We start from the raw sequence: 72,089 nt of genomic DNA, 5'->3' as shown, positions 1-72,089 counted from the left end.
TATAAATACCTCACCCATTCAGCACTGAAAGCACAGAACACACTCGAAATCTTGTTGTCTTTCTGTGGTTCTTAGAGCTCAAAACTGCTAGTTCTCCTCTTTCTGTTCTTCAAAGTTTGAGTTGCAAAGAGAGGAGAGAAAACTTCTGTAAGGGTTGTCTCCTAAGCCCGTCAAAAGGAGTGAATCTATAAGAGGGTGGTTGGCCTTCGCCTATTGAAGGAAGGCCTCTAGTTGACGTCGGTGGAGGAAGCTAAAAGTGGAGTAGGTCAAGATTGACCGAACCACTCTAAATCTCGGTTTGCATTTCCTTTGAGCATTTTACCTTCACTGCAAACTTCTCAATAGCTTACTGCCCTCTGCGATTTTACGAACGAGTTTCAAGGTTCAGACGTAAATCTACGTTTAGACGTAAATCTGCGTTTAGACGTAAATCTGCTTTTTCGTATGATAATCATATTGCAGATTGCATTTACGTTTTGAGCTTTACCATAACTACACACTGCCTTTATACTCCTGCTTAAACTGCGTCTTATCTAATCAAGTGATTTACGAATCAGCATTTAAACGTAAATCAGTTTCTTCGTACGAACGTCGGATTTCAGTTTGTGCCGATATTCTGGTTTTCATCATAGCTGCAAACTGCCTGCATAGATTGACTTTAACCTTGCTTAGTATCAACTTTCATATAGAAGTTGTTTTTATCGTTTGAATGCAACTTTCGATTTTAATCGCAGAAAGTTTTCCGCTGCACTAATTCACCCCCCCCCTCTTAGTGCTCTCGATCCTAACACATGTGATATCACCCTAGTTTTCCCAATAGTTATATCAATTGGTCCGAATAAATCCATATGGATTAATTGTAGTGGTCTAGAGGTGCTTATTTGATTTTTAGTTTAAAGCTACTTTTTATTTGTTTACCTAGTTGGCATGCATCACAAACTTTGTCTTTGACATATTTGTTGCTAGGAATTCCTCTTATTAGTTCTCTAGTTCAAATTTGTGAGATTAGTTTCATGGTAGCATGACCTAGTCTCTTTTGCCAAAGTTATTCATCATCATTTAAAGCCAAAAAACATGTTTCATCATAAAAATCATTAATATCAATAGCATACATAATATTATTTTTTAAGGTAATCATAGATAAATTTTTGAGTGGTATTTCTATTCTGCAAGCATTAGATTCAAATTTGATAATATATATTTTATCACACAATTGACTAATGCTTAGTAGATTATGTTTTAAACTATCTACTAATAACACATCTTCAATCAAGAGGTTTGACTTGTTACCTATGGTTCCTTTTCCAATAATTTTTCCTTTCTTGTTGTCTCCGAATATGACATATCCTTCACCTTGGCTAGTGAATTTAGAGAAGTATGTTGGATCTCTAGTCATGTGCCTTGAGCATCTACTATCAAGGTACCATCTTTTACTCCTAGCTTTTAATTATAAATATTTCTACAAGGAAGAGGATTTTCTTTTAGGTGCCCATTTAACTTTGGGTCCCTCAATAATGGATTTACCTATTTTAACTATTGGAGTTGAGTTATTTAAGGTTCCTTTAGGAATCCAAACTAATTTGTGTGGACTATACATTTTAAAAGAACATTTATAGGCATAATGCCCATATTTTCCACAAAAATTGTATTTATCTCTAGGTGAGACATGAAATATAGATCCTTTAACGAAAATAGTTGGCTTTTGTTGAGTGTTACTCACAAAACCAATTCCTTCCCTTCTATGAACATGACTCTTATTAGTAAGGATCATGTTTAGAGGTTTATTACATATTTTAAAATTTTCTAATATTTCTTATAGTAAAATATTTTCTTACTTAAGTGAATCTATCTCTTCACACTTAATACTAAGAGCTAACATACTATCATAATGCTCAGTTTTTAATTTATCAAATTCACTAAAAGGAGAAGCATGCTCTTTTTTTAACTATTTATACTTTTTACTAACTAATTTTAAATTATTAAACAAATCATTAAAGGCATTGAATAATTTATCATAAGATAAAGAAGATTCGTTTGAGTTGCATACGTCATTGCCAAATGCCATTAATATATAATTTGCAACTTCTTCTTTGTTGGTAGGCTCCTTCAGATGCACTTAAGTCGTCCCAAGTAGCTTTGAGCGCTTTTTTTTTTCTTTAATAGCTTCTTCTTCACTTGGGGTCATTCATTTTTGAAGTGCCCCGGCTTCTTACATTCATAGGAAATCATTTGGTCCTTTTTTAGTTTACTTTTGTTCTTAGTATCTTATTTTATTTCGTTCCTTTTTAAGAATTTTTTAAACTTTATTGTAAGAAGAGTCAAGTCATCATCAATATCATCGTCGCTTGAGTTTTCTCCCAAGTGGTCTTCTTTAGTTCTAAGTATCAAGTCCTTCATATTATTTGGAAGGTATATAATACATGTCATTTCATAGGTCATCAAAGATCTAATAAGTTCTTTGACTGGAAAATTGTTCAAGTCAATTTCGGTCATTCAATGGTTTTGTAAAAACCCTATGGAAAATATCTTATTGACATGCTCCTCATTCAATGGTTTTGTAAAAATATCTACTAATTAATGCTTTGTATCAATAAATTCGAAAGATATGTCATGATTATTAATATGATCTCTAATAAAATGATATCTAATACCAGTATTGAATGTGATTCTTTGTTAAACATATAGCACTAGTATTATCGTATTTTATAGGGATGTTTTTTAAAAAAAATTCATAATCTTCTAAAATAATTTTCATCTAAATAAATTGTGGACAACATGCACCTACTACTATATATTCAGCCTCGGCTGCAAATAATACAACCGAATTTTGTTTATTCGAAGACCAAGATGCTAGTCATAGGGGCCCTACAATCCAATCACATGAATGATGACACATTTGACTTGACACGCAGTCTTTTTGCTTATTATATTTTGATATTTATCACTTTATATTGCTTATTGCATATATATATATATATGTAAATATACATGTATATATACATGTATATATACATATATACATATATATATATATATGTATATATACATGTATATTTACATGTATATATACATGTATATTTACATATATATATATATATATACATATATATATACATATGTATATATACATACATATATATATGTATATATATATATATGTATATTGTGATATATATATTGTGATGTCCTTGGATCTATGCAATGGGAATCGGATCATGATGAGATCACGATAATGAGACCGATTCGTTTTTAAACACAAATCCTAAATAATCCCGATCATAGGTTACTCGAGAGGGACATCGAGATAACTAGACAGACTAGTGTGTTGTATACCCATTCATATGATGGATGCAACTAGTCTCATATCTGCTCGTGTGGGGATACTAGGGATACAATACAGGTGCTTATTGGGGAATGAGTTTACTGATTGATTCACTTACGGAATGCTGAATGGTTGATAATGCCTTATTGTCAAACAATGATTTTGTAGTCCCAATGGTGTATCTGGTCCTTAGACTTGAGACACTATAGATGACCTATATAAGTGCTCCACTCTTTGATACCGGACTTATAGGTTTGGATGTCCCAGATCTAACACAATCGATCATCGGGAGTGGTAGTCAATCTTACGAAAACTATTGAGTATCAATAGAGGATCATCCACTCTTGGTGTCATAAGAGGAATATCCCATGTGTTCTTGCTCAGACAAATCCCTAGCCAGGGTCATTCAGATTGAGAGAGAAAGAGTTCTCCGAGAGAATCCGATTAGAGCGAGAGTTGAGTATAAACCATATGTGTCTGACACAACCATGCTTGGTACATAGTCTTTGGAATATTAGATGGATGAGGGACTAAAGGTACATGGTAATTGAGGACAGATAGGTCCAATGGATTGGATTCCCCTGTATCATCTGGGGACTACGGCATAGTGGCCTAGTACGTCCGTAGTTGATGAGTCAAGTGAATTATTATAGAGATAATAATTCACTAAGCTAGAAGGAGTTCTGACAGGTATGACTCACGGCTAGCTTAATATTAGGCCTAGAGAGTCACACATATATGGTAGGCATTGCAATGAGTAGAGGTTCGAATATAAGATAAACCCTTATCTTATTTGATATCCAATAAGCCCTTGAATTATTGGACCCTATGGATGAGATCCAATAAGAGCCTATGAGAGATTATTGAATAAAGATGTACTAATCTAAGAGGCTTGGGTAGTTGGATGGAGATCCAATACCCAATAGGAGAGGATCCATTAGGGTTAAGATGATAGGGGACCTCTAGCAAAAATCGAGAGATTTGAGGAGGGAATTTGACAGCAAAATCTCGGTTTATATAACAGTAAAGATGACCAATTTAATCAAGAAAATTTTGATAGTATAACAGCAAGGAAATTGGTGCAAGTTACGATAGCAGAATTCTCATCGAAAAATTTCAACGGTTTGCGACGAAAATTTGTAGCAACACAATAACGTTTTTAGAGATGAATTCCTCAGTAGATAAATCTTAGATAGAAGCTACGATGATCTATGAAGTGTATAAGAAATTTCGTTCAAAAAGGGTTGCAAATAGATCAATTAAGGAAACAATATAGGTTGAAATTTTCTGCAGCAATCCTTCGTTCGTAAAGATGATAACTTTTGCGACGAAAGGAATTCGCAGGAATATAAGAATAATTTTTTTGGATTTTCGAATAAGGATAACTAAATTACAACAGTAGTAAGGTAGGAAACCATAACCTATTGTAATTCATAGGGATATCAAAGGATGATCCGCGGTGGTGGAGATGACAACAGAATTCGGTGATGATCTTTGAAGCAATTGTGGGAATTGCTTTGGGTGGCTGTGAAGGGCTGATGGATGGTTGTGGAAGGGCAGTGAGATACCAAGAATGCTACTCTGATACTAGATGATAGAACCCTTGCAGATTCTAAGCTTGGGGTTGATCTCTTTAGGGGATCAACCTCCTTGGAACTCTATAGGGGTTCTTTCCTCCAAATTGCTACTCAAAGGTTGTAGAAAAGATTCATCTATTGCTTATTAAAAGAGGATGAATATATAATTATTTATAGGGCTTCTAAACCCTAACTCCTAATAGGACTCATACTCAAGACTCCTATTCCTTTATAACTCCTAATGATTCTCTAAGAACAACTCCTAATAAGACTCCTACTCAAGACTCCTATTCCTTTATAACTCATAATGCTTCTCTAAGAACAACTCCTAATAGGACTCCTACTCAAGACTCCTATTCCTTAACAACTCCTAATACTTCTCTAAGAAATAACCTCCTAACCCTAGCCGGTCTCTTCACCTCTTTAATAGGGGTCGGCTAGGTAGGTTAACATGAATGCCCCTCTCAATTAGGACTCTCCTAACTAGAGTCCTAATAGATTTCAATCTAATTCTAAGTTATCTTATCTTAAAGCAGTTAAAAGAATTCTTAGATATCTTAAAGGAATCACTAATATAGGATTATGGTATCTAAAATCCAAAAATTTTGAATTAATTGCTTATGCTAATGCGGATTTTGCTGAATGTAGAATAGATAAAAAAAACACACTTAGAACATGTCAATTCTTAGGTCATGCACTTGTAACATTTGAATACCATGCAGATTTTGCTCTTAAGTCATGCACTTTCATGTTTGCCCCGTCGGGCGGGTGCCCCTACGGGCCCTAGCGCCCTTGCGGGCAGTTTTACCTGTGGGTGTAGCGCCAGCAAGCACCGCCCCTTGCGAGGGCAATGACAGCAAGTGTCGCACCTTGCGGGGGTAGTGCCCGCTGGCGCCACCCCTTGCAGTGCAGTGCTCACCCCTGCGGGCACCACTACTGGTGACCTACTACAAGTAGGCTATCGGTTGCTGGTAGTAGCCTGACGGCCACCAGCCCCTTGCACATAGATGGCAACTATGGCTACCATCTACAAGGGCAGCAACAGTTGCTATCCTTTCTCGCTTTTGCGTCAACGATTTTGACGTCAAAAGCTTCTCCAAAACATAACACAAGTAGTTCAAAACCAATCCTTCACATGAACAACCTAGCTCTGATACCATTGTAGAAAATTTGGGGGCGATATCACATGCACAGTGGAAGAACATAAAAATAAAATCCTTAAGTTTCCCATCGATGTGTTTGTTATCGTGCGAAGATTGGTGCGCAAAATCCACAATACTTAAAACCACGCGTGAGATAGTTGTGTTACCTAGGGAGATCGTATATCCCTGAACCCCTACAGATCTATAGGAGAGGATAAAGTAAGTCAAGTGCCCTCCTCTCTAGCGTTGATCCACACAACAAGGTAGCGACGATGCTCCTCAAATCTCCAGGCCTATTGTCTGAGGAGGAGAAGTGGAGAGGAGAATAAGAGATGACAACCCAAAAAGGTTCTAGCCTATGAACCATTGGTTCCCTCCTATTTATAGAGGTCCCCTGTCAACATAACACTAATGGATCCTGCCCTATTGGGCACTGGATCTCAATCTAACTCCCCAAGCCTCTTAGATTAGTAGATCTCTATCCAATAATCTCTTATTAGCTCTTATTTGATCTCATCCATAGGATATAATAATTCAGGGGCTTTTTGGATATCCAATAAGATATTGGCTCCGATGGATATCTCATATTCGAACCTCTACTTATCGCAATGCCTACCATATGTGTGTGACCCTCTAGCCCCAATATCGAGTTGCCCATGAGTCATACCTGTCAGAACTCCTTCTGGTTCAGTAAATTAATCTCCTTAATAATTTACTCGACTAATCGATTGTAGACGTACTAGGCTACTACGCCGTAGTCCCTAGATGGTGTAGAGGAATCCAATCCATTGGACCTATCTATCCTCAGTTATCGTATATCTATAGTCCCTCATCCATTTAATATCTCAGAGACAGTACACCGGGTATGGTGCTATCAGATCCATATGGTTTCTGTTCGAGTCTCACTCTAATCGGATTCTCCTAGAGAACTCTTTCTCTCTCAATCCGAATGACCTTGGCTAGGATTTGTATGAGCAAGAACACATGGTATATTCCTATCATGATATCGAGAGTGGATGATCCCCTATCGACACTCAATAGTCCTCGAAAACTTGGCTACCACTCCCGATGACTGGTTGTGCTAGATCTGGAACCTTCAGACCTATAAGTTTGGTATCAAAGAGTGAAGTACTCATACAAGACATCTTTGGTATCTTAAGTTTAAGGACCAGATACACCACCAGGACTACAGAATTGCATTGAACATCTTGCATTCTGTAAGTGGATCAATTAGTGAACTCATTCTCCAAAGAGTACCTTGTTGAATCTCATATTTTGATGATGACATCAATTGGTGAATTAATGATCCAATCCATATGTTGAGATAAGTGATGCATGTTGAATCTCGGATTTTGATGATGAAATCAATTCGTAAATTGTTAGACCTAATCAATATGTTGAGATAAGTGTGCATGATTAAAGATGTAAAGTTGATAATGTGTTGGAATCAAAGATTCAGACGATGTACCAAGAGCTCGTCAAGAGCTCATCTAAAGATCGCCAAGAGTACATCGGAAGATCACCATGAGTTCATCGTCAGAAGCTCATTAGAAGATCGTCAAGAACTCATCAGAAGATCATCGAGAGTTCGTCGGGAGTTCGCCAAAAGCATGCTAGAAGACTCGCTGAGAAGTTCGCCGAAGGATCGCCGAGAGAAATTGACATACCAGACTAATTATTTGCCTTAATCGTAGTTAGTACATTAGTTGAGTTAGGATTGAGAGGTAATCCCACTAATTTAGATAGGGGCCAATTGGGCCCTTAACAGGGCTCAATTGGGCTGGATTGAACAGCCCATTCAACACCTGAAATCATGGCCCGCGGTGGCAATGCCTAAGAGACCCAATCTCCCAGGTGGTCTAGGCGGTGGTACCACTGGCAATTAATGCTGCCAACGGTGGTATCGCCCCTATCAGGTGATGGTACCACCAAAGTTCAATCTTTAAGCTTTGTCAAGCGGTTGTACAACCTAAACTAGGCAGTGGTACCGCCTAGTTTCAGGTGGCAGGTAGAAGTACCGCCCAATAATGGCAGTGGTACCGTTAGTACCTTAAAATCCAGGGATGTGATATTTTTTGGCTCCAATTATGAAGCCAATTGGGGCCTATAAATGCCCCACCCTTTTCTGAATGAAAGAGCATGAACACATTGGCATAATCCTGAATTCTTGAGTGTTAAAGTGTTGTAAAAAGTGCTAGTGTTTAGATCATTCAAGAGAGGTGTGAGACTTGTAAAGGTTGTCTCTTAAGCCCGTGAAATGGAGAAAGCGCTGTAAAAGGTGGTTGGTCTTTGCCTATTGAAGGAAGGCCATTAGTGGACACTGGTGACCTCGACGATGGAGGAATCCGAAAGTGAATATAGGTCACAACGACCGAACCACTCTAAATTCTGGTTTGTATTTCGTCTTGAGCTATTTACATTTCTTGCAAGTTACTTTACCTTCTTACTGCTTTCTCTATGCTCTCCTATGCTTTTAAGTTAAAATCTTTATGAAATAATTTTTGAAATCAAGTTTAATCGAAATGAAGACTTTTGAAACGAGAAAGTTTTCCGCTACACTAATTCACCACCCCCCCCCCCCCCTCTCTTAGTGTTACTCTTAATCCTAACAATTGGTGTCATAGCTCGGTCACTCCCATTTGGTTTGAAACCTAAGAGAGATGACATTTTCCAATAACCAAGAGGGTCATTCAATCACACATCCGCCCATGTTCAATAAAACGAATTACACCTATTGGAAGACTAGAATGAGGATTTTTCTAATTTCAATGAATTTTGAGTTATGGAATCTTGTAGAAAATGGTTTTCAAAAGTCTTCTCTTCCAATGAATGATTGGAATGAGTTGGAGAAGAGGACTTTCACTTTAAATGCCAAGGCTATGAATGCCTTGTTTTGTGCTTTGGATAAAAATGAGTTCAATCGAGTGTCCAGTTATGAAATAACTTTTGATATATGACACACACTCGAAGTGACTCACAAAGGCCCTAGTAGCATAAAGGAGTCAAAAATTAATCTTTTAGTCCATACTTATGAGTTGTTCCGAATGAAACCGAGTGAGACCATTGGAGATATGTACACCTGATTTATGGATATAGTCAATGGTCTAAAAGGACTTGATAAAAGTTTCTTGGATTTTGTACTTGTTAATAAAATCTTAAGATCCCTTCCAAAGAGTTGGGATCCTAAAGTAACTGTCATTCAAAAGGCCAAGGATTTAAATAACTTTCCTCTCAAAAAACTAATCGGGTCACTAATGACCTATGAGATGATTTGTAATGCTCATGAAGAGCTTGAGAATAACCTTCCAAAGAACAGGAAAAATATGGCACTAAGAACTCAAGAATACCACTTTAAAGAAAATTCAAGTGATAAGGACCTTGATGATGATTTGGCACTCTTAACAAGAAAGTTTAAAAATTTCATAAAAAGGAATAAATTTATAAATGATACTAAAAATAAATTTAAACCCAAGAAAGAACAAGTCATATGTTATGAATGCAAGATGCCGGGACATTTCAAAAGTGAATGTCCCCAAGCAAAGAAGAAACAACCAAAGAAAAAGAAGGCTCTTAAAGTAACGTGGGACGACTCAAGTGTATCCAAAAAAGAGGAGCAAACCAGCACCGAGCAAGTTGCTCACTATATGCTAATGGCTATTGGAGATGAGGTAAGCAGTTCATTAGATGCAAGTTTATCTTTTGATGAATTACTATGTGCTTTTCATGATTTATTTGATTAATGTAAATTAGTTAGTAAAAAATATAAATGGTTAAAAAATGAACTTGCTTCTCTTGTTAATGATTTTGATAGACTAAAAATTGAGCATGATGATAGTTTAGCTCCTTTCACAAAATGTAATCAATTAGAAATACTTGGAAAGGAAAACTTGCTACTCAAACAAACTTTAGAAAAATTTGAGGTTGGTAGCAAGTCCTTGAACATAATCTTTGCCAATAAGGGTCAAGTTCATAAAAGAAGAAATGTAATTTTTTTTATGAGTAACACTCATAAAAATCCAACCATCTTTGTTAAAGGCCCTACCTTGTATGTTTCACCTCAAAACAAATGCAACTTTTGTTGCAAATTTGGACATGTTGCGTACAAATATCTATTTAAGAAATATAGTCCACATAAATTGATTTAGGTTCCTAAAGGAATCTCAAATAACTTAATACAATATGATAAGATGTGTAGATTAATTTTTGAGGCACCCAATGTCAAATAGGTACCTAAAAATCATCCTCTTTTGTAGAAACGTATACCATCACAAGCTAAGAGCAAGAGATGGTACCTTAATAGTGGATGCTAAGGCATATGACCGGAGATCCATCTCAATTTTCTAAGCTCACTAGCCTAGACGAAGGATATGTCACCTTCGGAGACAACAACAAGGGTAAAATCATTGGCAAATGAACCATAGGTAATAAATCCAACTACTTTATTGAAGATGTGTTATTGGTTGATGGCTTAAAGCATAACATTTTTAGAATTAGTCAATTGTGTGATAAAGGATACATTATTAGATTTGAATCCAATGCTTCCATTATTGAAAAATCACATAAAAACACATTTATGATTGCCTTAAAACAAAATAATGTATATACACTATCGACATCGATGATCTTTATAATGAAATATGTTTTTTGGTTTTGATTGACGATGCTTGGCTTTAGCATAGACGATTAGGTCATGCTAGTATGAAACAAATCTTTCAAATCTCATCTAAAAAACTTTTAAGTGGAATTCCTCACATTAAGTTTGTTAAAGACAATGTGTGTGATGCATGTCTACTAGGAAAACAAATAAAAGGTAGTTTCAAACCAAAGAACCAAATAAGCACCTCTAGACTATTGCAATCGATCCATATGGACTTGTTCGGACCAATTACTACATCATGCCTAGAAGGTAGCAAATACGCCTTTGTCATCGTAGATGATTATAGTAGATACACTTGGACTTACTTCTTGGCACACAAAAATGATTGCTTTTGGCATTTTTCTAAGTTTTGTAAACTTGTTCAAAATGAAAAGGGTTTTATGATTTTATCAATTCAAAGTGATCACGGTGGTGAATTTCAAAACCATGATTTCCAAGAATTTTGTGAATCTAATGGATAAATTTCGCTACTCCAAGAAATTCTCAACAAAATGTAATAGAAAGAAAAAATAGAAACTTACAAGAAATGGCTAGAACCATGTTAAACGAATATAGCCTTCCTAAATATTTTTGGGCTGAAGTCATAAATACGACATGCTATATCATTAATAGGGTTCTAATAAGACCATTACTCTCTAAAACTCCTTATGAGTTGTGGAACAACAAAAAATCTAATGTTTCATACTTTAAAGTTTTCAGGTATAAATGTTTTATCTTGAATAAAAAAGATGTCTTAGGAAAGTTTGATGCAAAATCTAATGAATGAACTTTTCTTAGCTATTCTTCTATTTCTAAAGCATTTCATGTTTTTAACAAAAGAACATTGGTTATAGAAGAATCTATTTATGTTGTTTTTAATGAAGTTTTCGGAGTTAAGAAAATGATTTTAATGATGATCTTAATTTTGATGCTTTGAATTTAAATGAAACCCTTTCTCCATCTATCAACTTGGATGCATCTTCTTCTGAAACATCCTTACCTAAGGAATGGAAGTATGTAGATGCTCATCCTAAGGAGCTAATCATAGGAGACACATCAAAAGGGGTTCAAACTCGTTCTTCTCTTAAGAATTTTTATGTAAACACTGCTTTTCTCTCCAAAATTGAACCTAAATGCATTGACCAGGCCTTGAAAGATTATTCATGGCTTATCGCAATGCAAGAAGAGTTGAATCAATTTGAGAGAAATGAGATGTGGAAGCTTGTTCCAAGGCCAAATGACCATTTAGTTATTGGTACTAAATGGGTCTTTAGAAACAAGCAAGATAAATTTGGTATCGTGGTTAGAAATATGGTTAGATTAGTGGCCAAGGGTTTCAACCAAGAAGAAGGTTAGATGGGGGAACTAACCTTCTTTTTAGGCTTACAAATCAAACAACTTAATGATGATATTTTCATTAGTCAAATAAAATATGCATTAGACTTACTAAACCAATTTAATATGGATAGCTCTAAAGCTATCAATACTCCTATGAGTACCTCCACTAAGTTAGACATTGACGAAAGTCGAGAAAGCTTTGATCAAAAAGCTTATAGAGGTATGATAGGTAGTTTACTATATCTCACCGTAACTAGACCAGATATCATGTTTAGCATAGGACTTTGTACTAGGTTTCAATCTAACCCTAAACAGTCTCATTTAAAAGCTATTAAAAAGATTTTTAGATATCTAAAAGGAACTCCTGAACTAGGATTATGGTATCCAAAATCTAAAAATTTTGAATTGCTTGGTTATGCCGTTGCTGATTTTGCTAGTTGCCAAATATATAGAAAAAGCACATCCGGAACATGTCAATTTTTAGGACACTCACTTATCACTTGTTCTTCCATGAAATAAAACTTGGTTGCATTATCCATAACCGAAGCTGAGTATACGGCAGCAGGTGCATGCTGTGCGCAAGTTATATGGATGAAAAATACATTAGAAGATTATAAAATTTACCTTAGGAATATTCCTATAAAATATGCTAAATCAAGTGTAGTATGTTTAACAAAAAATCCTATTCAACACTCTAGAACTAAACACATTGATGTTAGGCATCACTTTATATGAGATCTCATTAATAATCATGCTGTAATTTTAGAATTTATTGATACAAAAAGTCAATTAGTTAATATCTTTACAAAACCTTTAAATAAAGAATAATTTGATTTTATTAGAAGGGAATTATCGATGTTGAATTATCTGAATGCATGAATTTGTTACATTTTGGACTTTCTCAAATTTTTATCACTCACGTGAATCATGAACTGCACAATAAGTCATATGAATCTTATCCTACGAATTTTTTTTTCGATGTTTACGTACAAATTTATACGATGAATCATGAATGTTGGTGCGAGTTTTTACATGATGCAAATCTTTACATGATGAGCTTATAATGGGTAAATGAGTGTGTGTGCATGTCACGCCCCCCCCGAATTTAATTCTCATTTAGGAGGTGTGAACCTAACTCAATATTGATAATATTATAATTTAACAAATAATCCAGGATCCAATCACATATTTGAGGTTACTAAGAAAAACATTCAAGTCATTCACCTCTACAATCCATAATTCACAAAACCTGTGCAGTTTATAATCATACATCATGTCACAAGATGATTATTAAAATCCAAAAGCAACTTAACTAAACCATAACTATATCATAAATCCATAAGCGCGACAATTAATGCAATCACAAAACCAACATGTACTACATGTTTATATTAGTACAAAGTTTAAACTTAACATTTCTAAAATCCTGACGTAAGAGGTACTTTTCAAATATTTACAAGATACATCAATCTAGATTTGTCATTGATATTTCATTACGCCCAAAAAGAACTTATACAACATCAACCTATCAAGTACAAAATATTTGCCCCAAAATCTTCTAGCCTTCCACTGCCTCAACCCAATTTACACATTTTAGTGAGCGATAAGCTATCCTGAAAAATTTATATATCAACGGGGTAAGCATATAAAGCTCAGCAAGTGATTAACATATCCATAGCAAAGAGGACAGGTTTCAAACAAATAAGGTATCAAAATACAAAGCTGAGATACAAGATGAAAGAGTAGCATGTTTTGTTTAAATGTAGAATTACAATGTCATTTCGTTCGAAGCACATTTTGTTCATACAATCGAGGAAAGATAATTGGAGCATATCATTGGCATAAGGAGCATATCGATGACATATGGCAATTTCAAGGCATAACAAAGACGTAACGAGCATTTTGGATATCATGAATGCAGAATTACGATGTCATTTCATTCGAAGCAAGTTTTGTTCATATAATCGAGGAAAGATAATTGGAGCATCTCATTGGCATAAGGAACATATCGATGGCATATGGCAATTTCAAGGCATAACAAAGACGTAAGGAGAATTTTGGATATCAATGGCATATGAAACAGTTCGGAACATATCAATAGTGAATGAAATGCTTCAGAACGTATCAATGGCATATGGAAATATTTTGGAAGCATAAGAAGCATTTCAGAACATATCAAAGAACAAATTCAAAATAGAAGCTCAAACGTCGTACTCTAGCATAGTGCATTGAGGTTTAACTCAATGGTGGCTCCACGCCGTAATGAGTTCTCGACTCCATCCATGGGTAGCCCTTTCCTACTCGAGCCCTCTCACCCTGCCCAAGTGCAAGGTCGGCTCTGAATTTCATATCAAATAGATAGAAGGTGAAGTGAGATTCCAAACATAATATGGTCCATCCGTTTCTAAATGACCACCAAACATAATCTAGAGCATCGCAGGCTCTAAGCACATACCCTTTACCATTTCTGGCAAAGGTCCAAATAATCCCATAAACACCAGAGTACAAAAGGGTATTGTGAATAATGAATTGGGACATATCGGAAGAACATACGGAATAACGAAATATACATATGCCTTTCGGGTCAATACGATACAAACATAATCTTTAATAAATGTATTAAGATTTGAAAGAAAACAAAAGCAAGAGCATACAAGGATTTCAAGAAATCACATATAGCTCAATTGAAATAAGAAAGTTAGGTGAATTCAATGTCCAATGAAATGAAACTGGAAGTGGCACATATTGAAAGCAAATGCGAAACAATGGGATGCATGTGCCGAATCATTATGATGCAAACATGATCTTTAGATGATAGCTGCAGATGTACAAATAAATAAAGGACAAAAGTATATAGAAATTTAAGGTAATAATGTAAAGCTTAACTAAAGTAAGAGTTTTTGCCAAAATCGATTTCCAAAGAGAAGAAACAAGGAAAGCCGAAATCAACCAAAGCTCGATTCTGGCATAATTTGATAGGAACATTATATGAACTATTTGGATAACCAATTATGCTCCAATTTATACAAAATAGTTGTCCTTGGAAAGCTTTGTCAATCTAGTTTTAGACAAATCTAGTTTTACAAGAATTAAAATTTACAATAGGGAGTTACGGATAATTTCGTAGCGAAAGGTCTGAAAATATTAGCTCTATTTTACTAAGTCCACAGTGTCGATGAAAGCAGACGTTTTAGTTAGAAATTGTACTCCAAAAATTTCAAATCAGGTATATACAGAAAGCATTTTGATCTAGCTTTGAATAAATCATACTTTGTATGAATCTGAGTTCACAGCAGAAAGCTATAAGTAGTTAGGCAACAAGAGGTTAGAAATTTCAGTCACTATTTTGCAAAATCTATAGGGGTAATTTAAATAGAAGTCTTAATAGGCATTTAAACACCAAATCATTTGATCTTAGTATTAAAATAAAGATTTTTTTATCTACTTTCAAATGGAATAGGTCTTGTCTAAATTAGAGTTTATTACAAAATGTTATGACTGAAACATTGCATAGAGATCAGATTACCGAAAAATTACAGATTCATAGCTTTATATCAAAACGAAAGAAGGTCTGGTTCTCTATTAAAATCTTTCAAATTTTATAAAATAAAAATGAAAACAGAGATTAAGGTTACTGTGGGATGGGGTTAGAACACTTGCCTTAAAATTATTTGAATCCCAAATGTGGGAAAATTGATAAAAAACCTCAAGCTCTTCTTCTTCTTCTTCTTCTTCTTCTTTTCTCAAACTCACATTGGCTACATCTCTTCAGGTTTGTTTTCTTTAACCATTCATCTAATTATTTGGGTTTTGGCTAATACAAAAGTTGTAAAGTGTCATGCATGCATTAAAGGGGCTAGGTGTCATATTTAGAGCAAAGATAAGTGGCACCAACCTTAGGTTAGCTAGTGACACATGTCCACTATTTTTTTTTTTTAACTTAAATCTGAATCTTTCATATATTATATCAAACTTCTAACATTTACTCTTAGGTCCCTAGCCATAAACTTTTAATATAATATTATTTAATATATAATATTTATTAAATAATCCTTATATTTATAAACAAACCTTTTACCAAATTTTTAAAAATGGGGGATGTTACACTCTCCCCTCCTTAGAGAAAAATTTAGTCCTCTAAATTTATCATACCTCATTCGATGAAAAAATGAGGATAAGCTTTCATCATTTCTTCCTCAAGCTCCCAGGTTGTTTCCTCTCCAGAATGATATATCCAAATCACTTTAACTAGAGGGATAACTCGATTCATCAAGATCTTTTTTTTTTTATCAACAATCTGAGTGGGCACTTCCACATAAGACATGTCTTTATCAATTACCATTGGCTCATACTTAATGATATTAGAGGGATCAGGTATATACATTCTGATCATTGAAACATGAAATATATTATTGATATGACACAATGATGGTGGCAAGGCAATCCTGTAAGCGACAGAACCAACCCTCTCAAGAATCTCAAAAGGTCCAATAAATCTTGGGCATAACTTTCCTTTCTTCCCAAATCTTACAATGCCTTTAGAAGGGGAGACCTTCAGAAATACAAAATCCCCAATTTGAAACTCAATATTTCATCTTTTATTATCAGCATAACTCCTTTTACGACTCTGAGCAGTCTTTAACCTTTTTCTTATAAGTTGAATTTTCTTAGTATAGTCTCTTGTACTTTTTTTCTAGTGCAAATAACTTTCTATCGCCAATTTCTTCCCAACATATAGGCGTCCTGCACTTTCGCCCATATAAAGCTTCATAAGGAGTCATCTGAATACTTGAATGATAACTATTATTGTAAGTGAACTCAATAATAGATATATCTTTATCCCATTTACCTTTTTAATCCATAATATAGGCTCGAAGCAAATCCTCAAGTGTTTGAATGGTTCTTTCTGATTGACCATCAGTTTGAGGGTGATAAGCAGAGCTAAACTTGCCTTTAGTGCCCATAGATTCCTGTAACCTTCTCCAAAATCTAGATAGAAATCTGGAGTCTCTGTTAGAGTTTATCTCCATTGGAACACCATGAAGTCTTACTATTTCATTGATATAAAAATCTGCAAGACTGTCAAAAGAATAAGTCATATTGATTTGTAGGAAATGTGCAGATTTCGTTAACCTATCAATGATAACTCAAATAGCATCATGCTTTCTAGAAGTTTGGGATAGTCTTGAAATAAAGTCCATGGTAATGCATTCCCATTTCCATTCAGGAATATCTAAAGGTTGCAACAAACCGCCAGGTCATTGGTGTTCTGCTTTGACTTGCTGATAAGTCAAACACTTTGAAACATATATTGTAATCTCTTTCTTCATGCCTTCCCACCAACAATGACTTTGGAGATCTCTATACATCTTAGTGCTACCAGGATGCATGGTGTACTTTGAATTATGACCTTCTCTCAGTATTTGGTTTTTGATATCTGAATCATTTGAAACACATATTTTATCCCCAAATCTCTATAGGCTATCCTCAGAAACTTGAAAATTTAGTTTCAATCCCTTTTCTACTTCATTCCTTAAGTAGATTAAGCATCGATCTCGTAGTTGTCCTTCTTTAATTTGTTGAATGAGATCAGATTGCACTTGGATAGAGGCCATTAATATCATTGAGTCTTGCCCTTTTCTCATAACATTCAAATCATAATTCTCTTCTAATAACTTCCATTGCTTTACAGTCAAAGTCATCATAAAACCTGTAGATTTTCTACAAAGGGCATCTACTACAACATTAGCTTTACCCAGGTGATAACGAATGGTACAATCATAATCCTTTAGACGTTTTATCCATCTTCTTAACTAACACCGGAGCACCCCATGATGAAACACTAGCACCAGAGCACCCTTTTCTAATAGTCCTTGTAGTTGCTTTTTCAATTCCACTTACTCAAATGGTGTCATTCTACAAAGAGGCTTAGATATTGGAATTATCCCAAGGACGAAATCAAAAGAAATTCATCCTCTCTGTCTAGAGATAATCTAGGCAAGTCATCTTAAGATACATCAGGCAAGGAGGTGAATCATGCGCAATACTCTCAAAATAAAAGATGAGATGATCTAGTATACAAAAAGTGATCATTTTGTATAACAATCTATACTGGTATGATTGGAAGATAGTCAATCCATACTTAATATAATATCAAAACTCTAAATATCTAGGAGAACTAAATCAGCAAGAAGTTCGTGTTCTCCAATAGAAATCAAACAAGATGACCAGATCGAGTTTGTTATCAAACAATCCCTAATAGTCGTTTTTACATATAGCATATAATCCAGTGGTTTAGGTTGAATGCCCATGTGATAAGCAAAATATTACGAATCAAATCATAGATGAGAAACATGGTCAAACGAATATTTGCATTCTTTCAGAAACATGAATAGTACCTTCGACCACTAATTCAAAAGCTTTAGAATCATATTCCGTAATAACATACACTCTGACATGGGCTGATGATTTATGAGGCATTGATTCTTTCTTCTTGTCCAAAGGGCAGTCTTTTTATTTTATTATCCAAATTTCCAAAAGCAAAATAGGCTCCAGTCACCTACAAATATAAACTTATTTCATAATTTAACTCACATCGTACATAGGATTGAATCTTTTGTGGTAACTTCCCTTTTTAAATCGATGATGTCTTGACCATCTTGTTATCACATTCTAATTCAATTCTAATCTTTTTTTTTTTTTTTTTGTAAACTTGTCCTTGCTATTCTTGTTCTTGATATCAAGAAATTCTTTTGATCATCAGAACAATTTCGTACATCAAATATCTTCTCCAATCGCATCATCTATTTTGTTGCTACCAATGTATCAGGATCACCATGCTTCTACTACGCCACTCTGATTAATATCCCCGATCAACCATTTTATCATACTTAATTAATCAAAAGCAGACGAAGTAGGAGGACTAAATATCCTCGTCATCCTAGATTCCTAAAATGCATCAAAGAAAATTTTCACCAATTACTTTAGTTCACTAGACATCAATATATTTTGCACGGCAACATATCAAATATTTCAGTGATCCTCAAACCATGCTCTGATACCATCTCTGTCACGCCCCCCCGAATTTAATTCTCATTTAGGAGGTGTGAACCTAACTCAAGATTGATAATATTATAATTCAACAAATAATCCAGGAGACAATCACACATTTGAGGTCACAAAGAAAAACATTCAAGTCATTCACCTCTACAATCCAAAATTCACAAAACCTATGCAGTTTATAATCATACATCTTGTCACTAGATGATTATTAAAATCCAAAAGCAACTTAACTAAACCATAACTATATCATAAATCCATAAGCGTGACAATTAACGCAATCACAAAACCAATATGTACTACATGTTTATATTAGTACACAGTTTAAACTTAACATTTCTAAAATCCTAACGTAAGAGGTACTTTTCAAATATTTACAAGATACGTCAATCTAGATTTGTCATTGATATTTCATTACACCCAAAAAGAACTTATACAACATCAACCTATCATGTACAAAATATTTGCCCCAAAATCTTCTAGCCTTCCACTACCTCAACCCAATTTACACATTTTAGTGAGCGATAAGCTATCCTGAAAAATTTATTTATCAACGGGGTGAGCATATAAAGCTCAGCAAGTGACTAACATATCCATAGCAAAGAGGACAGGTTTCAAAAAATAAGATATCAAAATACAAAGCAGAGATACAAGATGATAGAGTAGCATGTTTTGTTTGAATGCAGAATTACAATGTCATTTCGTTCAAAGCACGTTTTGTTCATACAATCGAGGAAAGATAATTTGAGCATATCATTGGCATAAGGAGTATATCGATGACATATGGCAATTTCAAGGAATAACAAAGACGTAAGGAGCATTTTGGATATCATGAATGTAGAATTACGATGTCATTTCATTCGAAGCACGTTTTGTTCATACAATCGAGGAAAGATAATTGGAGTATATCATTGGCATAAGGAGCATATCGATGACATATGACAATTTCAAGGCATAACAAAGACGTAAGGAGCATTTTGGATATCAATGGCATATGAAACAGTTCGGAACATATCAATAGTGAATGAAATGCTTCAGAACGTATCAATGGCATATGGAAATATTTCGGAAGCATAAGAAGCATTTTAGAACATATCAAAGAACAAATATGAAATAGAAGCTCAAACGTCGTACTCTAGCAAGTGCATGTGAGGTTTAACTCAGTGGTGGCTCCACGCCGTGATGAGTTCTCGACTCCATCCACGGGTAGCCCTTTCCTACTCGAGCCCTCTCTCCCTGCCCAAGTGCAAGGTCGGCTCTGAATTTCATATCAAACAGATAGAAGGTGAAGTGGGATTCCAAACATAATATGGTCCATCCGTTTCTGAATGACCACCAAACATAATCTAGAGCATCGCGGGCTCTAAGCACATACCCTTTACCCTTTCTGGCAAAGGTCCAAATAATCTCACAAACACCAGAGTACAAAAGGGTATTACGAATAATGAATTGGGACATATCGGAAGCACATGCGGAATAACGAAATGTACATATGCCTTTCGTGTCAATACGATACAAACATAGTCTTTCATAAATGTATTTAGATTTGAAAGAAAACAAAAGCAAGAGCATACAAGGATTTCAAGAAATCACATATAGCTCAATTGAAATAAGAAAGTTAGGTGAATTCAATGTCCAATGAAATGAAACTGGAAGAGGCACATATCGAAAGCAAATGCGGAACAATGGGATGCATGTGCCGAATCATTACGATGCAAACATGATCTTTAGATGATAGCTGCAGATGTACAAATAAATAAAGGACAAAAGTATACAAGAATTTAAAGTAATAATGTAAAGCTTAAATGAAGTAAGAGTTTTTGCCGAAATTGATTTCCAAAGGGAAGAAACAAGGAAAGCCGAAATCGACCAAAGCTCGATTCTGGCATAATTTGATAGGAACATTATATGAACTATTTGGATAACCAATTATGCTCCAATTTATACAAAATAGGTGTCTTTGGAAAGCTTTGTCAATCTAGTTTTAGGTAAATCAAGTTTTACAAGAATTAAAATTTACAACAGGGAGTTACAGATAATTTCGTAGCGAAAGGTCCGAAAATATTAGCTATGTTTTACTGAGTCCATAGGGTCGATGAAAGCAGATGTTTTAGTTAGCAATTGTACTCCAAAAATTTCAAATCAAGTATATACAGAAAGAATTTTGAGTCTAGCTTCGAATAAATCATACTTTGTATGAATCTGATTTCACAGCAGAAAGTTATAAATAGTTAAGCAATAAGAGGTCAGAAATTTCTATCACTATTTTGCAGAATCTATAGGATTAATTTAAACAGAAGTCTTAGTAGCCATTTGAATTCCAAATCATTCGATCTTAGTATCAAAATAAAGATTTTTTTTATCTACTTTCAAATGGAATAGGTCTTGTCTAAATCAGAGTTTATTACAAAATGTTATGACCGAAACATTACATAGAGATCAGATTACCAAAAAATTACAGATACATAGCTTTATATCAAAACTAAAGAAGGTCTGGTTCTCCATTAAAATCTTTCAAATTTTTCAGAATAAAAATGGAAACAGAGATTAAGGTTACTGTGGGATGGGGTTAGAACACTTGCCTTAAAATTATTTGAATCCCAAATGTGGGAAAATTGATGAAAAACCTCAAGCTCTTCTTCTTCTTCTTCTTCTTCTTCTTCTTCTTCTTCTTCTTTTCTCAAACTCACGTTGGCTGCATCCCTTCAGGTTTGTTTTTTTTAACCTTTCATCTAATTATTTGGGTTTTGGCTAATACAAAAGTTGTAAGGTGTCATGCATGCATGAAAGAGGCTAGTGTCATCTTTAGAGCAAAGATAAGTGGCACCAACCTTAGGTTAGCTAGTGACACATGTCCACTATTTTTTTTTTTTTAACTTAAATCTGAATCTTTCATAAATTATATCAAACTTCTAACATTTACCCTTAGGTCCCTAGCCATAAACTTTTATTATAATATCATTTAATATAAAATAATTATCAAATAATCCTTATTTTTACAAACAAACCTTTTACTAAATTTTTAAAAATGGGGGATGTTACACTCTCCCCTCCTTAAAGAAAAAATTAGTCCTCTAAATTTATCATACCTCATTCGATGAAAAGATGAGGATAATCTTTCATCATTTCTTCCTCAAGCTCCTAGGTTGTTTCCTCTCCAGAATGATATCTCCAAATCACTTTAACTAGAGGGATAACCCGATTCCTCAAGATCTTTTTTTTTTTTTATCAACAATCTGAGTGGGCTCTTCCACATAAGACATGTCTTTATCAATCACCATTGGCCCATACTTAATGATATTAGAGGGATCAGGTATATACTTTCTGAACATTGAAACATGGAATATATCATTGATATGACACAATGATGGTGGCAAGGCAATCCTGTAAGCGACATAACCAACTCTCTCAAGAATCTCAAAAGGTCCAATAAATCTTGGGCTTAACTTTCCTTTCTTCCCAAATCTTACAATGCCTTTAGAAGGGGAGACCTTTAGAAATACAAAATCCCCAATTTGAAACGTAATATTTCATCTTCTATTATCAGCATAACTCCTTTTACGACTCTGAGCAGTTTTTAACCTTTTTCTTATAAGTTGAATTTTCTTAGTATAGTCGCTTGTACTTTTTTTCTAGTGCTAATAACTTTCTATCGCCAATTTCTTCCCAACATATAGGTGTCCTACATTTTCGCCCATATAAAGCTTCAAAAGGAGCCATCTGAATACTTGAATGATAACTATTATTGTAAGTGAACTCAATAAGAGAAATATCTTTATCCCATTTACCTTTCTAATCCATAATATAGGCTCGAAGCAAATCCTCAAGTGTTTGAATGGTTCTTTCTGATTGACCATCAGTTTGAGGGTGATAAGCAATGCTAAACTTGACTTTAGTGCCCATTGATTCCCGTAACCTTCTCCAAAGTCTAGATAGAAATCTAGAGTCTCTGTTAGAGATGATCTCCTTTGGAACACCATGAAGTCTTACTATTTCATTGATATATAAATCTGCAAGCCTATCAAAAGAATAAGTCATATTTATTGGTAGATAATGTGCAGATTTCGTTAACCTATCAATGATAACTCAAATAGCATCATGCTTTCTAGAAGTTTGGGGTAGTCTTGAAATAAAGTCCATGGTAATACATTCCCATTTCCATTCAGGAATATCTAAAGGTTGCAACAAACCTCTAGGTCTTTGGTGTTCTGCTTTGACTTGTTAACAAGTCAAACACTTTGAAACATATATTGTAATCTCTTTCTTCATGCCTTCCCACCAATAATGGCTTTGGAGATCTCTATATATCAAAGTGCTACCAGGATGCATGGTGTACTTTGAATTATGACCTTCACTAAGTATTTGGTTTTTGATATCTAAGTCATTTGAAACACATATTTTATCCCCTAATCTCTATAGGCTATCCTTAGAAACTTGAAAATTTAGTTTCAATCCCTTTTCTACTTCATTCCTTAAGTAGATTAAGCATCGATCTCGTAGTTGTCCTTCTTTAATTTGTTGAATCAGATCAGATTGCACTTGGATAGAGGCCATTAATATCATTGAGTCTTGCCCTTTCCTCATAACATTCAAATCATAATTCTCTTCTAATAACTTCATTGCTTTACAATCAAAGTCATCATAAAACTTGTAGATTTTCTACAAAGGGAATCTACTACAACATTAGCTTTACCTGGGTGATAACGAATGGTACAATCATAATCCTTTAAAAGTTTTTTCCATCTTCTTAACTTACACCGGAGCACCCAATGATGAAACACTGGCACCGGAGCACCCTTATCTAATAGTCCTTGCAGTTGCTTTTTCAATTCCACTTACTCAAATGGTGTCATTCTACAAAGAGGCTTAGATATTGGAATTGTCCCAAGGATGAAATCAAAAGCAAATTCATCCTCTCTGTCTATAGATAATCTAGGCAAGTCATCTTAAGATACATCAGGCAAAGAGGTGAATCATGCCCAATACTCTCAAAATAAAAGATGAGATGATCTAGTATACAAAAAGTGATCATTTTGTATAACAATCTATACTGGTATGATTGGAAGATAGTCAATCCATACTTAATATAATATCAAAACTCCAAATATCTAGGAGAACTAAATCAGCAAGAAGTTCGTGTTCTCCAATAGAAATCAAACAAGATGACTAGATCGAGTTTGTTATCAAACAATCCCTAATAGTCGTATTTACATATAGCATATAATCCAGTGGTTTAAGTTGAATGCCCATGTGATAAGCAAAATATTACGAATCAAATCATAGATGAGACACATGGTCAAACAAATATTTGCATTCGTTCAGAAACATGAAAAGTACCTTCGACCACTAATTCAAAAGCTTTAGAATCATATTCCGTAATAACATACACTCTGACATGGGCTGATGTTTTATGAGGCAGTGATTCTTTCTTCTTGTCCAAAGGGCAAATTTTTTATTTTATTATCCAAATTTCCACAAGCAAAATAGGCTCCAGTCACCTACAAATATAAACTTATTTCATAATTTAACTCATATCGTACATAGGATTGAATCTTTTGTGGTGACTTCCCTTTTTAAATCGATGATGTCTTGACCATCTTGTTATCACATTCTAATTCATTTCTAATCTTTTTTTTTTTTTTTTGTAAACTTGTCCTTGCTATTCCTGTTCTTGATATCAAGAAATTCTTTTGATCATCAGAACAATTTCGTACATCAAATATCTTCTCCAATCGCATCATCTATTTTGTTGCTACCAATGTATTAGGATCACCATGCTTCAACCCTTTTATCGTACTTAATTAATCAAAAGTAGACGAAGTAGGAGGACTAAATGTCCTCGTCATCCAAGATTCCTAAAATGCATCAAAGAAAATTTTCACCAATTACTATAGTTCACTAGACATCTATATATTTTGCACGTCAACATATCAAATATTTCAGTGATCCTCAAACCATGCTATGATACCAACTCTGTCACGCCCCCCCGAATTTAATTCTCATTTAGGAGGTGTGAACCTAACTCAAAATTGAAAATATTATAATTCAACAAATAATCCAGGATCCAATCACACATTTGAGGTCACTAAGAAAAATATTCAAGTCATTCACCTCTACAATCCACAATTCACAAAACCTGTGCAGTTTATAATCATACATTATGTCACTAGATGATTATTAAAATCCAAAAGCAACTTAACTAAACCATAACTATATCATAAATCCATAAGTGTGACAATTAATGCAATCACAAAACCAACATGTACTACATGTTTATATTAGTACACAGTTTAAACTTAACATTTCTAAAATCCTAACGTAAGAGGTACTTTTCAAATATTTACAAGATACATAAATCTAGATTTGTCATTGATATTTCATTACACCCAAAAAGAACTTATACAACATCAACCTATTATGTACAAAATATTTGCCCCAAAATTTTCTAGCCTCCCACTACCTCAACCCAATTTACACATTTTAGTGAGCGATAAGCTATCCTGAAAAATTTATATATCAACGGGGTGAGCATCTAAAGCTCAGCAAGTGACTAACATATCCATAGCAAAGAGGACAGGTTTCAAACAAATAAGGTATCAAAATACAAAGCAGAGATACAAGATGAAATAGTAGCATGTTTTGTTTGAATGCAGAATTACAATGTCATTTCGTTCGAAGCACGTTTTGTTCATACAATCGAGGAAAGATAATTGGAGCATATCATTGGCATAAGGAGCATATCGATGACATATGGCAATTTCATGGCATAACAAAGACGTAAGGAGCATTTTGGATATCATGAATGCAAAATTACGAAGTCATTTCATTCGAAGCACGTTTTGTTCATACAATCGAGGAAAGATAATTGGAGCATATCATATGCATAAGGAGCATATCGATGACATATGACAATTTCAAGGCATAACAAAGACGTAAGGAGTATTTTGGATATCAATGGCATATGAAACAGTTCAGAACATATCAATAGTGAATGAAATGCTTCAGAACGTATCAATGGCATATGGAAATATTTCGGAAGCATAAGAAGCATTTCAGAACATATCAAAGAACAAATACGAAATAGAAGCTCAAACGTCGTACTCTAGCATAGTGCATGTGAGGTTTAACTCAGTGGTGGCTCCACGCCGTGATGAGTTCTCGACTCCATCCACGGGTAGCCCTTTCCTACTCGAGCCCTCTCACCCTGCCCAAGTGCTAGGTCGGCTCTGAATTTCATATCAAATAGATAGAAGGTGAAGTGGGATTCCAAACATAATATGGTCCATCCGTTTCTGAATGACCACCATACATAATCTAGAGCATCGCGATCTCTAAGCACATACCCTTTACCATTTCTAGCAAAGGTCCAAATAATCCCACAAACTCAAGAGTACAAAAGGGTATTGTGAATAATGAATTGGGACATATCGGAAGCACATGCTTAATAACGAAATGTACATATGCCTTTCGAGTCAATACGATACAAACATAATCTTTCATAAATGTATTTAGATTTGCAAGAAAACAAAAGCAAGAGCAAACAAGGATTTCAAGAAATCACATATAGCTCAAATGAAATAAGAAAGTTAGGTGAATTCGATGTCCAATGAAATGAAACTGGAAGAGGCACATATCGAAAGCAAATGTGGAACAATGGGATGCATGTGCCGAATCATTACGATGCAAACATGATCTTTAGATGATAGCTACAGATGTACAAATAAATAAAGTACAAAAGTATACAAGAATTTAAGGTAATAATGTAAAGCTTAACTGAAGTAAGAGTTTTTGCCGAAATCGATTTCCAAAGAGAAGCCAAAATCGACTAAAGCTCGATTCTAGCATAATTTGATAGGAATATTATATGAACTATTTGGATAACCAATTATGCTCCAATTTATACAAAATGGTGTCCTTGGAAAGCTTTGTCAATCTAGTTTTAGGTAGATCAAGTTTTACAAGAATTGAAATTTACAACAGGGAGTTACAGATAATTTCGTAGCAAAAGGTCTAAAAATATTAGCTCCATTTTACTGAGTCCATAGGGTCGATGAAAGCAGATGTTTTAGGTAGCAATTGTACTCCAAAAATTTCAATTCAGATATATACAGAAATAATTTTGAGTTTTGCTTCGAATAAATCATACTTTGTATGAATCTGAGTTCACAGCAAAAAGTTATAAGTAGTTAAGCAATAAGAGGTCAGAAATTTCAGTCACTATTTTGTAGAATCTATAGGGTTAATTTAAACAGAAGTCTTAGTAGGCATTTAAACTCCAAATCATTCGATCTTATTATCAAAATAAAGATTTTTTTTATCTACTTTCAAATGGAATAGGTCTTGTCTAAATCAGAGTTTATTACAAAATGTTATGACCGAAACATTGCATAGAGATCAGATTACCAAAAAATTACAGATTCATAGCTTTATATCAAAACGAAAGAAGGTCCGGTTCTCCGTTAAAATCTTTCAAATTTTGCAGAATAAAAATGGAAACAGAGATTAAGGTTATTGTGGGATGGGGTTAGAACACATACCTTAAAATTATTTGAATCCCAAATGCGGGAAAATTGATGAAAAACCTCAAGCTCTTCTTCTTCTTCTTCTTCTTCTTCTTTTCTCAAACTCACGTTGGCTGCATCTCTTTAGGTTTGTTTTCTTTAACCTTTCATCTAATTATTTGGGTTTTGGCTAATACAAAAGTTACAAGGTGTCATGCTTACATGAAAGGGGCTAGGTGTCATCTTTAGAGCAAAAATAAGTGGCACCAACCTTAGGTTAGCTAGTGACACATGTCCACTATTTTTTTTTTTTTAACTTAAATCTGAATCTTTCATAAATTATATCAAACTTCTAACATTTACTCTTAGGTCCCTAGCCATAAACTTTTAATATAATATTATTTAATATAAAATAATTATTAAATAATCTTTATTTTTACAAACAAACCTTTTACTAAATTTTTAAAAATGGGGGATGATACAGTGCACTTTACAATGATAAAAATCCTGCAAGATGGAACCACTCAATGTCAGCACCACAACACACCACAATTGAAGTAGTGCTCACTCCTTGTAGGTGGTGGCATCGCACAGTTGGCGGTAGTACTATCAGTTGTCATGGGTGGTAGGTGATAGAACTGCCCAGCTGGCGGTAGCACCGCTAGTTGTCATGGGTGGTAGGCGGTAGTGTCTCCTAACTAGTGGTGCCACCGCCCGCAACCTGCCTAATAAATAGAACAAGTTAGGGCCGATGATAAAACCGACCTCAACCCATTCTAAGTGCCCCAAAACTCTTGAATCTCTTGCTCTCCCTCTAGCAACAAAAAAAAAATTAAATTCCCCACATTCTACTAAATCAAGGATCAATCTCCAACATCCTTTTGGAAATCACAAGAAGGAAAAACTACTAAGGTAATCACTATACCAAATTGATTTCCCCTTTGTATTACTTATTTTTGCCACTTAGTTGTCTTCATAATTGTAGTCTCTATGAGTTCTAGAAGATCCTCTAGGGACAAAGGGAAGAGGAGATTAGATAAAAATTATGACTCCCTACTTTTCGATTCTCATCAACATGCTCTTAAATTTTCATCTATAGAGTCTAGAAATATTCATAAGGGTAAATATGTTGATTTAGAGGAATTAAGTGATTTGGAACTCATTCAATTGTTTGCTAATCTATACATTCTCCTAATCCTTCAAATAAGTGAACCTATCTTCCCTAGAATTGTTAGGCTATTTTACAACAATTTACATGTAGATGAAAATAAAAGGGTATCTACCTATCTCTTAAGACATCATATACCCATTTTGGATAGCATAATTTGCAACCTCATATGAATTACGGAGAAAGAAAAAGGCTGTTATTTTAGAGGACAATGGGATGAAGAATCAGTTGGGACTACTTATACTGATGCCTTAGGAATAATTTTTGGTAATCCTAACTTATCTATTCTTCTTAAAAGCTGTGAACATTTATTACCTTTCAACACTAAACTACTTCATCACATCTTGATAAGCATTATAATTCCAAAATAATATCATCATGATGAAGTTAACCAAATAGAAGTAGGAACGATGTATTGGATTATGAAAGGACATGAAATTTGTTTTGACTACCTAATTCAACAAAATATGATTGAACTATCGAAAAAGGATATGATGCTTCCACCTGAACTAATCCATGTCCTTATGACATAGTTATCCCACCTAATGAAGAAGTTATGAAACTAGATAGATTTAGTGTCATAAATAGAAACCTACTTCGAAGATTAAGGTATATATTCAGAAATGGGATATGGACTAGATTACCTAGAAGGATTGATCCCCTTCCACCTGAACTAAAACCCGAAACACCAATATTTAGGGGTAATCAATCTCCTCCTACTGGTCCCTTTGAGGCAACAACTCCAATAGAGCAAGTCCCCCCTTCATCTATCGATGACATAGGGACTCGAATGGATCGATTTGAACAACATCAAGATAGATTTGAACAATGTCAAGGTCAAATTTTAACTAAGTTGTAGCAGATTCATCAACAGCTTAATACCTTGTTTAGACATTTTGACTTGCCACTACCAGAATGAGTTGTGTATGTCTTTTTGCTAATGACAAAGGGGGAGAAGTGGATGAAATCCCTCTCTTTTATTATGCTTACTTTGATGTTGGAAATCTTATGTTGTTTCCTTTGATGTTGTAATCTTAAAATGTTTACTTTGATGTTGAAACTCTATGCTAAAAATTTCTATGATATTGTGATCTCTTCAATGCTGAAAATTTCTATGATGTTGTGATCTCTTTATCATACAAAGGATGCATTATCGGATTCTTAATATTGTGAACTTTTGAATGCTACAATGCAATAATGATGATATTTCATGCAAAGAGTGATGAAAGGATATCATGCATGAAGTCATTGTGCATTTAATATCTTGATGACTTGAAATTATGGTGATGCACAATGCATGTGATTTCTAAATCAAAGCTTAAATTCAAGGTTGTGAATTCAAGTTTGTATGGCATATAGATAGGGGAGTTAAGGTTAACTCCTTCACCAATTGGTTATCATCATAAAAAAGAGGGAGATTGTTGAATCTTTACAAAATAATTTTTGAAATCGGGTTTAATCGAAATGAAGACTTTTGAAACGGAAAATTTTTCCTCTGCACTAATTCACCCCCCCCCCCCCCACTTAGTGCCGCTCTTGATCCTAACAATGCAGGACTAACAAAGATTTTGAGAAAGGCAAAGAGATTAAAGAAGAATCGAAGTTGGGTCGATGTCAATGATTAAGCATTGGGCCAGATGAATCGAGAGATACATCGAAGGATCAGACGATACAACAAAAGCTCATCGGAAGATCGGGAGCTTACGGGAAAATCGATGGGAGTTCACTGGAAGATTGTCGAAAGTTCACCAAAAGTCTCGTCGAGAGTTCGGATGAACAATTGACATGACGGACAATGAAGTTTGCTTACGTTTTAATTGTCTATGCATTTAATTGTCGTAGTTAGGGGTTCAATTTGAGTTAGGTTTGGGAGAAATCCTTCTAACTCAAATTAGGAGCCAACTAGGCTCAAGATACAATAGAGTTGGGCTGGATAGAAGGCCCATTTGACCACTTAGAGCCTTGCCAAGCGGTGGCACTGCCCAGGGTGGGCGGAGGAACCGCTTGAGGCTCAGCCTCCCAGGTGGTCTTGGTGGTGGTACCGCCGGCAATTAATGCTGCCAGGCGGTAGTATCGCCAACAGTTAATGCTGCCAAGTGGTGGTACCACCCTGTCATGCGGTAGTACCACTAGAGCCCAGTCTCCATGGCTCTATCAGGTGGTAGTACCGCCAGACTAGACGATGGTACCGCCTAGTAATGATGGTGGTACCGTCGGTACCTCGGAAATCCAAGATAAGACACTTTTGGCTTCAATTTTGAAGCCATTGGGGCCTATAAATACCCCACTCCTTTCTTCATGAAAGGATAATAAAGGCTATAACAAAGTATGAAAAAATCTTTGAGTGTTGAGGTATAAAAGTGTTATAAAAAGAGCTAAGAGTCCTCTTTCTTCAGCTTTGTAATCATTAGAGAAGATGTGTGAGGGTTGTAAGGGTTATCTCCTAAACCCATGAAAAGGAGAAAGCTTTGTAAGAAGGTGGTTGGTCTTCGCTTATTGAAGGAAGTCTATTAGTAGATGCCGATGACCTCAACGGAGGGGCAATCGGAAGTGGATGTAGGTCACAATGACCAAACCACTATTAATCCAGTATGTTCTTTCCTTACTGCTTTCATTCACTACTTAGCTGCATTCTACACTTTGCATTTATGTTAAGTCATTATTTTCATTACTTACTAATATGGGTTGTATCAAAAGAAATTTTCTGAATCAACGAAATTTTTATCGCTGCACTAATTCACCCCCCCCCCCCCCACCTCTTAGTGTCGTATGGATCCTAATAATTAGTATCAAAGCAAGGTTACTCTCAATTTGGTTTAAAACCCAAGAGAGACACCTTTTGCCGGTAATCATGAGGGTCATTCTATTATACGGCCTCCTATGTTCAATAGAATGAACTACACTTATTGAAAAACTAGAATGAGGATTTTCTTGATTTATATGAATTTCAAGTTATGGAATATCGTCGAAAATAGATTTTAAAAGTTTTCACTTCTAATGAACGATTAGAATGATTTGAAGAAGAAGACTTTCTCTTTGAATGTAAAAGCTATGAATGCTTTACACTTGAAATGGCTTATGACATTTGTGAAATGACTTATGACATTTGGTATACACTTGAAATCATACACGAAAGCATGAGTAGAGTTAAGGAGTCAAAAAATAATCTTACTAATCGTAGGTGCCCTACAAGCCAATTACGTGAGTGATGGCACGTGTGACTTAACACGCAGTCTTTTAGCTTATTATATTTTGACATTTATCACTTTACATTGCTTGTTGCATATATATATTGTGATGTCCTTGGATTTGTGTAATGGAAATCGGATCGTGATGAGATCACGATAATGACATCGATTCACTTTTAAATATAGATCCTAAATAATCCCGGTCAAAGGTTACTCAAGAGGGACATCGAGATAACCGGACAAACTGGTGTGTTGTATAATCGTCCATATGATGGATGCAGCTGGTCTCATAGTTGCTCGTGTGGGGACACTAGGGATACAATATAGGTGCTCATTAAGGAATGAGTTTATTAATTGATCCGCTTACGGAATGTTGAATGGTTGATGATGCCTTATGTTGAGAAAATCTTTGAGGATGACATCATATGCATAGCGGAAGAATAAGAAAAACAAAATCCCCGATTCCCAAAGAGATGTTCGTTATCGTGCAAAGATTGGCGCGCAAAATCCGCAAAACTAAAAAACTGCATATAAAATAGATTGTGTTACCTAGGGAGATCGTATATCCTTGTTTCCTAGCAGATCCTTAGGAGAGAGTGAAGGAGGTCAAGCGTCCTCCTCTCTAACGGTGATCCACACAACAGGGCTGCGACGACGCTCCTCAAAACTCTAGGCCTGCTCTAAGGTGGAGAGGGGAAGGAGAATAGGAGAGGTAACCAAAGGCTCTAGCCTATGAGGCTCTGAATCCCTCCTATTTATAGAGGTCCCCTGTCAAACCCTAATGGATCCTAGCTTAGTGGGTATTGGATCTTCATCCAATAACCCAAGCCTTTTAGATTAGTGGATCTCTATCCAATAATCTCTCATGGGCTCTTATTGGTTCTCGTCTATGGGTATTGGATATCCAATAAGACAAGGGCTCCGTTGGATATCTCATATCCGAACCTCTACTCATCGTAATGCCTACCATATGTGTGTCACCCTCTAGGCCCAAAATCGAGCTGGCCATGAGTCATACCTGTTAGAACTCCTTCTAACTCAGTGAATTATTATCTCTATAATAATTCACTTGACTCATAGACTACGGACGTACTAGGCCACTACGCTGTAGTCCCCAAACGATATAGGGGACTCCAATCCATTGGACCTATCTGTCCTCAATTACTGTCACAACCCTCAAAATATCGACAATATTAAAATTTGTCATCACAACTAATCCAGGATCCAAACACACATTTGAGGTCACTAAGAAAACATTCAGATCAAAATTTCACCTCTATAGTCTACAAATTTATAACCATGTGCAGTTCATAAACATACCACACATCACTCGATAATTCATACAATCTGAACTCAAACCATCAAAATAATAACCACAACATAAATTCACAAGTGGGGTGATAGAACCCTTGTAGATTCTAAACTTGGGGTTGATCTCTTTAGGGGATCGGCCTCCTTGGAACTCTATAGGGGTTCCTCCCTTCAAGTTGCTGCTCAAAGGCTGCAGAAAAGATTCATCTATTGCTTGAGAAAAGAGGAGGAATACATGGCTATTTATAGGGCTTCTAAACCCTAACTCCTAATAGGACTCCTACTTAAGACTCTTACTTCTAACCAACTCCTAATAGGACTCCTACTCAAGACTCCTATTCCCTTATAACTCCTAATTCTTCTCTAAGAATAAACCTCCTACATGAATGTCCCTCCCAATTAGGACTCTCCTAACTAGAGTTCTAACAGAATGTCCCTCTCAATTAGGACTCTCCTAGCTAGAGTCATAACAGAATGTCCCTCTCAATTAGGACTCTCCTAGCTAAAGTCCTAATAATTTTACATGAATGTCCCTCTCAATTAGGACTCTCCTAGCTAGAGTCCTAACAAACCCGCCCTCTTCAAATCAGCCTTGTCCTCGAGGCTGACGATTCATGAATTTTGAGAATTTAATCTTCAAGTCATCATAGTTCTCCAAAGTGGCATCTTCTGTTAGTAGGTTTGCCCACTGTATTAGCAATTCAGTAGTGGATCGTCGTCGTCGAGTCATAATCCATCGATCAATAATGGCACTTGGTTGAGTCTGAAGTCCTCCTTGGGTAGTCATATTTGGTGGGTGGCTTTGGGCTATCTTCAAGCACCTATTTACAACTTCTGTTTGGCCGTCGGTTTGTGAGTGATATGCCATACTCCTTTTCAATTTAGTACTCTTATAGTGTAATTCTTTTGAGTCCCAATTGTAATGAGTTACGGAGCTTGGTGCTTCCTCCAATTTTTTTATAATCTTACTAGTCTCTGAATCTTCCTACCATTCCATCTTAATATCCTCAAGGAAGTCGCTGGTCGGAAGTGAAATGGCCAAAACTTCAGCTTGCTCGGGTAGCTGCGAAAGCGCATCTGCAAGAACATTCTCTTTCCCCTTTTTGTAAGTTATTTCATAATCAAATTCAAGAAGTTTTGTTACCCAGTTTTGCTGCTCAGGGGATGATATCTTTCGCTCCAAAAAGTACTTGAGGCTTTTATGGTCGGTTTTAATTTGAAATCGTCGACCAATCAAGTAGGGTCTCCACCTCGTTGCTGCGCGCACAATGGCGAGCATCTCCTTATCATATGTTGACTTATTTTGATGGGAGGGAGATAATGCCTTGCTAGTGTATGTGAGTGGTCAACCATCTTGCATGAGAATTGCTCCAATTCCGACTCCAGATGCGTCGGCCTCAATAATGAAGGGTCGGTTGAAATATGGTAGTGTTAGCACCGGCGTCGTCGTCATGGCTGCCTTAAGTTTGTCAAAGGCAATGGGGGCTCTGTCCGACCATTGGAAGACATCTTTTTTCAAAAAGGAAGTAAGTGGTGCACTGATCTCTCCATAGTTTTTCACGAACATGCAGTAGTAGCCTGTTAAACCCAGAAAGCCATGTAGCAATTTTATGTTCCTCGGGGTCAGCCAGTTTTGCATTGCTCCAATTTTGAAAGGGTCCACTGTCACACCTTCCTCTGATATGATATGCCTAAGATATTTCACCTTTTGTTGAAGAAAGTAAAAATTCGTAGTGGCCGTTGTGTGTTCGAAAGGCGATTTTCGGTATGACTTCTTCATACACTCGTATTTGATAATACCCGGATCAAAGGTCCAGCTTTGTAAAGATTTGTGCTCCCTTTCATCTAGCAATTCTTCTGCTATTGGAATAAGGTATTTGTTCTTGATGGTTATGCCATTGAGAGCTCGATAATCAACGCATATTCGCCATGTTCCGTCCTTCTTGCGTACAAGTAGCACCGGTGAAAAGTAGAGGTTGTAACTTAGTCGAATAACTCCTGTTTGAAGCATCTCTTTTAAAATCCTTTCTATTTCATCCTTCTGGAGATGTGGATACTGATATGGCTGAGTATTTGTTGGAGATTTGACTGGAAAAATCATTATACAATGATTTTTGGATCTTCAATTCCGACGAGTAAGAGGTAGGTTGTGCGACTCGTCAAATATATCTGAAAATTCACCAAGCAAAGGAAATAGGTTTGGATCTTCAAATTCTATTGGCTCTCCTTTAATTTGCTGCTCAAGTTGTACCAAAAAGCCACTGCATGCTTTATGCAAAACCTTCTTCATTTGTTGTGTGCAAATCATCGTTACGTCGCCCCCACGTTTCCCGTGCAATATCACCTGTTTCTCCTTACTGTAAAATTTCATAATTAGTTTCATAAAATTCTAAGAAAAATCACCTAATGTTTTCAATCATTTAATTCTGAGCATGGCCTCATGATCATCAAGAGGGAGAAGGAAGAAATCTGCAATTATCTCTTGGTCCTACAGCAATAGTTTCTCCTGCGGGCGCCTACAATCACACTTCAAAATCCGTCTGTCGGTGACCTTAACATCAAACCTGCAACGATTCTCGATAGGTAATGCCATTCGGATAGCAACCTTACTGTTTAGGATATTATTAATGCTGCCCGTGTCGATGAAAACAGTGATCAGTTGTTGTTTGAGAAGGCCTCCAACTTTCATCATTTGCGGGTTTGAGTAGCCGGCTAGTGCATGTACCATAACTTCGGTCGGTTGTGGCTCTTCTTCTGCATCTTCTTCTTTATGTTCAATGCTCTCTTCTGGATGTTCAATGACCTCTTCTTCTACTGGTTCAATGATAAAAAGTCTCCCTTTACTACAGCGATGCTCATAGCTCCACGGCTCGTCGCAATGCCAACATAACCCCTTCGCAGATCGCTCTTGAAGCTCTTCTCTTGTCAACCTTTTTGGTACAGGGACTCGGTCAATAGTAGGGGGGGCTAAGGGCTTCAATATTACTGGTTGAGGAGTGACCCTAGTCCTTCGAGCTTCATGGTTCAATTGCTCCTCTTGATGTCGTGCGAAAGAGATGGCTGCCATAAGCGTGTACGGTTGTCGCGCTTTAACTTCTCCTCGGATCTCCGGCTTCAAGCCCTCAATAAAGGTCCTCAATAGCTATTTTTGAGACCAATCAAGAGTTTGATTAGATAACCTTTCAAACCTGGTTTGGTACTCCTGAATGGTGGAGGTTTGTCAGATCTTTGCTAGTTGTCTGTCAATATTCTCGTAATCGGTTGGTCTGAAGTGGATCAGTAGTCCTTCTTTGAATTGTTGCCATGAAAGGACTCCATAAGTATGTTCAAACCATTCAAACCACTGTATAGCATCCCCTTCAAGATGTATAGCTGTAATTTTCACAATAGATTCATCCGCGATTTTATGGTACCAAAAATATCGCTCCGCGTGCAAGATCCAACCAATCGGGTCTCCTTCTTCCCATCTAGGGAAGTCCACCCTTATGCGTGGATAGTTGGGATCGATCATAGAGCCTCCCCTCCCTTGGAACTCATCTCTTCGGGCCTGGTGCGATTGGGCAAAGCTCTCTCCGTGATATGATTTTTTCGGGCATAGTAGTCGGCCCAATCTGAGTTCGGTAAAGAGCGTCCGAATCTTATCCTCCATTCGCGCCTATAAGGCTTCGAATTTAGCATCGATTGCCTCCTTAGATGCCATAGTATATGCCTCAAAATCTATGATGTTAAGATCTCTCTTTTATTGTCAGGTTAAAGGCATGTATAGGTTGAGAGAAGTGATGGTCGAAAGGGTTGGTGGATCGGTGGATGTAGGCTACGATTTAGGCTTATTTTGTGGCTGTTTTGGGTGCAGTTTGAGGGTGTGATTTGGTGGAGCTTTAGGGCTGTGGATGAAAGTTTTGGATCTGTGGTAGATGGCAGCAAAGGTTTGAGAGAAATCAGTGGAAGTTGCAGCAAGTATGTGCTGTCTTGTAAGAGCAGAATTGTCGTCGAAGAAACAGCGGTTTCTCGACGTAATTTCCACCAAAAACTTGAGAGAATTGAGGAGGGAATTGATAGCAAAATCACAGTTTATATGACAGCAAGGATGACTAATTTAATCAAGAAAATTTCGGCAGTATAATAGCAAGGAAATTGGTGCAAGTTAGGATAGCAGAATTCTCGTCGAAAAATTTCAGCAGTTTACAATGAAAATTTATAGCAACACAAAAATCAGTTTTTGAGATGAATTCCTCAGTAGATCAATCTTAGATGGAAGCCAAGATGATCTATAAAGTGTATAAGAAATTTCATTCAAAAAAGATTGCAAATAGATGGGTTAAGGCAACAATATGCGGCTGAAATTTTCTGCAGCATAGATTTTTAAGTATAGAAGATTGGATGTAAAAGATCAAAAGTTTATATTGAGAATTTTTTGATGAAACCAAAGGGAAACCCACTATTAGGAAGTGTCAAAGCTATCATAAAAATTTCGTAGAGATTTGGATAGAAACAATATAGTATCAAGATCAAACAATCAGTGCTATGCGGCTGAAATTTTACGGTGCAGATTTTCAAGTATAGCAGATTAGATGTAAAATATTAATGGTTAATTTGAGAATTTTTTTGACAAAACCAAAGGGAAATCTGCTGTTAGGAAGTGTCAAAGATGTCATAAAATTTCGTGGAGATTTGGATAGAAAAAACATAGTAGCAAGATCAAAAAAACAGTGCTATATGGTTGGAATTCTGCAATGTATCTTTCGTCGTAGAGATGAAAACTTTATGATGAAAAGTTTATGCAGCAATATAGGAATAATTTTTTTTGGGATTTTCAAATAAAGATAACGAAATTGCAGCAGCAGTAAGGTAGAAAACCAGAACCTGTTGCAATTCACGGGGAGATCAAAGGATGATCCGTGGTGGTGGAGATGATGGCGGAATTCGGTGATGAGCTTTTAAGCAATTGTGGGAATTGCTTTGGGCGGTTGTCGAGGGCTCATGGATGGTAGTGGAAGGACAGCGAGATGCCAAGAATGCTGCTCTGATACCAGGTGATAGAACCCTTGCAGATTCTAAACTTGGGGTTGATCTCTTTAGGGGATCGGCCTCCTTGGAACTCTATAGGGGTTCCTCCCTCCAAATTGCTGCTCAAAGGCTGCAGAAAAGATTCATCTATTGCTTGAGAAAAGAGGAGGAATACATGGCTATTTATAGGGCTTCTAAACCCTAACTCCTAATAGGACTCCTACTTAAGACTCTTACTTCTAACCAACTCCTAATAAGACTCCTACTCAAGACTCATATTCCCTTACAACTCCTAATTCTTCTCTAAGAAAAAACCTCCTACATGAATGTCCCTCTCAATTAGGACTCTCCTAACTAGAGTTCTAACAGAATGTCCCTCTCAATTAGGACTCTCCTAGCTAGAGTCATAACAGAATGTCCCTCTCAATTAGGACTCTCCTAGCTAAAGTCCTAATAATTTTACATGAATGTCCCTCTCAATTAGGACTCTCCTAGCTAGAGTCCTAACATGGGGAAGTCTATGCAGTCACCAAACCAACGATTACCATAAGTTCATATCATTACATGAATTTAACTTAACATTCCAAAATCCTAAACATGAGGGATCCTTTAACTTACACAAAATCCACAGGTTTAGATTCATCGTCAACATTTCATTAGATACCGAGTGGCTTATACAACAAATACACGTATGCTAATAAAGATCTGCCCAAAACCTTCTAACTTTCCACTGCCTCAGCCCAATCTTAACATTTAAGCAAGCGATACGCTATCCTGAAAAATTTATCAACAAACGGGGTGAGCATATAGAGCTCAGCAAGTGACTAACATATCCATATCAAAATAGGGCAATTTCCAAAGAGATAAAGTTTCAAAATGCAAGGCAGAATATACGAATTCATAGACGTAATATCATTAGGTGCAGAATCACAATTGTCATTTCAATCATACATAATTGGTTCATAACAGATGGGGCATAGAGTAATTGGAGCATATCAGCAACGAATGAAACGTTTTGGAGCATATCAATAACAAATGAAGCATATCGGAGCTTATCAATGGCAAATGAAATGTTTCGGAGCATATCAATGGCATAAGGAACATTTCAAAGCATATCAACAGTGAATGACACTTTTCAGAGCATAACAATAACAAATACCGTACAGAAGCTCAAACGTCATCTTTGATGTTGCAATCATATAATTCTTTTCCAAAGCATGTACCGAAACACATAACTAAAGCTCTGGATATCATATCAAACATACAGAAGGTGTAGTGGGACCTCAGACAGAACGTGATTCATCCATTTCTGAATGACCACCAGACAGAAGTCTCCCACGTTTGGGAGCTCCATCCACCCACGTCTAGGTGAAGCTAGAGGGGGCCGGCAGAGCATCGCAGGCTCTAAAACACATACCCTTTACCATTTCTGGCAAAGGTCCAGACAATCCCACAGACACCATAGTACAAGAGGGCAGTTTTAACAATAAGTAGCATATATCGGAAGCACACGCGGAACAACAAAACGTACATGTGCCTTTTCGAGACAATACGATGCAAGGAACAAATCTCTCACAAATGTATTCAGATTTGGAATGAAATGAAAGCAAGGGTATACAGGGATTCCAAGCAATCATATTTAGCTCAATTCAAATAAGAAGGTTAGATGAATTCAATATCCAAAGGAATGGAACAGAATACGCGAAATCGACCAAAGCTCGATTTCTGACAGAATTCAAGTGGCACATAGAACAAATACTTCAGAATATCAATTATGCTCAAATACCCATAAGAAAACTACAGTTGAAAGATATATCAATCTGTTTTTCGATGAAATAAGTTTCATATGAATCAAGGTTTCCAACAAGGAGTTACCATGGATTTAGTGACCAAAAGTCAAAGACTAAATCACGGTTTTGTAGAATCTATAGGGCGGAATCAACGGATAGCAGGATAGGCCTTTGAATTTCAAATTTTTCAATCTATATATCAAAAGAAATATTTTTAAGTCTAGTTTCAAATAAAATTAGTTTGATACAAATCAGAATTTCCAACAGGGAGTTATAGGCATTTTAGTATCGAAAGGTCAGAAATCTTGATCCCTTTTTTGCAGCATCCATAGGCTCAGTTGAAACAGACATTTGGGTAAGTATTCGGAGTCCAAATTTTTCAAAATCAGTGTCAAAAGTAAGATATAAGAGTCTACTTTCAAATAAATAAGGTCCTGCCTAAATCCATGTTTGGTACTGAAAACTATGGCTGGAACAATGTATAGGGGTCAGTTTACCGAAAAATTTCAGATCCATGATTTTTGTATCCAACAAGAGAAATATCCGGTTCTAGGCTGAAATCTTTCGAATAATTTAGAACAAATATGAGATCAAAGGCTAATAATTCTGTAGGATGGGGTTAGAACACTTGCCTTTGAGAATTTTGACCCTAAGTGAAAAGATTTGAGCAAGAAACCTTAAAGCCCCAATTTTTTTTTCTTCTTCTTTTCTTCTTCTTCTTCTTCTTCTTTTCTTTCTTTCCCTGATCATCCACACAGCTGCCTTCTCTGCTTCCTTACGAACGAAAGTAGAGAGGCTTAAATGGTGGGATTTGTCATTTTGTGCATTTTGCAATTTAGTCCTCGTATTTATTATATTTTCGATTAGGTCCTCAGGGTTTACATATAGGTCCTCAGATTTTTCTTTAACCAATCCTCCAACTCTTATGAATAAGTTCTCAGATTCATACTTTAAAATTTTATCAAACTTAAAATAGATACTTACATTACAATTAAAAACTTATACGAAAATTCAGAAATGAGGGATGTTACACTCTCCCCCCCTTAAAAGAAAATTTTAGTCCTCTAAATTTATCATACCTCTATCGATGAAAAGATGGGGATAGACCTTTTTCATTTCCTCCTCTAGCTCCCAGGTTGTTTCCTCTCCAGAATGATGTCTCCAAATTACTTTCACTAGAGTGATGACCCGATTCCTTAGGATCTTTTCCTTCTTATCAACAATTTGAGTGGGCTCTTCCACATAAGATAAATCTTTATCAATCTCCATCTGCTCATACTCAATGATATGAGAAGGATTAGGTATATACTTCCTAATTATCGAGACATGAAATATATAATGGACATGGCTCATTGCTAGTGGCAAGGCAATCTTGTAAGCGACAGAACCAACCCTCTCAAGAACCTCAAAAGGTCCAATAAATCTTGGGCTTAACTTTCCTTTCTTCCCAAACCTTAGAATGCCTTTGGAAGGGGAGACTTTTAGGAATACAAAATCATTGATTTCAAACTCAATATCTCGTCTTCTATTGTCGGCATAACTCTTTTGACGACTCTGAGCAGTTTTTAACTTTTTCCTTATAACTTAAATTTTCTCGGTAGTTTCTTGTACCTTGTCTGGTGCTAACAACTTTCTATCACCAACTTCCTCCCAACATATAGGTGTTATGCACTTTCGCCCATATAAAGCTTCATAAGGAGCCATCTGAATACTTGAATGATAACTATTATTATAAGTGAACTCAACAAGTGAAATATTCTTATCCCATTCACCTTTCCAATCTATAACATAGGCTCTAAGCAAATCCTCAAGTGTTTGAATTGTTCTTTCTGACTGACCATCAGTCTGAGGATGATATGCAGTACTAAACTTGACTTTAGTGCCCATAGATTCCTGTAATCTTCTCCAGAATCTAGAGAGAAATCTGGAGTCTCTATCAGAGATGATCTCCTTCGGAATACTATGAAGTCTTACTATTTCATTAACATATAAATCTGCAAGTCTATCAAGCGAATAAGTCATATTAATCGGTAGGAAGTGTGCAGATTTTATTAACCTACCAATGATAACCCAAATAGCATCATGCTTTCTAGAGGTTCTGGGTAGTCCTGAAACAAAATCCATAGTAATACATTCCCATTTCCATTCAGGAATATCTAAAGGTTGCAACAACCCTCCAGGTCTTTGGTGTTCTACTTTGATTTGCTGACAAGTCAAACATTTTGAAACATACATTGCAATTTCCTTCTTCATGCCTTCCCACCAATAATGACTTTGAAGATCTCTATACATCTTAGTGCTCCCAGGATGTATGGTGTACTTTGAAGTATGACTTTCTTTTAGGATTTGATTCTTGATATCTAGTTCATTTGGTACACATACTCTCTCCCCAAATCTCAATAGGCCATCATTTGAAACTTGAAATTGTGGCTTCAATTCCTTTTCTACTTCATTCCTCAAGTAGATTAAATGTGGATCTTGTAATTGCCCTTCCTTAATTTGTTGAATAAGATCATATTACACTTGAATGGAGGCCATCAATATCGTCGAGTCTTGCTCTTTCCTCAAAGCTTTCAAATCAAAATTTTCTTCTAATAACTTCCATTGCTTCACGACCAGACTAGCCATAAAACTTGTAGATTTCCTACTAAGTGCATCAGCTACAACATTGGCTTTGCCCGGGCGATAACGAATGGCACAATCATAATCCTTCAGAAGTTCTATCCATCTTCGCTGCCTCATGTTTAACTCTTTCTGAGTGAAAATATATTTTAAACTCTTGTGATCAGTAAAGATTTCAAATTGTCGACCATACAAATAATGTCTCCAAATCTTTAGAGCAAAAATAATTGCTGCCAATTCCAAATCATGAGTTGGATAATTCAATTCATAACCTTTAAGTTGCCTAGAAGCATACGCAATTACTCTCCCTTCCTGCATCAAAACACATCCAGGCCCTTTCTCGAAGCATCAGTATAAACTACAAACTCATCACTGCCACTTGGAATAGTGAGAATAGGGGCACTAGTCAATCGTCTTTTTAACTCTTGAAAACTTTGCTCACAATCATCACCCCATACAAATTTCATATTCTTCTTAGTGAGTTTGGTGAGAGGTTGAGCAATTCGAGAAAATCCCTCCACAAATCTCCTGTAATAACCTGCCATGCCCAAGAAGCTTCTAACTTCCGTTACATTTGTTGGTACTTCCCATTCAACTACAGCTTCTATTTTTCTTGGATCAACAGATATACCCTTCCCTGAAATCACATGGCCTAAGAAAGCAACTTCATTCAACCAAAATTCACATTTGCTGAACTTTGCATACAACTTCTTTTCTCTTAGTATGGACAATACATTTCTCAAGTGTTCCTCATGCTCCTGATTACTCCTTGAATACACCAATATGTCATCAATAAATATAATTACACAGATATCCAAGAGCGGTTGAAATATCCTATTCATTAGTTCCATAAAAGCTGCAGGGGCATTTGTCAAACCAAAAGGCATCACCAAGAATTCATAATGACCATATCGAGTTCTGAAAGCTGTTTTTGAAATATCCTCCTCCTTGATCTTCAACTGATAGTAACCTGACCTCAGGTCAATCTTAGAGAATACTTGTGCACCCTGCAGTTGATCAAACAAATCATCAATTCTAGGTATGGGATACTTGTTTTTAATGGTCACCTGATTCAACTGTCTATAATCAATACAAAGTCTCAATGTTACATCCTTCTTCTTCACTAATAGTACTAGAGCACCCCATGGGGATACACTGGGTCGTATGAAACCCTTATCTAATAATTCTTGTATTTGCTTCTTTAATTCCTCTAGCTCGAGTGGTGCCATTCTGTAGGGAGGCTTAGATATTGGGGTTGTACTGGGGACCAGATCAATAGCAAATTCACCCTCTCTATCTAGAGGTAAACCAGGCAAGTCATCTGGGAATATATCAGGGAATTCTTTGACTACTAAAATTTCATCTAGGTGGGTTTCCTGATTTGAATGCTCCTTTACACACACCATATAACAAAAACAACCTCTCTGCATAAGACGATAAACTTGAAGTGCTGATATCAAGCAAGGAGGCAAATCATGCCTAATGCCCTCAAAGAAAAATATAGGCTGATCTGGTATGCAGAAAGTAATTATTTTTTTGTAACAATCAATACTAGCGTGATGAGAAGATAACCAATCCATACCAAGTATAATATCGAAACCCTGGATCTCTAAGAGAATCAAATCAGCAAGGAGTTCGTGTTCCCCAATAGAGATCAAACAAGATGGGTAAACCAAGTTTGTTGCCAATGAATCTCCAACAGTAGTTGTCACATATAACATATAATCCAGGGGTCTGGGTAGAATATCCAAGTGACAAGCAAAGTATTGTGAAACGAAAGATAAGTTGGAGCCGGGATCAAACAAAACTTTTGCATTTCTTTAAGAAACATGAAGAATACCTTCCACCACTGATTTAGAAGCTTTAGAATCTTGTTCAGTAATAGCGTACACTCTAACATGGGCTGAGGGTCTAGGAGATAGTGGCTCTTTCTTCTTCCTCAGAGGGCAATCTTTTATTTGATGATCCAACTTTCCACAAACAAAACAGGCTCCAGTCACCCAAAAACACTGACTTGTTTCATGATTTAATCCACATCTTGCACATGTCTGAGTCCTCCGCAATGGTTTCTATTTCTCAAATCCAGATGTCTTAAACCTCTTGTTACTAGCTTCATATTCATTTTCTCTCATGCTTTTGCTAGTATATTTGTCCTTTTTGTTCTTGCCAATGATTTCTTGAATTTACTCCATGTCTCGTTCAATTTTCAAAGCTCTTTCTATCGTATCTGCATATGTTTGTAGTTTTAAAGCTGACATTCGGCTTCTTATTGCTGGCCGTAATCCCCTTTCAAACCTTCTTGCTTTTCTAGATTCATCATCAGTCATATGTGTGGCAAACCTAGAGAGCTCAGTGAATTTAGATTCATACTTTGTAACCGTCATACTTCCCTGGATAAGATTCAAGAACTCCAATTCTTTTTGCTCTCTCATACAATCTGGAAAATATTTGTCATTAAACTTTTCTTGGAATAACTTCCATGTCATTGGCTCATGTTTGATTTCAGACATCCTCTTAATCATTCTCCACTAGTGTTCAGCTTCTCCTTCCAGCATAAAGGTGGCAAGAAAAACCTTTCGATCATCAGGGTAACTTAAGACATCAAATATTTTCTCTATCTGCATCATCCATCATTCTGCCACCATTGGATCAGACTCACCACTAAAACTGGGAGGACTAAGCTTCTTAAACTGTTCAATTCCCAACCCCGTCTGGTTTAATGTCCCTGTTCCATCATTTCTTCCTTGTTGGACAGGTTGTTGTTGTTGTTGCATCACTTGTGCCATAGTCTCCAAAGTCCGCATAATACCACTCAATTGATCAGCAGTAGATGCAACAGGAGAACCAGATGATCTCGTCATCCTTGCTTTCTAAAACATCAAAAGAACATTTTCTTTGATCAATCTCTAAATGATAGTCAATAAACCTCAAAAAAAGATAATATTCTTAGTGATTCTCAAATCATGCTCTGATACCAACTCTGTCACGACCCTCAAAATATCGACAATATTAAAATTTTTCATCACAACTAATCCAGGATCCAAACACACATTTGAGGTCACTAAGAAAATATTCAGATCAAAATTTCACCTCTATAGTCTACAAATTTATAACCCTGTGCAGTTCATAAACATACTACACATCACTCGATAATTCATACAATCTGAACTCAAACCATCAAAATAATAACCACAACATAAATTCACAAGTGGGGAAGTCTATGCAGTCACCAAACCAACGATTACCATAAGTTCATATCATTACATGAATTTAACTTAACATTCCAAAATCCTAAACATGAGGGATCCTTTAACTTACACAAAATCCATAGGTTTAGATTCATCGTCAACATTTCATTAGATACCGAGTGGCTTATACAACAAATACACGTATGCTAATAAAGATATGCCCAAAACCTTCTAACTTTCCATTGCCTCAGCCCAATCTTAACATTTAAGCAAGTGATATGCTATCCTGAAAAATTTATCAACAAACGAGGTGAGCATATAGAGCTCAGCAAGTGACTAACATATCCATATCAAAATAGAGTAATTTCCAAAGAGATAAAGTTTCAAAATGCAAGGCAGAATATACGAATTCATAGACGTAATATCATTAGGTGCAGAATCACAATTGTCATTTCAATCATACATAATTGGTTCATAACAGATGGGGTATAGAGTAATTGGAGCATATCAGCAACGAATGAAACGTTTTGGAGCATATCAATAACAAATGAAGCATATCGAAGCTTATCAATGGCATATGAAATGTTCCGGAGCATATCAACGGCATAAGGAACATTTCGAAGCATATCAATAATAAATGAAACATATCAGAGCTTATCAATGGCATATGAAATGTTCCGGAGCATATCAACGGCATAAGGAACATTTCGAAGCATATCAACAGTGAATGAAATTTTTCAGATCATAACAATAACAAATACCGTACAGAAGCTCAAACGTCGTCTTTGTCGTTGCAATCATATCATTCTTATCCAAAGCATGTACCGAAACACATAACTAAAGCTCTGGATATCATATTAAACATACAGAAGGTGTAGTGGGACCTCATACAGAACGTGATTGATCCATTTCTGAATGACCACCAGACAGAAGTCTCCCACGTCTGGGAGCTCCATCCACCCACGTCTAGGTGAAACCAGAGGGGGCCGGCAGAGCATTGCAGGCTCTAAACACATACCCTTTACCATTTCTGGCAAAGGTCCAGACAATCCCACAGACACTAGAGTACAAGAGGGCAGCTTTAACAATAAGTAGCATATATCGGAAGCACAAGCGGAACAACAAAACGTACATGTGCCTTTTCGAGACAATACGATGCAAGGAACAAATCTCTCACAAATGTATTCAGATTTGGAATGAAATGAAAGCAAGGGTATACAGGGATTCCAAGAAATCATATTTAGCTCAATTCAAATAAGAAGGTTAGATGAATTCAATATCTAAAGGAATGGAACAGAATACGCGAAATCGACCAAAGCTCGATTTCTGACAGAATTCAAGTGGCACATAGAACAAATACTTCAGAATATCAATTATGCTCCAATACCCATAAGAAAACTACTATTGAAAGATATATCAATCTGTTTTTTTATGAAATAAGTTTCATATGAATCAAGGTTTCCAACAAGGAGTTACCATGGATTTAGTGACCAAAAGTCAAAGACTAAATCACTGTTTTGCAGAATTTATAGGGCGGAATCAACAGATAGCAGGATAGGCCTTTGAATTCCAAATTTTTCAATCTATATATCAAAAGAAATATTTTCAAGTCTAGTTTCAAATAAAATCTGTTTGGTACAAATCAGAATTTCCAACAGGGAGTTATATGCATTTTAGTATCAAAAGGTCAGAAATCTTGATCCCTATTTTGCAGCATCCATAGGCTCATTTGAAACAGACATTTGGGTAAGTATTCGGAGTCCAAAGTTTTCAAAATCAGTGTCAAAAGTAAGGTATAAGAGTCTAATTTCAAATAAATAAGGTCCTGCCTAAATCCATGTTTGGTACTGAAAACTATGGCTAGAACAATGTATAGGGTCAGTTTACCGAAAAATTTCAGATCCATGATTTTTGTATCCAACAAGAGAAATATCCGGTTCTAGGCTGAAATATTTCGAATAATTCAGAAAAAATATGAGATCAAAGGCTAATAATTCTGTAGGATGGGGTTAGAACACTTGCCTTTGAGAATTTTGACCCTAAGTGAAAAGATTTGAGCAAGAAACCTTAAAGCCCCAATTTTTTTTTTCTTCTTCTTTTCTTCTTCTTCTTCTTCTTCTTTTCTTTCTTTCCCTGATCATCCACGCAGCTGCCTTCTCTGCTTCCTTAAGAACGAAGGCAGAGAGGCTTAAACGATGGGATTTGTCATTTTATGCATTTTACAATTTAGTCCTCGTATTTATTATATTTTCGATTAGGTCCTCAGGGTTTACATATAGGTCCTCAGATTTTTCTTTAACCAATCCTCCAACTCTTATGAATAAGTTCTCAGATTCATACTTTGAAATTTTATCAAACTTAAAATAGATACTTACATTGCAATTAAAAACTTATACGAAAATTCAGAAATGAGGGATGTTACAGTTACCGTGTACCTATAGTCCCTCATCCATCTAATATTCCAGAGACCGTATATCAAGCATGGTGCTATCAGACCCATACGGTTTCTACTCGAGTCTCGCTCTAATCGGATTCTCCCAGAGAACTCTTTCTCTCTCAACCCGAATGACCTTGGCTAGGGATTTGTTTGAGCAAAAACACATGAGATATTCCTCTCATGATACCGAGAATGGATGATCCTCTATTGACACTCAATAGCCCTCGTAAGGTCGACTACCACTCCAAATGACCAGCTATACTAGATCTGGGACAGTCAAACCTATAAGTCTGGTATCAAAGAGTGGAGCACTCATACAGGACATCCTTAGTGTCCCAAGTCTAAGGATCAGATATACCACTAGGACTACAGAATCGTTGTCTGACAATAAGGCATCATCAACCATCCAGCATTCCGTAAGCGGATCAATCAGTGAACTCATTCTCCAATGAGCACCTGTACTATATCTCTAGTGTCCCTACACGAGCTGCTATGAGACCAGCTGCATCCATCATATGTACGGGTATACAGCACACCAGTTTATTCGGTTATCACGATGTCCCTCTCGAGTAACTTATGACCGGGATTATTTAGGATATGTGTTTAAAGGTGAATCGATCTTATTTTCGTGATCTCATCACGATCCGATTCCCATTGCACAAATCTAAGAACATGACAATATATATATGCATATATGCAATAGTTATAAAGTGATATATGCCAAAATATAATAAGCAAAAAGATTTTATATCAAATCACATGTGCCATCACTCACGTGATTGGCTTGCTGCGCACCTTTGACTAACAATCTCCCACTTGACCTAATGCCAATCACCTATGTGTCTAATCCCCATCAGACCCTATGACGCTCAAAGACAATCTAAGACAACGGCTTTGTCAGTGGATCTGCAATGTTATCTTCGGATAGAACTCTTTCCACTACTACATCTCCTCGGGTTACGATCTCTCTGATAAGGTGGAACCTCCTCAGAACATGCTTAGATTTCTGATGAGACCTAGGTTCCTTCGCTTGAGCAATCGCCTCGTTGTTGTCGCAATATAAGGAGATCGGCTCCTCGCTACCTAGTATGACTCCCAAATCTGTGATGAACTTCTTCACCCAGACTCCCTCATTTGCTGCATCTGATGCAGCAATGTACTCCGCCTCTGTGGTCGAGTCAGTAGTAGTATCTTGCTTGGAACTCTTCTAGCACACTACTTCTCCATTCAAGGCATACACGTACCCCGAATTCAACTTGCTATCATCGACATCAGACTGAAAACTTGAGTCTATGTAGCCTTCAACCTTAAGGCTACTACCTTCATATACTAGTAAAAGATCCTTAATCCTTTTCAAGTACTTAAGGATACACTTTACTGCTTTCCAGTGCTCCAAGCCTGGATCCGCCCGATACCTGCTTGTGACACTCAGAGCATGTACTATATCAGGCCTAGTACATAGCATGACATATATGATAAACCCTATTGCTGAGGCATAAGGTATCATATCCATGTTCGCCCTTTTTTTTGGAGTCTTTGGGGACATACTCGTAGAAAGCGATATCCCATGTCTCATCGGTATGCAACCTCTCTTGGAATTTTCTATGGCAAACCTTTTGACAATGGTTTCTATGTACCTGGACTGGGACAAGCTAAGCATCCTCTTAGATCTATCTCTATAGATTCTAATCCCCAAGATATAGGATGCTTCCCCTAAGTCCTTCATGGAGAAGTGTCTAGATAACCAAGCCTTTATTGTGGATAGCATTCCTATGTCATTCCCAATGATCAGGATGTCATCCACATATAACAACAAAAAGGTGATAGCGCTCCCACTTACCTTCCTATACACACAAGGCTCATCTTCATTCTTAATGAAGTCATAAGATCTGATTGCCTCATCAAATCTTATGTTCCAACTTCGGAAAGGTTGCTTTAATCCATAAATGGATCTAAGCAACCTACACACCTTATCTGGACAGTTCTTGGACACAAATCTCTCAGGTTGCATCATATACACCTCCTCCTCGAGGTTCCCATTGAGGAATGCGGTTTTCACATCCATCTGCCAGATCTCATAATCATCGTGTGCTGCAATAGCCAATAGAATTCTGATAGATTTTAACATTGCTACGGGTGAGAAAGTTTCATCGTAGTCAACACCTTACCTTTGACGATACCCCTTAGCCACCAACCTTGCTTTATACGTCTCCTTTTCCATCTACTCCGATCTTTTTCTTAAAAATCCACTTGCAACCGATGGGTACAATACCTTCGGGCGCATCAACTAGGTTCCAAACCTTGTTGAAGTACATAGAATCCATCTCAGAATTCATGGCTTCTTGCCACTTCCCGGAGTCTATACTCATAATAGCCTCCTTGTAGGTCTAAGGATCAATATCCTCAACATCTTCTCCTCTAATATGTCTCACATATCTCTCAAGAGGATGGGATACTCTATCAGACCTACGTAAAGTTGAAACTTGTGTATTAGGTACCTGAACAGATTTGGGCTATAGAGTGGTGCTTGAGCTTGGTTCTCCAACCTCGCTCAACTCTATCATTCTCCCACTATCTCCGCCAAGAATGTGTTCCTTCTCAAGGAACACGACTCTCTTAGCTACAAAGACCTTTTAGTCCTCGAGATGATAGAAATAATACCTATAAGTTTTCTGGGGGTATCCCACAAATTTACATCGCCTTGTCCTTGATTCTAACTTATCGGGGTTGTGTCTTTTAACATGGGCAGGGCAGCCCCAAATCTTAACAACCTTAAGATCAGGCTTCTTCCCTTTCCATATTTTATATGGTGTAGACACTACCGACTTAGTTGGAACTCTGTTCAGAAGGTAAGCTGCGGTTTCTAAAGCATATCCCTTGAATGAGATAGGTAGGTCAACGAAACTCATCATGGACCGTACCATGTCTAATAGCATACGATTACTCCTTTTAGAGACACCATTGAGCTGAGGTGTATAAAGAGGTGTCCATTGGGATAATATCCCATGGTCCTTGAGGAACTAAGTAAACTCTGTACTTAAGTACTCACCTCCTCGATCTGATCGAAGAGTTTTGATACTCTTTCCAGTCTGGTTCTCCACCTCATTCGTATACTCTCTGAATTTCTCAAAAGCCTCGGACTTGTACTTTATTAAGTACACATATCCATACCTTGAGAAATCATCAGTAAAGGTAATGAAGTAGGAGTAACCACCAATAGCATGAGTTGACATGGGTCCACATACATCACTATGTATGAGTTCCAATAGCTCAGTGACTCTCTCTCCAGTTCCACTAAATGGAGAGTTGGTCAGTTTTCCACGAAGGCAAGGCTCGCAAGTTGCATATGACACAGTCGAATCGATCTAGATATCCATCGTTTAGCAACTTTTGAATCCTTCTTTCATGGATGTGACCTAGCCTACAATGCTACAGGTATGCACTGTTCATCTCATCTCGTTTCCTCTTGGACACATTTACATTCATGATATGTGAAGTAGTGTCTAACATAAATAAACAATTATGCAATGTTCCTTTCGTGATGATCTTATCATTTAATAATATCGAACAACCATTGTTCTCAAAAACTAATTTATATCCACTAACTATCAAACATTAAATGGAAATAATATTTTTGATAATAGAAGGAACAAAATAACATGCATCTAATGCAATAAAAGCTCCAACAAGCAAATGTAGGGCAACCTCGCCAACAACTACTATAGTAACTTTTACTCCATTACCCATCTTAAGATCCATCTCGCCTCTCTCTAGTCTATTAGGCCTTGCCAAAACCTACAACGAATTGCATATATAATCAGCACTACCGGTATCCAATACCCATATGTTATCATAAGAGTCTGAGAAATGGAGACTGATCATGAATGTACCTAAAGCTTCATCAAGCTTTTGTTTTGTCATTTCTGTAAGGTACTCTTTGCAGTTCCTCTTCCAGTGCCCATCTTTACCATAGTGGAAGCACTAGCCTTTGTCCTTTGCTAGGTCTTTCTTAGCAACCTTTCCTGTACCTGGTCTGCCCTTGCCCTTTCCCTTCTTAAGGGACCTTTCTGCTTTCCTTTTCTTTCTGGTCTCACTAGTGTAGAGAACTAGCATCTCTTTCTTAATAGTACTCTCTACCTCCCTCAACATATTAAGGAGCTTTGGGAGAGTCACCTCAAGTTTGTTCATATTAAAATTCATTATGAATTGGGAATAGGAATCTGGTAGGGACTGAAGCACAATGTCCACACACAAGTTATCCTCTAGGACCATTCCTAGACCTATGAGTTTCTCTATCCACTCAATCATCTTTAGGACATGGTTCTGAACTGGTGTCCCCTCAGTTATCCTAGCGCGGAAGAGGCTCTTGGATATCTCATATCGTTGAGTCCTTCCCTATTCCTCAAACAATTTATGAACATATAGGAGAATGGATCTGGCATCCATCTTTTCATGTTGTCTTTGTAACTCAAGAGTCATAGAGCCCAACATATAGCACTGAGCAAGAGTGGAGTCATCAATGTACTTCACATAGTGCGCGATCTCATCCTCGCTTGCCCTTTCTTCGGGCGTAGGCATCACTGTATCAAGGACGTACATGATTTTCTCCGCCGTGAGAATAATTCTCAAGTTACGGAGCCAATCCGTATAATTTGGACCAGTGAGGCGGTTGACATCAAGTATGTCATGTAAGGGATTTGAAAGCAACATTTTCTGAAAATAAAGATGCAGCAAAAATGAATAACATGCAGATTTTGCAAGAAATAAACTATCAAGATATGGACTTCTATCTTAATATGCTCTCACTATTTTACTAACGAGTCACGTGACACCCTCAGCACGTGAAATGGAAGTCTCCGGCAGACTTCTAGTGGGGATCAAGATCCAATCAGCATCTTAGTGTAACCTCGAGGGACTCGACCAATCACACTAAGCCTAAAAGGTAGGCAACTCTTGCCGATCACAACTCTTTGTGATTCCCGTCCTATTCAGCCTCCGAATCACCATAGTCTCGAGGGACTCGACCAACCATGATGCTCGGTTAAGTCAACACCTTCGTTACAAGATGAGTCTGATTTGATGATATACCCTCGAGGGACTCAACCAAGCATACCATGTCCTCAAGTCACCGATGACATCTCTATGTCGTAAACAAGATAGCGAATTGCGATATAAGTGAGTCTCGAGGGACTCGACCAACTCAACCTACACTGGGAATCGGTTCCTACTTATAACGATGAAAGGCCATGTGGATCAATCTAATTGCCTCACGTTTACCTACTTAATATTATCAAGAGAGATGTTTTTATGATTTGGTCTCCTAATATGACATGTCACACATATACATATTTAATATATATCTATATCGCATGCAAATATATATACATATCTAGTATGTGTATAAGCAATCACACCAGATGATCATGGACCACAACCTAATATGATTAGGCTCGAGCTAGTAGGCCTAATCACTCACATCAAGATCTATGTGTGCAACAGTGTATCTCCATGCCCTATGATCGTCCATCTCGTCCTCATTGGTTCCATCGACATCTCGATGCATCTTCATGCATCGCAATCGTCCGTCTCGTGGGTCCCGCTATCGCATCCACGCTCCCGCTACGCCTCCTTATGTGATTACAACTTAATCATAGGCACGCAGGCCCGACAATAAACGAGAAATATAATGGAGGCTCACAGACCCCAATAATAATAATCATAAATACACACATCACACGGTCCATGATCATCCGTCTACACATCATACATCACGTGTATAAATAATAATCATCATGTATGACTACTAGATAATAATAAAAATAATAATCAACTAAATTTTTTAATTAATTAGTATTTTATGAAATTAGGGACATATAGGGAATTTCTTAATTCCCAGGGGTATTTTCATAATTTAGACAAAAGACATAAATTGGAATTTCTCAAATTTTGAGGGGCAAAACTATCTTTTGCCTAGAAAACCCTAATGCCCTCATCCTCCCCTGCTGTTACTGCTGCCGCCGCCTCCGCCACCCTGCCGGCGATGGGCTGTGTGGCGGAGGGCGGGGTCGTTGCCCTCGTCTATAGGCGGCGCTGCCCTTACAGCTGGGCGCCCCCACGGGCGCCGCCGCCTCCGCGGGCGGGCGCCCCTCTGGGCGTCATTCCCTCCGCGAGCGGTTTTGCCCGCGCGGCAACACCCGCAAGCGGTGCTGCCTCGTTGGGCGGCCGCCCCTACTGGGTTTTTGCCCACAGGAGAAGCGACCACAAGTGACACTACCTTGCGACTCATCACCACGCGAGAGCAGCGGCCGCAGGTGCCACTGCCCTTGCGGTTGCAGGCTGCCTGCCTGCATGCAAATGGTAGGGCTGCCATCTGCGATGGCAGCAATAATTGCTGCCCTTTTCGCTTTTGTGTCAACGATTTTGATGTCAAAAGCTTCTCCAAAACACAACACACATAGTTTAAAACCAATCTATCGCACGAACAACCTAGCTCTAATACCACTGTTGGGAAAATCTTTGGAGGTGACATCACATGAGCAGTGGGAGAACTAGAAAAACAAAATCCTCGATTCCCAAAGAGATGTTCGTCGTCCTGCAAAGATTGGTGCGTAAAATCCGTGAAACTGAAAAACTGCGTATAGAATAGATTATGTTACCTAGGGAGATCGTATATCCCTATTTACTTGCAGATCCTTAGGAGAGGGTGAAGGAGGTCAAGCGTCCTCATCTCTAGCAGTGATCCACACAGCAGGGCTACGACGATGCTCCTTAAAACTACAAGCCTGTTCTGAGGTGGAGAGGGGAAGGAGAATACGAGAGGCAAGCAAAGGCTCTAGCCTATGAGGCTCTGAATCCCTCCTATTTATAGAGGTCCCCTATCAAACCCTAATGGATTCTCACTTAGTGGGTATTGGATCTGCATGTAATAACTCAAGCCTTTTAGATTAGTGGATCTCTATCCAATAATCTCTCATGGGCTCTTATTGGATCTCGTCCATAGGATCCAATAATTCAGGGGCTTATTGGATATCCAATAAGACAAGGCCTCCGTCGGATATCTTATATCCGAACCTCTACTCATCGTAATGCCTACCATATGTGTGTGACCCTCTAGGCCCAATATCGAGCTGGTCGTGAGTCATACCTGTTAGAACTCCTTCTAACTCAGTGAATTATTATCTTTGTAATAATTCACTTGACTCATCGACTAAGGACGTACTAGGCCACTACGCCGTAGTCCCCAGACGATACAAGGGAATCCAATCCATTGGACCTGTCTGTCCTCAATTACCGTGTACCTATAGTCCCTCATCCATCTAATATCCCAGAGATCGTATATCGAGGCATGGTGCTGTCAGACCCATACGGTTTCTACTCGAGTCTCGCCCTAATCGGATTCTCCCGGAGAACTCTTTCTCTCTCAATACGAATGACCCTGGCCAGGGATTTGTCTGAGCAAGAACACATGGGATATTTCTCTCATGACGCCGAGAGTGGATGATCCTCTATTGACACTTAATAGCCCTCGTAAGGTCGACTACCACTCCCAATGACCAACTGTACTAGATCTGGGATAACCAAACCTATAAGTCTGGTATCAAAGAGTGGAGCACTCATACAGGTCATCCTTAGTGTCTCAAGTCTAAGGACCAGATATACCACTAAGACTACAGAATCGTTATTTGACAATAAGGCATCATCAACCATCCAGCATTCCATAAGCGGATCAATCAGTGAACTCATTCTCCAATGAGCACCTATACTGTATCTCTAGTATCCCTACACGAGCAACTATGAGACTAGCTGCATCCATCATATGGATGGGTATACAGCACACCAGTCTGTCTGGTTATCACGATGTCCCTCTCGAGTAACCTATAACCAGGATTATTTAGGATATGTGTTTAAAGGTGAATCGATCACATTTTCGTGATCTCATCACGATCCGATTCCCATTGCTCATATCCAAGGACATCACAATATATATATGCATATATGCAATAGTTATAAAGTGATTTATACCAAAATATAATAAGCAAAAAGATTTTGTATCAAGTCACACGTGCCATCACTCACGTGATTGGCTTGCTGGGCACCTATGACTAGTACCTTATTGTCAAATAATGATTCCATTGTCCCAGTGGTGTATCTAGTCCTTAGACTTAAGACACCAAGGATGTCCTATATAAGTGCTCCACTCTTTGATACCAGACTTATAGGTTTGGATGTCCTAGATCTAACACAGTCAGTCATCAGGAGTGGTAATCAACCTTACGAGGGCTATTGAGTGTCGATATAGGATCATCCACTCTTGGTGTCATGAGATGAATGTCCCATGTATTCTTGCTCAAATAAATCCTAAGCCAAGGTCATTCGGATTGAGAGAGAAAGAGTTCTCTAGGAGAATCCGATTAAAGCGAACTCGAGTAGAAACTGTATGGGTTTAACAGCACTATGCCTGATATACAGTCTTTAGAATATTAGATGGATGAGGGACTATAGCTACATGATTACTAAGGATAGATAGGTCTAATAGATTGGATTTCCCTATATCATCTTGGGACTACGGCGTAGTGGCCTAGTACATCCGCAATCGATGAGTCGAGTAAATTATTATAGAGATAATAATTCACTAAGCCTAAAGGAGTTTTGATAGGTATGACTCACGACCAGCTCGATATTGGGCCTCAAGTGTCACACACATATGGTAAGCATTACGATGAGTAGAGGTTCGGATATGAGATATCCGTCGGAGCCCCTATCATATTAGATATCCAATAAGCACCTAAATTATTGGATCCTATGGATGAGATCAAATAAGAGCCAATGAGAGATTATTGGATAGATATCCACTAATCTAAGAGGCTTGAAAAGTTCGATGGAGATCCAATACCCAATAGGGGAGGATCCATTAGAGTTAAGTCAACAAGGGACCTCTATAAATACGAGGGATTCAATAGTTTATAGGCTAGAGCTTTTTGCTTCTTCTCCTATTCTCCTCCCCCTCTCCATCTCAGAGCAGGCCTAGAGTTTTGAGGAGCGTCATTGCAGCCTTGCTATGTGGATCACCGCTAGAGAAGAGGGTGCTTAACCTCCTTCACCCTCTCTTAGAGATCTATAGGGATTCAAGGATATACGATCTTCCTATGTAAAAAAATCTATCTCATATGTGGTTTTCTATTTTGTGGTTTTCTATTTTGTGGATTCCTATGTAACAAAATCTATCCCTGTGATCATTGTCTTGACTCCGGCGCAACTCCTACTGCATGTCTCACTTTCATCGTAGTTAATCCTGCACACTTATCTCAACATATAGATTAAATAACAAATGACAATTAACTTTATCATCAAAATCCGAGATTCAACAGGTAGCCATTTCCTACTCGAGCCCTCTCACCCTGCCCAAGTGCTAGGTCGGCTCTGAATTTCATATCAAACAGATAGATGGTGAAGTAGGATTCCAAACATAATATGGTCCATCCATTTCTGAACGACCACGAAACATAATCTAGAGCATCGCGGGCTCTAAGCACATACCCTTTACCATTTCTAGCAAAAGTCCAAATAATCCCACAAACACCAGAGTACAAATGGGTATTGTGAACAAAAAATTGGAACATATCGGAAGCACATGCGGAACAATGAAATGTACATGTGCCTTTATGAGTCAATACGATGCAAACATAATCCTTTACAAATGTATTCAGATTTGAAAGGAAAAGAAATCAAGAGAATACAAGGATTCTAAGCAATCACATATAGCTCAATTCAAATAAGAAGGTTAGATGAAATCAATTTCCAAAAGAATGAAACTAGAATATGTGAAATCGACCAAAGCTCGATTTCTGGCAGAATTCAAGAGGCACACTGAACAAATGATTCAAACTATCAATCGTGCTCCAATTTACTCAGAAATATATCATTGGAAAGATATTTCAATCTACTTCCAAATAAAATAAGCTTCATATGATTTGAACTGTCCAACAGAGAGAGTTACAAATAATTTGGTAAACAAGGGTCGTAGAACAAAATATCTGTTTGGCAGAATTCATAATGTCAGATTCAACAGATAATTGGGCAGGTGTTTGGATTCTAAATCTTTCAATCCATATATCAAAAGAAAGATCTACGAGTCTAGTTTCCAATGAAATCATTTTGAAAAAAATCAGAGTTTCCAACAAAGACTTATAGGCAGCTCGGTATCAAAAGGTCAGAATCTCAAAAGTTGCACAGATTCGAATCGTTACGTCTAAACAGGAGATATATCAAATGCAAGGCTAGAACAATTTAAAGTTCCTCATATTCATAGCAAATGTAGAGATAGAATTACTGTAATGAAAGAACAGGACACTTGCAATATGAAAGATTAGAAAGCTTGCAATAGGAAGGAACGAAACACTTGCAATAGAAAGGATCAGAACACTTACAATAAGAAAAAATAGAACAATTATAGGAGAAACGATCGGAAAACTTGCCTTTCAAATATTTTGATCTGAAGATCCAAAGAATGTGTCAGTCCAAATTCTTCTACTTTTCCTCCGTGTCCTCTCCCTATTTCGTTTTCTACATGTATTCTCTTTTTCCTCCATAACTGCAGCTCATGCAGAACATAGAGGCATAGTCACCTGCTCTCTCTTACTCTCATTCCTCCGTTTTCTTTTTCAAACATAGCTATCGTAGCCTTCGTCGTTGCCACTAGCACAGTCATAGCCACAACCGCAGCTGCTGCCACAACCATAGCCCCTTCCACTGCACTACATCCTTCCTCCCTTCTCTCGTTCCTACTTTTTCTTTCCCAAACACAGTTGCCGCTGACGTAGCGACCGCCACCGCAGCCGCAATCAGCCCCTTTTTATTTTCCCCTTTCCTTTCTTTCTATTTCCCAAAAGCAGCTGCTGCAGCCACCACCGCTGCCGCAGCTACCGCAGCCAACGTCGCAGCCATGGCCGCAGCCACCACAGCCACAGCCTCTTCTTCCTCCCCTGCTCTGTTTCCTCTCCTTCTCTTCCAGCTGCAGCTGCCACTACCGTAGCTGCCTCCCCTTCTCCTCTTCCTCTCTTCTTCCCTTTTCCTTTCTCTTCTTCTTCCTTTCCTTCTCTTCTTTCCCAGCTGCACTACTGCAGTCGTAGCCTTAGCCACGGCCGCAGCCTCTTCTTCCTCCCTTGCTCATCTTCCTCTCCTTCTTCTCTTCCAGCTGCAGCTGCCATCGCCGCAACCGCAGCCCCTTCTTTCCCGTCTCTTCTTCCTCTCCTTCCCTTCTTCCTTCCTCTTCCTCTTTCCCTGCCACAGCTGTAGCTGCCACAGCCGCAGCCGCAGCTGCTTCTTTCCCTTCTCCTCTTCCTTCTCCTTCCTTTCTTCTTCTTCTCTTCTTCCTCACCATCTCTTCCTCTCCTTCTCTTCCAGCTGCAGCTGCCACCGCCGCAGCCACAGCTCCTCCTTTCCCTTCTCTTCTTCTTCTCCTCTTCTTCTTCCCTCCTCCTCCCCGGCGTTACACACACCCTCTCCTCTATTTCCTCTGTAGGAAACAGAGGTATCACAACCTCTTCTCCTGCTTCCTCTTCTTCTTCTCTTCCTCTTCTTCTTCTTCTCCTCTTCGAACACCCCACACCTCTCCTCTGTTTCCAGTAGCTGTTTCCACCTACTGGAAACAGAGGTGCTGCAGCCCTAGCTGCTGCCACCTCTCGCTCCTCTCCCTCTTCCCTCTCTTTTCCCTCTTCTTCTCCTTCTCTTCTCCTCTTCCCTTTTCCTCCCCAACGCCATACACCTCCTCACTGCAGCCTTGCCGCTGCTATCCTCCTCTCTCTTCTTCTTCTTCTTCTTCTCTTCTCCCTCTTCTTCCTCTCTTCTTCTCCCCACGCCCCACCGCTAAAGAAACAGAGAGCGTGGGAGGCATTGGGATAAAACCAAAATTTTTGGTTTTCTTTATTTTTTTCTTTTTGCAACTTAACAGTTTAGTCCTTGAAATTTCTATATTTACATATAGTTCCTCCAATTTACATATAAATCCTTATTAATAAATTTCAAAAGTGAGGGATATTACAGTTTTCTATAAAAGAAAGTTGCTTAAAGTAAATGCGAACCGAGTTTTAGAGTGGTTCGATCAAACGTGACATACATCCACTTTCGGCTTCCTCCTCCGACGAGGTCACCGACATCCACTAGAGGCCTTCCTTCAGTAGGCGAAGGCCAACCACCCTTTTATAGCTTTTCTCAGGAGACACCCCTTATAAGTTTCACTCCTCTCTTGAATGATTTCAACACTTAGAAAAGAAGGAGGAGAACTCTAGCACTTTTTACAATACTTTAAGGCTCAAAGAACTCAAGATTTGCTAATAGGTTTCGTGCCCTTTCATGCAGGAAAGGGTGGGGTTTTTATAGGCTCCAATGGCTTCAAAAATAGAGCCTAAAAGTGTCTAATCCTAGATTTTCAGGGTCCTAGCGGTACCACCGCCATTACTACTACCTGACATCTGCTACTAGGCAGTACTACCGCCTGACAGAGCTCGAAGACCGAGCTTTGGCAGTACCACCACTTTATAGGGGCGGTACCACCATTGGTAGCAATAACTGTCGGCAGTGCCACCGCTTGACAAGGGCAGTACTACTGCCCAAAATTCTTGGGAGACCGAGTCTCCTAGGCGGTGCCACCACCAGCCATGAATTTTAGGGCCGAATGGGCTACTCCATTCGGCCCAATTAAGACCTGTTAAGGGCCTAGTTGGCCCCTAATTCAGTTAGTGGGATTACCTCCCGATCCTAACTTAATATACACTCTAATTATGATAATTAAGATATGATTACTGTAATTCGTGTTTCGGTGCATCAATCGCTTCTTCCGGCAAGCTTCCGGCGTACTTTCGGTGAACATCCGACGAACTCTCGACAATGCTCCGGCAGACTCCCAGCGAGCTCCTGAACTTTGCAACGATCTTCTTGGTGAGTTTTGACGAGCTTCTATAGCAAGCTTCTGGACTTCTCGGTTGGTTCCCATAGAACTTCCGACGAATATCTTGACTTCCGACGAACTCTCGAACTCCCAACGTGATCTCGATCTTGGCTCTAGCACAATATCTGCTTTAAGTCTTACTATCATCGTAGTTAATCCTGCATACTTTTCTCAACATGTAGATTAGATCAAACAAATTACAATTGACTTCATCTTCAAAATCCGAGATTCAAAATAATTCACCCCCCCCTCTTAGTGCCGACTCGATCCTAACACCAACTACCCATGATACTTAGATTAGTGGGTCTCTACCCAATAATCTCTTATTGGCTCTTTTTGAATCTCATTCATAAGATCCAATAATTCAGGGACTTATTGGATATCCAATAAGATATGGGCTCTAGCGGATATCTCATATTCGAACCTCTACTTGTTGCAGCACATATATATGTGTGTGACACTCTAGGCCTAATATCGGGCTGACCATGAGTCATACCTATCAAAACTCCTTCTAGCTCAATGAATTATTACCTCCATAATAATTCATTTGACTCATCGACTACAAACGTACTAGACCACTACACCATAGTCCCCAAACGATATAAGGGAATCCAATCCATTGAACCTATCTATCCTAACTTACCATGTATCTATAGTCCCTCATCCATCTAATACCCTAGAGACTATATACCGGGTATGGTCTTGTCAGACCCATATAATTTTTGCTCGAGTCTCACTCTAATCGGATTCTCCCATAGAACTCTTTCTCTCAATCCGAATGACCCTGGCCTGGGATTTTTTTGAGTAAGAATACATGGGATATTCCTCTTATAATATCGAGAGTGAGAATACATAGGATTTTCCTTGATGTCTATGTCTAAGGACCAAATATACCATTGAGACTATGGAATCGGTCTAACAATAAGGCATCATCAACCATCCAGCTTTTCGTGAGCGGATCAATCAGTAAACTCATTCTCCAATAAGCACCTGCATTGTATCCCTAGTGTCCCCATACGAGTAGCTATGAGACTAGCTACCTCTATCATATGGATGGGTATATAGTACACTAGTCTATCTGGTTGTCTCGATATCCCTCTTAAGTAACCTATGAACAGGATTATTTAGGGTTTGTGTTTAAAGGCGAATCAGTCTTATTATCGTGATTTCATTATGATCTGATTCCCATTACACAAATCCATAGATATCATAATATATATATCCATGCAAGAAGTAATATAAAGTGATAAAATACCAAAAAATATAATAAGTAAAAAAAGTGTGTGTCATGTCACATATGTTATCACTCACATGATTGGCTTGCAGGGCAACTATGACTAGTAATCTCCCACTTGACCTAAAGCCAATCACCCATGTGTCTAATCCCTATCAAACTCTTATGACTCTCAAATATAATTTGAGACAATGGCTTTGTTAGTAGATTTGCAATGTTATCTTTAGATGGAACTCTTTCCACTGCTACATCTCCTCAGGCCACGATCTCTTTGATTAGGTGAAACCTCCTCAGAACGTGCTTAGACTTATTATGAGACTTGGGTTATGTTAGGACTCTAGCTAGGAGAGTCCTAATTGAGAGGGACATTTATGTAAAACCTACCTAAGCCGACCTCTATTAAAGATGTGAAGAGGCCGGCTAGGGTTAGGAGGTTGTTTCTTAGAGAAGAATTAGGAGTTGTAAAGGAATAGGAGTCTTGAGTAGAAGTCCTATTATGAGTTGGTTAGAAGTAGGAGTCTTAAGGAGGAGTCCTATTAGGAGTTAGAGTTTAGAAACCCTATATATAGCCATATATTCCTCCTCTTTTGATAACCAATAGATGAATCTTTTCTGTAGCCTTTGAGCAGCAACTTGGAGGGAGGAACCCCTATAGAGTTCCAAGGAGGCCGATCCCCTAAAGAGATCAACCCCAAGTTTAGAATCTGCAAGGGTTTTAACACCTGGTATCAGAGCAACGTTCTTGGTGTCTCGCTGCCCTTCCACAGCCATCCATCAACCCTCCATAACCGCCCAAAGTAATTCCCACAATTGCTTAAAAGATCGTCGCCAAATTCCGCCGTCATCTCCACCACCACAAATCATCCTTTGATCTCCCCATGAATTACAACAGGTTCTGGTTTTCTACCTTACTGCTGCTGCAATTTAGTTATCCTTATTTAAAAATCTAAAAAAAAATTATTCCTATATTGCTGCATAAACTTTTCGTCATAAAGTTTTCATCTCTACAACGAAAGATACATTGCAGAATTCCAACCGTATAGCACCGTTTGTTTGATCTTAATACTGTGTTTTTTCTATCCAAATCTCTACGAAATTTTTATGACATCTTTGACATTTCCTAACAGAAGATTTCCTTTTGTTTTGTCAAAAAAATTCTCAATATAAACTATTGATATTTTATGTCTAATATGCTATACTTGAAAATCTGCACTGTAAAATTTCAGCCGTATAGCACTGTTTGTTTGATCTTGATACTACGTTGTTTCTATCCAAATCTCTACAAAATTTTTATAATAGCTTTGACACTTTCTAACAGTAGATTTCCCTTTGGTTTCATCAAAAAATTCTCTATATAAACCACTGATTTTTTACGTCCAATCTGCTATACTTAAAAATCTGTGCTGCAGAAAATTTCAGCCGCATATTGTTGCCTTAACCCATCTATTTGTAATTTTTTTGAATGAAATTTCTTATACACTTCATATATCATCTTGGCTTTCATCTAAGATTTATTTATTAAGGAATTCATCTCTAAAAATGATTTTGTGTTGCTGTAAATTTTCGTCGTAGACCGCTGAAATTTTTCGACGAGAATTCTGCAATCGCAACTTGCACCAATTTCCTTGCTGTTATATTGCTGAAATTTTCTTGATTAAATTAGATATCCATGCTGTCATATAAACTGTGATTTTGCTATCAATTCCCTCCTCAATTCTCTCAAGTTTTTGGTGGAAATTACGTCGAGAAACCATTGTTTCTACGACGATAATTCTACTCTTACAAGACAGCACATACTTGCTGTAACTTCCACTTATTTCTATCAAACCTTTGCTACCATCTACCACAGATCCAAAACTTTCATCCGCAGGCATAAAACTCTACTAAACCACACCCTCAAACTGCACCCAAAACAGCCACAAAACAAGCCTAAACCGCAGCCTACATCTACCAATCCACCAACCCTTTCGACCATCACCTCTCTCAACCTATACACGCCTTTAACCTGATAACAAAAGAGAGATCATAACATCACAGATTTGGAGGCATATACTATAGCATCTGAGGAGGCAATCAATGCTAAATTCGAAGCCTTTGAGGCACGAATGGAGGATACGATTCGAACACTCTTTACTGAACTCAGATTGGGCCGACCACTAAGCCCGAAAAAATCACATCAAGGAGAGAGCTCTACCCAATCGCACCAAGCCCGAAGATATGACTTCCAAAAGAGGGGAGGTTCTATGATCGATCTCAACTATCCACGCATAAGGGTGGACTTCCCTAGACGGGAAGAAGGAGACCCGATTGGTTAGATTTCGCATGCGGAGCGATAATTTTGGTACCACAAAACTGCGGATGCATCTATGGTGAAAATTGCAGCTATAAATCTTGAAGGGGATGCCATACAGTGGTTTGACTGGTTTGAACACACTTATGGAGTCCTTTCATGGTGACAATTCAAAGAAGGATTGCTGATCCGCTTCAGACCAACCGATTACGAGAATATTGACGGACAATTAGCAAAGATCCAACAAACCTCCACCATTCAGGAGTACCAAACCAAGTTTGAAAGGTTATCTAATCAAACTTATGATTGGTCTCAAAAACAACTATTGAGGACCTTTATTGAGGGCTTGAAGCCAGATATCCGGGGAGAAGTTAAAGTGCGACAACCATACACGCTTATGGCAGCCATCTCTTTCGCACGACATCAAGAGGAGCGATTGAATCATGAAGCTTGGAGGACTAGAGTTGCTCCTCAACCAGAAATACTGAAGCCCTTAGCCCCCCCTACTGTCAATCGAGTCCCTGCACCAAAGAAGTTGACAAGAGAAGAGCTTTGGGAGCAATCTATGAAGCAGTTATATTGGCATTACGACGAGCCTTGGAGTTACAAGCATTGCTGTAGAAAAGAGAGACTTCTTTTGATTGAACCAGTAGAAGAAGAGGTCATTGAGCATTTAAAAGAGAGCCTTAAACATAATGAAGAAGATGCGGAAGAAGAGCCACAACCGATTGACGTTACAGTACACACACTAGCTGGCTACTCAAACCCGCAAACGATGAAAGGGAGACTTCTTATGATTGAACCAATAGAAGAAGAGGTCATTGAACATTTAGAAGAGAACATAAATAAGATACAGAAGAAGAGCCACAACCGACTGATGTTACAGTACATGCACTAGCCGGCTACTCAAACCCGCAAACGATGAAAGTTGGAGGCCTTCTCAAACAATAATCGATCACTGTTCTCATCGACATGGGTAGTACTACTAACTTCCTAAATAGTAGGCTTGCTGTTCGGATAGCATTACCTATCGAGAATCGCTACAGGTTTGATGTTAAGGTCATCGACAGACGGATTTTGAATTGTGATCATAGGCGCCCGCAGGAGAAACTATTGCTGCAGGACCAAGAGATAATTGCGGAATTCTTCCTTCTCCCTCTTAACAATCATGAGGCCATGCTCAAAATTAAATGGTTGATGACATTAGGTGATATTTCCTGAAATTTTATGAAACTAATTATGAAATTTTACAGTAAGGAGAAACAGGTGACATTGCATGGGAAACGTGGGGGCGACATAACAACGATTTACACACAACAAATGGAGAAGGTTTTGCATAAAGCATGCAGCGGCTTTTTGGTATAAGTTGAGTAGAAAACTAAGGGAGAGCCAACAGAATTTGAAGATCCAAATCTACTTCATTTGCTAGTTGAATTTTCAAATATATTTGACGAACCACGCAACCTACCTCTTACCCGTCGGCATGATCATTGTATTACGATTCTTCCAAGCAAATCTTCAGCAAATGCTCAGCCATATCAGTATCCACATCTCCAGAAGGATGAAATAGAAAGGATTGTAAAAGAAATGCTCGAAATAGGAGTTATTCGGTCAAGTTGCAACCTCTACTCTTCACCGGTGTTACTTGTATGTAAGAAGGATGGAACAAGGCGAATATGTGTTGATTACCGAGCTCTTGTTGAATCTCGGATTTTGATGATGAAACTAATTGATTGTGTTTAAATGTTTGACTACATTTTGAGTGATACAGGTCTACTCGATCAGGATTAGACAATTCACGCAGGAGGAATTGACGTTGCGTCGGAGGAGATCACGTCAGGATATTGGATGGCAGAAGGCTTCGGGCGTCGGGCATCGGGCATCGGGCCAAGGAGAGCGAAATTGCGCCAAGGATATCGGGGTTGCAGAGGTCAACCACCGATTCGGCAACAAGCCGCAAGAGAGGACGATGCACCGAAGAATCGGACGAAGCGCCAACCAATGACGTGCCGGGCAACAGAATGTCAATTTGCGTTACAATAATTGTCTAGATCGGAGTAGAGTGTTTGCTTGTGTGTGCAGGATTAACTACGATAACGACAAAGACATAAAGCAAAACAAAGTGCCGGAGTCAAGCGCGAAGGATTCGTTGGGAGTTCGAGAGTTCGACGGAAGTCCGAAGGTTCATCGGGAATGCTGCCGGAACTAACCGAGAATAAGTAGGGAGCTTGCCGAAGGGTTTTTCTGAAGCTCGCCGGAAGGTTCGTTGGAAGTTCGCGGAGCTCGCCGAGAAAGATCGGAGCTTGCTGAAGAAGCTCATCGGAACTCGCCAAGATCAAATCGTGAAGTCTAGGAGCTTGCCGGGAGTCCGCAGAATGGTTTCCGAGAGTTTATCGGAAGACCGCCGGAAGTTCGCCAGAAGCTCGCCGAAAGAAGTCTTGACTTATGGACTTTGTAATAGCTTAGAAAATGTCTTTAAATTTGTAGTTAGCATGTTAATTAGGGTTAGGATTAGGTGTTAATCCTATAAACCAAGTAGGGGCCAATTGGACCCGAGTTCGGACTGGTTTGGGCCAAGTTTGGATCCCAACCAGTGAGCTGATTTAGCCTAGGCGGTGGCACCGCCTGGGCTGGGCAGTGACACCTCCTGGCTGGGCGGTGGCACCGTCCAACACCCGAGCGCTGGGCGGTGGCACCGCTTGGCTGGGCGGTGGCACCTCCAACAGCGGGAACCCAAAGAGAATTCAAATTTTGAAGCCCAAATTTGAATCCTCTTGAGGCCTATAAATACCCCTCAAATCTCAGCTGAGAGAACAACTTTTTGAGCAGCAAGTGTTTGAGAGAAAGGCATTAGAAAAGTCCTAGCTAATCTTGTTTTCATTTTGCTAGTGTTCACCTCCTTCATTCTTGCTAAAAATTTGTAAGAGAGTGAACCGCTTGTAAAGAGTTGTAAGAGGGGTATTTACCCTTCCCTTTCAAGAGATTTGCTAGTGGAAGGTGGGAGCCTCATCGAAGAGGGGCCTCGCAAGTGGATGTAGGTCATTTGACCGAACCACTCTAAATCGGCGTAATCTCTGGTTTGCATTTCATTATTGTCATTTACATTACTGCAAATCTTCTTACTGCTTTAGTTCCTTATTACCCTTGCTGCGCAACTTTAAGAATACGCTTTCAAGTTAAACTTTTCAAGTTCCGTTCTTATCGTACGAAAAATTTATCGAAATCAACGTTTTAATCCGCTGCACTAATTCACCCCCCCCCTCTTAGTGCCGCTTCGATCCTAACAACTCTCAATGGCATAACCATGAAGGATAAATACCTTATTCCAATAGTAGATGAATTGCTAGATGAAAGGGAGCACAAATCTTCACAAAGCTGGACCTTTGATCCGGGTATCATCAAATACGAGCGTGCGAAGAAGACATACCGAAAACCACCTTTTGAACACATAACAACCACTACGAATTTTTGTTTTCTTCAACAGAAGGTGGAATATCTTGGATATCTCATATCAGAGGAAGGTGTGGCAGTGGATCCCTTCAAAATTGGAGCAATGCAAAACTGGCCGACCCCGAGAAACATAAAATTGCTACAAGACTTTCTGGGTTTAATAGGCTACTACCACAAGTTCATGAAAAACTATGGAAAGATCAATGCACCACTTACTTCCTTACTGGAAAAAGATGTCTTCCAATGGTTGGATAGAGCCTCTGCTTCCTTCGACAAACTTAAGGCAGCCATGACGATGACGCCGGTGCTAACACTACCAGATTTCAACCGACCCTTTATTATTGAGGTTGATGCATCTGGAGTCATTCTCATGCAAGATGGTCGACCACTCACATACACTAGTAAGATATTATCTCCCTCCCATCAAAATAAGTCAATATATGATAAGGAGATGCTCGCCATTATGCGCGTAGCAACGAGGTGGAGACCTTACTTGATTGGTCGACGATTTCAAATTAAAACCGACAATAAAAGCCTCAAGTACTTTTTGGAGTGAAAGATATCATCCCCTGAGCAGCAAAAATGGGTAACAAAACTTCTTGGATTTGATTATGAAATAACTTACAAAAAGGGGAAAGAGAATATTCTTGCAGATGCGCTTTCGCAACTACCCGAGCAAGCTGAAGTTTCCGTCGTTTCACTTCCAACCAGCAACTTACTTGAGGATATTAAGATGGAATGGCAGGAAGATTCAGAGACTAGTAAGATTATAAAAAATTTAGAGGAAGCACCAAGCTCCATGGCTCATTACAATTGGGACTAAAAAAAATTACACTATAAGGGACGCATTGTGCTTATGATAAATTCTACTTATATCTTCACGAGTAGATTTTGGACAAAGTTATTCTATATATAGGGTACTAAATTGAAAAGGAGTATGGCATATCACCCACAAATCGACGGCCAGACAGAAGTTATAAATAGGTGCTTGGAGACAGCCTAAAGCCACCCGCCAAATATGACTATCCAAGGAAAACTCCAGACCCAGCCAAGTACCATTATTGATCGACGGATCATGATTCGACGACGATGACCCACTACTAAAGTCCTAATACAGTGAGTGAACCTACCAACAAAAGATGCCACTTGGGAGAACTATGACGACTTGAAGATCAAATTCTAAAAATTCATGAATCGTCAGCCTCGAGGATAAGGCTAATTTAAAGAGGGCGGGTCTGTTAGGACTCTAGCTAGGAGAGTCCTACTTGTGTCACGCCCCTCAAAATATCGATAATATTAAAATAATTTCAACAAATCAATCCAGGATCCAAACTAACATTTGAGGTCACTAAGAAAACATTCAGATCAAAATTTCACCTCTATAATATAAAAATTTATAAACCCTGTGTAGTTCATAAACATACAACACATCGCTCGATGATTCATAAAATTTGAACCCAACTCACCAAAATAATAACCATAACATAAATTCACAAGTGTGGGAGTTTGTACAATCATAAAACCAACGTTTACCATAAGTTTGTATCGTTACACGAATTAAACTTAACATTCCATAATCTTAAACATGAGAGGTCCTTTAAACTTATACAAAATCCACAAGTTTAGATTCATCGTCAACATTTCATTAGATGCAGCGTGTGCTTATACAATAAAAACATATATACTAATAAAAATCTGCCCAAAATCTTTTAGCTTTCCACTACCTCAGCCCAATCTTAACATTTAAGCAAGCAACACGCTATCCTGAAAAATTTATACAACAACGGGGTGAGCATGTAAAGCTCAGCAAGTGACTAACATATCCATGTCAAAAGAGGATAATTTCCAAAGAGATAAAGTTTCAAAATGCAAGGCAGAATATAAGAATTCATAGACGTAATATCATTAGGTGCAGAATCACAATTGTCATTTCAATCAAACATATTTGGTTCATAACAGATGGAGCATATCAACAACGAATGAAACGTTTCGGAGTATATCAATAACAAATGAAACATTTCGGAACTTATCAATGGCGTATGAAATGTTCCGGAGCATATCAACGGCGTATGGAACATTTCGAAGCATATCAACAATGAATGAAACATTTCAGAGCATATAAATAACAAATGAAATGTTTCGGAGCCTATCAGTGGTGTATGAAATGTTCCAGAGCATATCAATGGTGTATGGAATATTTCGGAGCATATCAATAACAAATGAAACATATCGGAGCTTATCAATGGCATATGAAATGTTTCGGAGCATATCAACGGCGTATGGAACATTTTAAAGCATATCAACAATGAATGGAACATTTCGGAGCATATAAATAACAGATGAAATGTTTCGGAGCTTATTAGTGGCGTATGAAATGTTCCGGAGCATATCAACGGCGTATTGAACATTTCGGAGCATATCAATAACAAATACCAAACAGAGGCTCAAACGTCGTCTTTGACGTTGCATTCATATCATTCTTATCCAAAACATGTACAGAAACACATAACCAAAGCTCTGGATATCATATCAAACATACAGAAGGTGTAGTGGGACCACAGACAGAATGTGATTCATCCATTTCTGAATGACCACCAGACAGAAGTCTCCCACGTCTGGGAGCTCCATCCACCCACGTTTAGGTGAAGTCAGAGGGGGCCGGCAGAGCATCGCAGGCTCTATGCATAACTCCCTTTACCATTTCTGACAAAGGTTCATATTATCCCACAACACCAGAGTACAAAAGGCAGTATGAACAATAAATAGTATATATCGGAAGCACACGTGGAACAACAAAATGTACATGTGCATTTACGAGTCAATACGATGCAAGCAACAATCTCTCACAAATGTATTCAGATTGGAATGAAATGAAAGCAAAAGTATAAACAGATTTCAAGCAATCATATATAGCTCAATTCAAATAAGAAGGTTAGATGAATTCAATATCTAAAGGAATGATACTAGAATAGGCACATATCGAAAGCAAATGTGGAACAATGGGATATACATGTGCCTATATGTGTCAATGCGATATAGCTTAAAAGTTACACAAAATGTTTCAAGAATGTAAATAACTTACAGACAAGATCAAACCAGAATTCAAGCACCAACATAAGCCTCAATTGAGTGAAGGGGACTGAATGGAATCTATTTCCAAACAAATGAAACAGAATACGCGAAATCGACCAAAGCTCGATTTCTGACAGAATTCAAGAGGCACATTGAACAAATACTTCAGATTATCACTTATGCTCCAATACCCTTAGGAAAGCTACTGTTGAAAGATATATCAATCTATTTTCTGTTGAAACAAGTTTTGTATGAATCATGGTTTCCGACAAGGAGTTACCTTTGATTTGGTAACAGAAAGTCAAAAACAAAATCACTGTTTTGCAGAATTCATAGGGTCGGATTCAACAAATAATAGGGTAGGCATTTTAATTCTAAATTTTTCAATCAATATGTCAAAAGAAAGGTCTACAAGTCTAGTTTTGAACGAAGTCAGTTTGGTACATCTCAGAATTTCCAACAGAGACTTATAGATATTTTAGTATCAAAAGGTCAGAAATTTTGATCCCTATTCTGCAGCATCTATAGGCTCCTTTGAAACAGACGTTTGGGTAAGTATTCGGTGTCCAAAAACTACAAAATTAGTGTCAAAAGAAATATATAAGAGTCTAATTTTAAGCGAGCTAGGTTCTGCCTGAATCCACATTTGGTACTAAAAATTATAGTTGAAAAAGTGTATAGGGGTCAGTTTACCGAAAAAATTTTAGATCCTTGATTTTATGTCCAAAGAGAGAAATATCAGGTTCTAAGCATAAATCATTCAGAATCAATATAGGAACAGAGACTAATACTTCTATAGGATGGGATTAGA

This window comes from Musa acuminata, chromosome BXJ2-3, assembly GCF_036884655.1.
Source record: "Musa acuminata AAA Group cultivar baxijiao chromosome BXJ2-3, Cavendish_Baxijiao_AAA, whole genome shotgun sequence".
NCBI classification, from domain to species: Eukaryota; Viridiplantae; Streptophyta; class Magnoliopsida; order Zingiberales; family Musaceae; genus Musa; species Musa acuminata.
This window is presented reverse-complemented; position numbering follows the sequence as displayed.